Raw genomic sequence first — 58,772 nt, forward strand, 5'->3', positions numbered from 1 at the left:
TGCGTGCGTGCGCGCGCGCGCAGCGGCCGCCGACTCCTGCGTGCGCGCCCCCGCGCTCCGTGAGGGAAAAGGTCGAGGGGCGGAGCCTCCCTCGCGCTTCTTCCTCTCAGGGGGCATAAGCCACGCCCACTTCATCCTGAAGGCGGGAGGCGGGGCTCCAGGGAGGAAAAACCTGCGCATGCGCGAGCGACAGGCGGCACCCCATTGGGCGAGGCGCGCGCGTGCTGTCTGGCGGGCGGTGGGAGGGGCGCCTCAGGAGGAGTGGAGGGGAAGGGCCACGAGGTTCTACAGCAGTAAGGGAGGCAGAGCCTCCGCATGTTCAGTGGGAGGTGAGGCGGAGCCTCCCCATGTGCAGTAGATGAGGAGGCAGGTGAGGCAGAGCCTCCCCACTGGAGTCCTTTGAAAAGCGCTGCTTCCCACGACGGCAGCGGCGCTTTTCGAAGGACTCCAGTGGGGAGGCTCAGCCTCACCTGCCTCCCCACCCACCGCACACCCCTGCAAAAGACCTGCATTCTGGTGCCCTCCCTTGCCCCTGGCATCCCGAGATCTGCTCTCTCTTGCACTTACCCATCACCGCTTATAACTTATGATGCACTTTTCCTCCATCAATCAAGTATTTCCTTGGCTGCAATCCTACCCACGCTCACAATCCTAGGCTGCAATCCTACCTACAGTTACCCAGGAGTAAGTCCCATTAACTATCATTGTTAAAAGAATATACTGTACGTAGTAGCTTGTTAAAAGTACAGGTCTGTAACATTTCCCCAAATGCAGTCACATCCCATGGGAGCATCAAGTCTAATATATTCAAAATACAATATTGAAATGAATGGGGACCCACCTGAAATTGGCTCACAACCCACCAGGTGGGTCCCAAACCACAGTTTGAGGAAACACTGCCTTAATGTACAGTTGGCGGGAGCCCTTTGGTTTCTGATGAGTCCTACTGTCTCTTCTTAACAGCCAAGGCCAAAAGGCCTCAGGGATTTTGAAACTCAAAACTTAGCAGTGTGTGCACCAGCCCCTAAAATATGCTTGGCAACAGATAATTAATTTACCTTCTCTCATTTACTCGCACCACCAGAGTGACGCTTACTCTTTCTTGGGCCTCATCTACCAGGAAGACAAAGCTCCCTTCTCTAAAGGTTTTTATCTTCTTCACTAATGAAGCATTCTCACCTGAATCTTTTACACCTGCGGTTTTCAAACTCCGGGAGTTTGAAACCCACAGTAAATCTTTGTGGGGGCAGGAGGCAGCAACGCAATCCCCAGGATCCCGTCGCTCCGGGGGCTGCAGGGACTGGGATGCACTCACCAGTCCCTGTGTGCGCAGGGCCTCCCCCCCCCACCCCGAGGAGGCTGCAGGAGGCTTGGGCAAGTGCACCCAAGCCCCTGCAGCCCCCCCTGAGCAGCGCAATCTGCAGGATCCTTCCCCGTCTCCTGGTTGCCCCCACCCCTTAAGGGGGCGGAGGCCAGGACCCACAGGCTGGGGTGTCACGATGCCCCAGTTTGAATACCACTGTTTTACAGCCAAGGCAGCCCAGTCACCACAGACACCCGCCTATAAGTTGAGGACAGGTTTTGAGCCAACAATCATGGCATTTTCTCTGACCCTCGGATAAGTCGGGGGTTAAACTTACGGGGTGTCTGTCTGACTATAGTTTTGTCTGATTATACTTGAGGCCAGATCCTGAAAAATAACCCACCACTAATTGTGACCTAAGAATTGTAGTCTCTAATTTATTAGTAAAAGATCATAAGATACATTTTTATTCTTTTTAAATTCTGGTCTTCATCACCTTTTTGTAAGCACTATCAGAGTCAGTGCACTGTAAACAACATACCAGTAAAACAGTGGTTCCCAACCTGGTATTCATGTACTCCCAGGGACACTCAACAAGACCCTTAGGAGTACTTTAAAAAGAATGGAATAATGGTAGAAAAAGGCAGGTCATGCTCCAGAATGCCTTGCAAGGACCAGCAAGGCAGGAAGGCAGGTAGCTAGTTGGCTGTGAAAGCCCCACCAATAGCTAGTTTTTTGTCATCAATTCATATATGAACCAGTGATTGAAAACCAGCACAGTAAAAAAGCTGAAACATAATATGGAAAGTGATCAATCACCCAGAATTTCTCAGCACACTTCTGGTGCAAAACAGTGCAAAAGCAGAGTCTTCTGTTCCTCAAACAGATAAAAAGAGAAAACACTGAAGAATCCATGAAGTCTGGGTTTTCATAGAGGAGATGACGGCTTGTATTATTAATTACAAACATTTTGCTAAAATGAAGGGTACAATTTATGGAAATGGGCTGCCAAGGGATATGCAAGTGAAAAAGGTTGGGAACCACTGCAAGAGAACCATGAATCAAATCCACTTTTAAGGTGTCTGGTGTGTTAAGCCAGAAGCTCTACATACAGCATACAACCCATAACACATAACTAGGAGTGTGCAATTCAATTCACAGCAGAGAGGCAGCTGCATATATTTGCAACCCTTTTTTACTCAGAAGTAGACCCACTGCTTTCCATGGGTGTTATTCTTAAGAAAGGGTGCATTGAATTGTAGCCTGCTTCAAATGGAAAGGAGGATTCCCATCCTGGTGTTTCAAAAAACAGACCTGCTTTGCAAGCATTTCCAAAGCAGAACCAGGTTGCAGCAGAAGGTAGGAGAATAAAAGATCAACAAATTCCTTCTAAGGAGCTGTGCCTGCCTGCGAAACTTGGCCCCTGTCTGCCCTTGTGAAAGGAAACTTTTCAGAATTGAAAGGCTTTGCCCTCTGATTGACCCGGAGGTAAGGCGAAGTGATAATTTGAGCTTGACTACTTGGCAAAAATTTCAAGTACTATAGGCGAGTATCTATGGTACTCTAATATCAAGGTAAGAGAAAATAAGAACCCACGTGAAACTGTTTCATGACAAACAAAAATGAAAAAGTGGCATATAAATTAAATAACTAAGGGCACAATCCTAACCAGATCTACTCAGAAGTAAGTCCTATTTTGTTCAATGGGGTTTACTCTCAGGAAAGTGTGGTTAGGATTGCAGCCTTAGTATAACAAGATCAGAAATCACGGACAGGTCAGGCTCATGGAATCACCAAGGGTCTGACACGACTGACAGCCCAATCCTGAGCTGCCCGGAGTGCCCAGGCTCGGTGACACCAAGAATCTGCGCTACCGCGGGAGGCACCTCAGGAGAAGGGGACATTTGTCCCCTTTCCCCCGAATAAGGTAAGCAGCCCCACAATGGAAAAGGCACTTGTGCAGGGTGTGCAGTCCTTCAGGAGCGCCCTGGATCCTGCAGAGCAGAGCTCCATGGATCCCCCCCCCCGCACGCCTCCACCTGCCCTCTCTCCACCCCTGCAGGCCTCCCCCCTCCCCAGAACACCTCCTCCCTGCCCCCACCTCCCATTTTGCTGCTGTGCGGTCCAAGAGACTGCCAAGCCACTGAAGGTGGGCGACCGCCCCGTACTAGCTGGTGCTGGGCTAGTACCAGTGGGAGCCCAGCGGTGAGCCTCGCAAACATTATTATTATTATTATTAACAGTATTTATATACCACTTTTCAACTAAAGTTCACAAAGCAGTCTACAGAGAAAAATCAAATAACTAAATGGCTCCCTGTCCCAAAAGGGCTCACAATCTAAAAAGATGCAAAAGAATACCAGCAGACAGCCACTAGAACAGACAGTGCTGGGGTGAGGTGGGCCAGTTACTCTCCCCCTGCTAAAAAAAGGAGCACCCACTTGAAAAAGTGCCTCTTACCCAATTAGCAGGGGTAAAGGGGTAAACATACCTTAAGGTACGTTTGGGACTGTGGTCCGCGGCAGGGCTCTGTGCCGCCAACCACAGGATTGGACTCTGAATGGATAATTCAATTCAAAATACAACACTTCAAACACAGCACATAAACACAATATTATAGCTATTGCTCCTCCCTAATGCTGTTCACAAGTTTGAATATTGAGATTTAATGAGCATTACTTACCCTGGTATTCATAACACCAAAAAAAAAATGCCATTTCCCTCAAATATCCTTCTAACATCTTCCTGCATTTGCTCATTTATTCTACAGCCCTTGCTCAGACCAGCACATGCAACACGCTATATAACCTTCTATGAGAGCGTCTATCCAGAATCGCAGTGTGGATTCCGAGCCAACAGGTCCACCACTGATATGGTATTCTCCCTTAGACAACTGCAGGAGAAATGCAGGGAACAACGACAGCCACTCTTTATAGCCTTCATAGATCTCACAAAGGCTTTCGACCTGGTCAGCAGAGACGGCCTCTTCAAGATTCTCCCCAAGATTGGATGTCCACCCAGGCTCCTCAGCATCATCAGATCTTTCCACAAGGACATGAAGGGCACTGTTGTCTTCGATGGCTCCACATCAGACCCTTTTGACATCCGAAGCGGAGTGAAGCAGGGCTGTGTTCTTGCACCAACCTTGTTTGGGATTTTCTTCGCTGTCCTGCTGAAGCAGGCCTTTGGAACTGCAACAGAAGGCATCTATCTCCGGACCAGATCAGACGGAAAGCTCTTCAACCTCTCCAGACTGAGAGCAAAATCCAAAGTCCAGCTGAAATGTCTGCATGACTTCCTCTTTGCCGACGATGCAGCTGTCACTACCCACTCTGCCAAAGATCTCCAGCAGCTCATGGATCGTTTTAGCAAGGCCTGCCAAGATTTTGGACTGACAATCAGCCTGAAGAAAACACAGGTCATGGTTCAGGATGTGGACTCACCTCCCTGCATTACAATTTCTGAGCATGAACTGGAGGTTGTCCATGACTTTGTGTACCTTGGCTCAATGATCTCCGACACTCATTCTCTCGATACCGAGCTAAACAAGCGCATCGGTAAAGCAGCTACCACGTTTTCCAGACTCACAAAGAGAGTCTGGTCCAACAAGAAGCTGACGGAACAAACCAAGATCCAGGTCTACAGAGCTTGGGTCCTGAGTACACTTCTGTACTGCAGCGAGTCATGGACTCTTCGCTCACAACAGGAGAGGAAACTGAGCGCTTTCCACATGCGCTGCCTCCGACGCATCCTCGGCATCACCTGGCAGGACAAAGTTCCAAACAACACAGTCCTGGAACGTGCTGGAATCCCTAGCATGTATTCACTGCTGAAACAGAGACGCCTGCGTTGGCTTGGTCATGTCGTGAGAATGGATGATGGCCGGATCCCAAAGGATCTCCTCTATGGAGAACTCGTGCAAGGAAAGCGCCCTACAGTTAGACCACAGCTGCGATACAAGGACATCTGCAAGAGGGATCTGAAGGCCTTAGGGATGGACCTCAACAGGTGGGAAACCCTGGCCTCTGAGCGGCCCGCTTGGAGGCAGGCTGTGCAGCATGGCCTTTCCCAGTTTGAAGAGACACTTTGCCAACAGTCTGAGGCTAAGAGGCAAAGAAGGAAGGCCCATAGCCAGGGAGACAGACCAGGGACAGACTGCACTTGCTCCCGGTGTGGAAGGGATTGTCACTCCCGGATTGGCCTTTTCAGCCACACTAGACGCTGTGCCAGAACCACCTTTCAGAGCGCGATACCATAGTCTTTCGAGACTGAAGGTTGCCAATACAATAATAAATGAGGGCAAGTCCCATGTTCTCAGTCTTATTGGAGCTTTTCTTAAGGCTGCCATCCTGGGCATGCTTACTTGTAAGTAAGGTCTTACATCAGAGTAAACATGCACAGCCTCAAGCAGCAGAGTTGCAATCCTTAATGCTTACTATGGAGTTGGAACCTTGGAATTAACTGGATTTTACTCCCAAATAAGCATGTTTTAGGTTCAAACTGGGACATATTATAAACTGAGGCTGTGTTTCTAAACTCACCTGCACGCTGTCACTTTCAGAGGGACCAACAGTCCCTAAGGATCACAGCCTCAGGCTTTCTGATCCCATTTCTCAGTATTTCACTAGCTGTAATTAATTGCACAGTGTGAGTGTGTGAGTTGGTTTGTATTCCACTGATAAATGTAGCAGCTCTTCTCACTAGCATTCATGATTGATTTGTACCCAGTAGCAAATAGTTAACACAGAGCAGAGATCAATAGCAATCATGGGATGTCACTCAGCATTTGGCAGTGACTGGAGAGAAGGAAATTGGCTGGTATTGTTAGCCCTTGAGCAGTTCAAATGTGATAGGCCCCGATCCTGAAAAGATACCACACGCATTCGCACGCACCCACCAGAATACCTTAGTTAATTTTACAAATTCTGAAACTACAATTCTGTTTACTTGTGAGTGGTTTGATTAATGTCAACAACAGTCCTCCAGGGGGCATAGGAGTGCATGTGTGTTAGACCATGGTTCCATTTGGTTCAATAGCACTGAGTGACACTAGGTCTCCAGGACACCCTCTGCCCATCCTAGTCTAGACCAGGGGTGCCCAAACCCTGGCCCGGGGGCCACTTGCAGCCCTCAGAGTCTCCCAATCAGGCCCTCAGGGGCCCCCAGTCTCCAATGAGCCTCTGGCCCTCCAGAGACTTGCTGGAGCCCGTGCTGGCCCAATGCAACTGTTCTCAGCAAGAGGACGACTGTCTGACCTCTCACCTGAGCTGTGGGACGAGGGCTCCCTCCACTACTTGCTGTTTCACATCGGTGATGCAGCAGTGGCAGCAAAGGAAAGGCTGGCCTTGCTTTCTGCAAGGCTTTTTATAGGCCTTGAGCTACTGCAAGACCTTCATTCATTCATAGAAGTTCCATCTCGAATATATTCATTTATGTAAATTTATTCAAATTTTAAATAGTAAATTAATTCTTTTTTCCCCTGGCCCCTGACACAGTGTCAGAGAGATGATGTGGCCCTCCTGCCAAAATGTTTGGACACCCCTGGTCTAGACCACCAGATGCAGGCAGCAGATTGCGAAGGGTCCAAGAGGATGGCAGGTTCAGGGTGCCTTTCGCCCCGAGTGTGCAACTGCTGCCGCCTCCCTCCAACCTACCACCAACCCAATCCACCACAAAGCAGACCATTCCCCTCCTCACTGTGCTTCTCGTGCACTGTTATGAATCCCGGAAATTGCACTGTCCCTGTAAATGAAAGTGGAGGTCCCTCACTGTTGGGTCTGACAGCAGTGCGCAAGGAGCACAGCAAAGGTGGGGGGGGTATTGTAGCACAGAGGTGGTATCAGGCGGCATTCCTGGTCACATGGTACCAGTGATGTGCAGTGAGGTTCAGACCTGGGGAGGCACAACCATATGGCTACTCTCTCTCTGGCTCCCCCTTGCCTGGGGAAATGAATTAAAAAAAAAAAACTCACTCAGAGCTTGGGAAAACTCAGCAACACACACCCCTATCTGCTTCCCTGGTGCTTTAGAGAGCAGGTCCCTTCACACAGGTTCCCTGCTGATTTCATGGCTTTCTTTGAAGAGAACGGAGGCAACTCGGCCTGCTGCCTCCCCAGTGATTGCTGACACAGGTGCTGTCATTTTTTTTATTGGAAGTCAGCCATGATTGCAGCGAACCGGCTGCTAGCTGCTTGTATTGGAGTGTGTGTGTGTTCGCTGCTTGACTCACTACTTGTTGGGTCTGAAGGTTGCCTTGTTGCCTTGTTGTTGACTGAAGGTTGCCAACGAAGATGTTGGGTCTGGTGAGGCTCTGCTTCCCCTGACTTCATGTCCCTGCAAGGCACCTACTTACAGTCACATACAAAACCCAGACATTCCTTCACATGGCAGTCTGTTCCCCTTTGTCTTTGTAATGAAATAGTTACAGTTGTGATGACTGAGGAGGATTTCTCCTCCAGTTTCTGAGGTGCTTCAGGTTTGAAGGGGAGCCAGACAATTGGAGAGTCAGGAACATGGGGCCAGAAGAAGGTCTCCAGGCTTGAGGAGATTTTTTTTCTCAATCTCTCTTCTGTGTGCTCTTCTCTCTCTCTAAAGCTGGGCAGGACAGGCAGAGCCACTCTCTGGGGTGAGAGTGGTAGGCTGCTGCAAAGAGCTAGCAGAGTGGAAGGCTGAGACAGAGTGACCGGCCTAAGGCCACTTAGGAAGCTTCATGGCTGAGCAGGGATTTGAACCCGGACCTTCCAGATCTACGTTCAGCTCCTGAGCTACTACACCAGGGGTCTCCAAACCCCGGCCTGGGGGCCAGATGCTGCCCGCGGCAAACCACTATCCAGCCCACGGCCAGTGTCTGATCCACTGAGAACCTCTGGCCCAGTAGACCAACCAGAGTTGTGCTTGTGAGGTAGGGGAATGGGGGTCCATTTAAGTGTGTGCTTTATTTCTTGGGCTGTGTTGGTGATTGGAGAAATCCTGGACATTTGAGCCCATTCATTCATTCATTCATTCATTCATTCATTCATTCATTCATTCATCTAAGTTCCATCTCTAATGTATTTATTTAAATTTTATATTTAATATTTTTTTTCTGGCCTTTGACACTGTGCCAGATATTTGATTTCGACCCTTCGGCCAAAAAGTTTAGAGACTCCTGTACTACACCATTGTCTACTGCAGTGGTTCTCAAAGTGGTGGGTTGTGACCCACCAGTTTGTGTAATGCTTCCCCTGTCCCTTTAAGGGGCAGGGGCAGTGGCATAGCTAAGGGAGTGCAAGGGGTAGCAGTCGCACTGGGCAACAAGCTTTAGGGGGGCAACAAGCTAAGCTTGACACCAGGGGCCGAACTTGTGAAAAAATTGGTATGTGCAAAAAATAGCATCATGATATATATCATTGGAAAGGTAATTTAAAGCAAAATGCAATGAAACAAACCTCATTTGCATATCTGTATTCTGTCAAAAGTTATGGCCAATTAACCAGAAAACAAAAACACAACTGCCTTATGGAACAAAAAGTGGACTTTTAAAACTCAAAACTGACCCATGAGACTGATTGTTCTGAGGGCCAATGAGATGTTGTTATGATACTGCATGGAACCACTAAGGTGTTAATATGAATCAGCTCTCATTTCCATGTATCATAACACAGCTACTCCTGCTAACTGGTAAAGAGGTACCTTTTCAAGTGGTGCACCTCCTATAGTTAGCAGGGGGATAACCATCCCTCTTCACCCCAACACAGTGTCTCTAACCAATAAGGGGCACACTTATTTCTTTACTTAATTAAATTTGATTTTGTCAAGGAGGGGGGCTACAAAATCTTCTCTGATCCCAGGTAGCATATAGTTGTTTTAGCTATGCCACTGGCTGGGGAGAGGTGGCAGATCAAGTGTGTGGTGAACTATTGGGGGGAGGAGGCAGGTTTCCCCCCAGTTTGCACTTTTTGAAATGCCCAAGTGTGACATCACTTCCGGTTGTGACATCACTTGCGGAGTATCATTTTGAGCTCTGCACCAGGCTACATGTTCGTTAGCTACGCCACTGGGCAGGGGAAGGGGAGGGAGGCAGATAAGCAATCCCCAGGATCGCACTCCTGCACTGTGCTCCCTGAGGCTTGGAACATTCACTAAAAGTGGGCACAAATGCAAAGCACTTCAGTTTTGCAGGAGTGAGAGACAGAGAAAGTGTGCAGGAGAGGAGAGTGGTGGGTTAGATGGTTGAGATGCCTAGTTGATGGGGCAGCAGATTCTGAATTGTTTTTAATAGAACTGTGTTAAAAAGCTGTTGATGGCAAGGGCTATCTTAGAGGAGACATTCCCTCCTCTGTGAAAGAGAACAGGGAATGCCTCGTCTCCAAGGATTCAATGCCTGCTGTGACATGTATGTGCAAGAGAGTGTGCATTTTTCTTTGGAATTATTTTTTTCCTTGCATGCACATTTATGGAGATATAAACAATCTATCAGTGATTAATCTGCTAATATTTCTTTAATCAGGTGACAGCCCCAGTTGTAGCTGATGTTTTGCTGTAGAAGTTTTCCATGCGTGGGTTGTGGGTGCTTGTGCGCCTCACACAGTGGTAGTGCTTTTCGAAGGGCTCCGGTAGGGAGTTACTGCCTCACCTGCCTCCCCACCCACCACATGTCCCTGAAAAGGACTACACTGCAGGGCTGTTGTACGTCATCATCTAAGCAACAGCCCCCCCTGCAACAGGGGGATCATGGATTCTATTGGAGTGTGGAGGACAAGGAGTGACATGTCTAACACCCAGCTGACACCTTGCATGTGCCCAAACACTTCTAACACCTGCCCTGGTGAGAGGAAGATAAGAGACATGAAGTCCCATCACAAACCACAGACACGAAAACTAGCCTTTTCCTATGTCTATGGCACCCTAAAAAGGGTGGGGCCTTGATTCCGAAGGGCGGTGCCGCAGAGGAAATGCGAGCTCCTCATTGGTCAGCAGAATGGTCGGAGGGACAGTTGAGGGAGGGGCACCACTGGGGCGGGCGGCTAATGGGAACGGCGGGTAGGCGGTGCCGAGCTGTGATTGGCTGCGAGCCTGAGCCCAGGGCGGGCCTCGCACTCGAGCGCGAAGTTTGGCGCTGCTGCTGATAGTCGCCTTCTTGGGTCTCCCTTCGTCACCAAAGCCATGGCGACGGCGGCGGCTGAGGTGAGTCTTCCGCGTCTCTGCCGCGCGGCTCGAGCCGGCCGGTCGGCTCTTAACCCGTTGCGGTGGGCGACGCCGTTGCCTCCGGTGTTCTTGGTGGTCCGGCGGGAGCTGCTTCCGAAAGTTGAAACTGCATCTCCCAGCATGCATCGGGGCCTCGCGCAAGGGCGGGGCGTTTCCCGGGATGCACTGCGGCCTTGGGCGAGGCTAAGCCATTGCAGAGGGTGTGTTCTGAGAGGCGGAGTCACGTGGGCGCAGGGTTCTAGCCCCGCCCACTCCCCGAGGTGCTAGGCTTCTAGTTGCAGGGAGGTCTCATTTAAAGTTTAAATAAAATGCATCTTATTTTGTATGTATAAATAGTACATTTAGTATGAGAACATTTTTATTCTGCCTTCCAGGCCCAGAGGGCTGGCTGGAGCTTCTCCCAGGCTGCAATGGAACATATGAACCCATTTTTAAATATATATTTAAAATTTCATACATACATAAATGTGTATGTATATATGTACATATATATGTCTGTATATGCATATACGTATGTGCGTGTGTGTGTGTGTGTGTGTGTGTATGTATGTATGTATGTACGTATGTATGTATATGACATAAACTATACTAAGAGCATGTCTGCTCAGAAGCAAGTTCCGTTATAGTCAATGCGGCTTGCTCCTGGGTAAGTGTGGATAGGATTGCAGGCTAAGTATTAACAACTGGAAATCAGGAGCAGATCCAAAGTGACTTAGAGCCCATGGAGGGAAAGAAAATCAACTGAAAATGAGATTTTAAAAAAAGTTTTAATTCTTTTCTGAAACGCTAGCTAGAGGGCGCTCTGCTGGTAGTGGGCTCTAGAGGCTAACTGTTACCCAGTGGCATAGCTAGGTCACTGGACAACCAAGACCCATAAATTTTTGGCGCCCCCCCCCCATATGACAGAATTCTCATGCTCTGTCTGTACAAAAATTTGAATAATTTTCCATTCCTCCTTGGTGTATTGGATTTAAATGAGAAATTAAAATGCGTGTGATTGGCATATTGATTGAGCCAGTATCTCGGAAGCAATCTTGCCATGGATGAAGGCATTAAAATTGTGTGGAGTATAGATGGAACCTTGAAGAAACATTCCTAGGAGTAGAAAACTGTTGCTTAGAAGGAAGAAATGAATTCTTCCAGGCTTGTCTTCCATTTTCAGATTCCAGTTCTAAAATATTTAAGGCTGCAATCATGCACACACCTACATGGGAATAGTTCCAAATGGGACTTCTGAGTAGACATGCATCAGATTGCACTGTAAGTCTCTTGTCATACTAAGAAATGTTCTTGGATTGCAGCTTCACTTGGATGTCGAGGATGTGAAGTCAGAGGAAACCTTTGACAGTGATTCAGACAGTGGACAGGGCAGCTCTGAAAGGAGCTCTCCAGCACAGATGAGCAAAAGTGTTGCATCTGTTGATGACGGAGGTCAGTAACTTTCTGTTTAATCTTGTTGTGTCTGAAAAACAAAAGGGCATCCCAGAGATTATCTGGTACTTCAGAGGGAGTTTATATTCCACAATAAATGTGTAGCTTTAGCTCTAACATAAATCAGACGGTCATGTGCAATGAAAGTCCTCTGCAGAAAGTGGCCACAATCCAATTTGCCTAACTGTATGTGTGCAGTAGGTTGTTTTTCCTTAGACACCTCTCTTATGCATGCATTTCTGACCCCCATCTCTACTAAGTTTCAAAAGTAGCAAGAAGTATGGGATGGGGCCGGCTGGCGTGAAGCAGGTATAGTAAAGAAAAAACTCTGGAATGTAGAAAGCTGCTTTATATTGCTTTATATCAAGACCATTTGTCCATCTAGCTCTGCATTGTTCACCCTGTCTATGAACAGGTCTGGCCCTTAGGCTTCAGTGAGATGCCATAGTTTTTGAATTTTTGCCAGAGAAAAAGAAAGTCTTGTGCTTGAGGGAACTAAATTATCTTTCCATGAAAGGCAGTGAGGAGGAGAAGTTGAGAATTGAGTTTCAATTGCTATTAAAATACATGTTTTGAAAGGGGGGGTGCATGCCATAAGGATATATATCATTTATTTTTGGTAGATTCAGATGAAGAGATTTGTATGAGTAAGAGAATCCGATCAAAGAGGGTGCTCCCAGAGAGTGAAAGTGAGGAGGAAGCTTTTGCTCCTGGCACATCAAAGGCTGCAGCTGGTAATGAGGAAAGTGCAAAGGAAAATAATGCCGCTAAGAAAACGAAATCCTCCCGCATCCATCAGGCTCTGGTGGATAGTGATGATGCTGACCAACTGTTGCACGAAGGAAACTTTGGTGTGGACACAGGGCCTGACTCACCTGGGCTTAAGCTGGAGAACTTGGAGACATCTGCAATTCCTAAGAGAAAACACAAGAGTCGCAGTGTTAGTGGTGCAGAGCAAATTAGCAGGAATGAGCGGGGCAGTTCAAGAAGAAGAATGGAGAAAGAGAAGACAAAGAAAACCATTAAGCGGATGAAAAGGGTGGACAAGAAACACGAAGAGAAGGTATAATGAGAAAAAAACTGTTGAGAGTGTTGGGGAACCTGTGTGTGCGTGCATGCACAAAGTAGAATGCCTGATCTGATCTCACAGCAATTTGCATGTTAGACACTCACACAGATTTGTGTACATTTGATTTATGCCTCCTCTTTTGTGATGGATGGTGGGTACACCTGTGTTTCAGCAGCTCTTCTGTTAAACCAAAATGCCAATTGTAGCCTTGTGGTGATGCAGCTGATTTTCACAGCGGGGAGAATAAATCCCAACTAGACTTTTCATATGACAAAATAGTTCCTAAACACTTTTTTTGCTTCAGATTGCTTGTGGGTATGATGTGACTGATTCTTCTCCTGCATTTAAAAGGCACCATAAAATGCTGATGGGTGCGCCGAAAACTGTCGAGACATTCTAGCATAATGTTCTCCCTGACGTGCTGTTTTCTAGCTGCAGAAACTTTCTATAGTCCTTCACTTATAGGATGATGTTTGTACAGTCCAGGAGCAATTTTAAAGCACAAAAAAGCTGTTTGTCTAAAGAGGGGTCTAAGTCTGGATCCTGCAACACATGAAATAGTAGGAGGTTTTGTATTTTATTTTTTGCCTTGGCTTGGTTTGTACAGCGTATGAAATCATTGTACATTGGGCTATCCTTATCGCAGGCACGGCATTTGCAAATTTCTGCAATTGCAGCTGTTGAGCCTGTGGTGGACGGCCTGGATGTGACCAGAGGTGGCCTCTGGAGGTCCCGGCACAACCCACAGGCAAGTCTCTGTGGTGTCGTGACCCTCGCTCCTGCTCCCACAGATCTAATTATCCGCAGAATTTGGTATTCATGGAGGGTTCCGGAACAGATCCCCCGCGGATACCAAGGGCCCATTGTATGTGTTTGACAAATTTGATTCTGTCAGGAATGTAGCCTTCCTGACTAAGGTGCAGTCGTGTGCACACCTACCTGAGAGTAAGTCCCATTGAGCACTGGAGGATTTCCTCTTCATAAGCATGTGTATGGTTGCACAATTAGTGTTTTTTTTCCAAATACCTAGGGCAGCGAATGGTCTGCAGGTGTGTGGACTTAGGGGCACAGTAATTTAGTCATAGGGCCATTGGGGATGTGAGCCCCCTGCCAGCAGTGCAATGTGCCTTGTCAGTTGTCAAAAAACCGATAGTGTGCCTTGAAAATTTTATTGCCTTGTCAGTGTGCTGTGAGGTGAAAAAGGTTGAAAATTGCTGACCTAGGGGGAGAAGGGTAGCTGTTCCTAACACAACTTCTATATTCAATTTTTCTTGGGACAGGAGAATGTGGAGGGATTTCCTTTCGATGACAGTGGATGCCTGCTGGCAGATAAAGATCTCTTTGAGACCGGCTTGGAGGAAGAAGAGGAAGCGGATCTCTTCCAAGAAGAAGAGTCACTAGAGTCCATAAAAGCTGCTGCAAAAGAGAAAATGAAAAAACAGAAGGTCAGTTGCAGGAAAGTTGCCAGAGGGTCTAGACTTGAATGCAGAAACACTCTCTTGGCACATTAAAGATTACAGGCAGCCTGGCTGTGCTAGCACCAGTTAGGTTTGTGCTGCATGTGGAATTTAGCCAAGTTAAAGCACTTTAAAGTTTCATTATTTTCTCTGGAAGAGTTAAACATGGGTTGAAATCTGTCCCTTTTGAAGTGAGTTCTCTTCTCTCTGTGGGATTTTAAGGTGCTTGAAGTCAGCTGGGTCCTGGTGCCTGCTCATCCCAGGCTGTTGAATGCCAGCCCAAAGAGGTTAATCTTAACAGTGTTTCTGATAAGCGGTCAGGTTTGTATTTGTATAGCCTTCTTGAGGAACAAGCGTTCCACAACCAGTCAAGTGATCACAAAGTGATCCAAGTCAGAACTAGACACACTTTGTCTGGAAGGTGCCCTAGGTTCATCTGAAAAACTAGCATGTATTATGAATATGTCTGAGCTGCTAAAGCCATCCTGGAAATGATCATGGTTGTGAATGGTGGTTGGAAGCCACAGAGATCCAGTGCAGGTACTGAAGCACCAGTGATCTGCTTCTGCTCTTGCATGTTAGAGCTGGAAGGGACCTTGGAGGTTCTCAGTGCAGGCGGGGTAGAGGTGGGCCACTGCCCCAAATGATGCATTCAGACATTATCATGGGCAGCTCCCCACAGCTGTTGGCAGATTGTCAGTCTGTGGAAGGGAGAATTGTGATTTGCCTTTGGATCGTGGCAGTCAAAGCACTGGACAGTATTCTCTGGTGACTCACAGCCAACACTACAGATTTCTCTGGAATAGTTGTTTGAATAAGGGAAACAAAATTGATGGCCTTCCTGTCCAAGAGCAACCCCTTCTGGCAGAGGAAATAACTGACTTTCCCCCTCAATGTTTGTCCAAACAGCTGCTTTCCAAGAGTGGAGTTTACGAGCATGTTCTTGAGGGCCAGGATGTGCCATCGGTGAAGGAACCTAGAAAGGTGAATATACATTAGTTTTTATCCTATTAGATGTCTCCCCTGCCTTTAAACTGTTAGGCATTTGTATTGTCCTTGGCAGTACCTCCTTTTCCTTCTTCCATCCTCGCATGCCAAATTCTTAATGGCTTTAAGCTGACAAGTGCTGGCAGACTGTACTCTTCTTAAGACTGTTTCACAAATCCAAAGTCTTTGTTTGTTTCAAGGAGAGAAAGGCAGCCAGATTAAGCAAAGAAGCTATCAAACAATTGCATAGTGAGACCCAACGCCTTGTTAGAGGTAAGACCAAAAAAACTCTTGATCACGCGTCTTTTCACAGAAACTTGCAATCATCCGGACAGTGGCTATTCTTGCCTTTGTTTGTTATCTTGACTGTGAAAGGGACTCTAGATCAGAAGATGCGTTCATGCTCTACATGCTTGGGATTCAATCTACTTTTTCACATCAGCATCTTTTTTGTCTTTGTTTTTTTAAAAAAATTACTGAATCATTGGCAGCAAGGTGGGAAAGACCACTCCCTGATACCTTGAAGAGCAGCTGTCAATCAGCATAGATTGCAGATTGGGCTAGAGCAGTGGTTCCCAAACTGTGTGCGATGGCACGCTCATAGGTGCATTGTGGAATTTCCCCAGTCACCCCTCCTATCAGCTCTCCTGGACACATAGTGGATCTCATGAGATTTTACAAGATCCAAGATGAAGGCACCAGGCTGAGCCAGGAAGAAGAGACTGCCGGGGTGCCGTGACCCCGGTAAGTTTGGTAACCACTTGGCTGGGGGACCAATGGCCTTACTTGGCCTAGGAAGCTTCATACATTCATTTTATTGTTAAACCTAGGCCCTAACAGTAAACTAGTCCAACCATTCCAGTATAATGTAACATGAACTACTTAATCTCTCTATTTCTCCTCTGGTAGAAGCCAGCATGCCTCTCCCGTATCATGTACCAGAGGCCAAAAGCATCCATGAATTCTTCAAGCGCAAACCCCGGCCTGCCTTCCAGGGAAGTGCTATGACTTTGTTAAAGTAAGTCAAGTTGATTTCTCAGAATTGGCATAAGATTTATCTGCACCTAAGGTGGTGTGTCAGATGTAGGCCTCTCCCTTATCTAACTCATGCCCGCTGTTACCTTCCCTGCTTGTCCTTCCACTCCTGAAAAGGAGGAGGAAGTGTGGGGGAAATAGGAGAAATGGGATAGAAGTCTCTGACATGGTCTTAACCGAAGTGTGATGTGCCATGGTTCTGCCTCTACTGGTCCTGTCCCTGGTCTGGCTATAGCCTGTGTCACTTTGGCTTGATTGTCATGAGCTTTGCAATGATCACTTGAAGAGCCAAAGAAGGGGAGTGTTGCCTTAACTCTGTTGTTCTTGGCAGATCAGCGAAATACCAGCCACTGCTCGAAGGAGAAAGTGCTGTTCTCGGCATCCCAGGAGCAGACAGCCACAAGAGCAGGAGAACAGATATGGACCAACCAGCAACGAGGGAACTGGAAACGGGAACTAACCTGCAAGATTCAGTCCTCTTGAACCTGCCTGTTGCCAGGACAGGTGAATCCTCTGCTGGGCAGGTGGAAAACGTAGCAGACAATCGCCTTGTGCAGAGCGGACAGGGCGGGGATTCCAAACCCGAAAGCTCTGGAGGGGTGTTTGCTTCTGGACTGCAAGAGAAACCTGACTTAATTCTCACTGAAGGCAGTGAGTCAGTGAAGGGCGCAGGTAGTGAAAATGTGCTTGAACAAGAAAAGGAGCCATCGTCGGAATCCCATGCAGGGCTTGAAGAACCTGCCCAGCCCCCAGTGAACGTGTCTGCAGCAGCAGGTGGAAAAGCAAAGAAGTCCAAGCTGGATCGACTTCGGGAGCTGGGAGTGGACCTGACGATCAAGCCGAGACTCTGTTCTGGGGATGATTCGTTTATTAATCTTGAGGAGCCTCAGACTAATTCTGGTATGGTTCCAGCTGCTAAGACCTTGCCTGGTCTATTTGAATGGTTTCTGCAAAGTATTAACAAGGTGTGCCACATCCCCTTGACTTAACAACCCACCAGTGCATGGTGTTGTTAATGCTTACAGGGCTTCAAATGGAAGGTCTGCACTTTCTCCTAAGGTTGCTCTGGCCTTTGATCAGTTGCCATCTGTTGCTTTGTAAGGAAATAGGGTAGCATTTGGTTTCTGTGTCACGTGCTTTCAACCAGTGGTAGCAGTACATCTAATGGTACTTCACAGTATGGCAGGTGGCCTCCTGGCTTTGCTCTGCTTGGCTGGACACTGCTGGAAGTGGAAATTGCTGGAGGGGGGGGGAGGCTGTGCCCTTTAAAAGGACCACAGTTTGGGCAATGTGGGAGCAGAGCAGAGGAGAGATCAGGAGATGTCCCTGCAATGAGAGAATCTTCCACAGCTGCCAACTGTGAGGCATGCAGCCCATTCCTGTTGCACAGCACTGGTGGCCGTGGTGGTACTTTTAAAAGTAGCATGGCATGGTTCACTCAGCATTAAGCTGCTAGAGCAGAATATTCATGCTCAGCTCTGTGAAGATACTATAATTTTATTGCAACTATCTGTAGTTATCGGTCATGTCGTGAGAATGGATGATGGCCGGATCCCAAAGGATCTCCTCTATGGAGAACTCGTGCAAGGAAAGCGCCCTACAGGTAGACCACAGCTGCTGTGATACAAGGACATCTGCAAGAGGGATCTGAAGGCCTTAGGAGTGGACCTCAACTGGTGGGAAACCCTGGCCTCTCAGCGGCCCGCTTGGAGGCAGGCTGTGCAGCATGGCCTTTCCCAGTTTGAAGAGATACTTGGCCAACAGTCTGAGGCTAAGAGACAAAGAAGGAAGGCCCATAGCCAGGGAGACAGACCAGGGACAGACTGCACTTGCTTCCGGTGCGGAAGAGACTGTCACTCCCGAATCGGCCTTTTCAGCCACACTAGACGCTGTTCCAGAACCACCTTTCAGAGCGCGATACCAGAGTCTTTCGAGACTGAAGGTTGCCAACATGAATGTCTGTAGTTAAACAAGGATATGGAAATTACTAGTTCACATTTTTATTATTTTTGCACACCCACCAGCCTGTATCTTTGTTGGTAATTTTGTAGTACCGGCAACTGAAACGGGAGAGGGGGAAGAAACCAATTTTCTCTTCCATTGCATATCTACTTACTGTCATGATCACCTGGGGTAGCTTCTAATATTCATAGGTGAACAGGTAAATTTGTTAGCTGAGCTACCGTCTGAGATATGTGCAGTTGGGCGCCAAAGTGGTACTTCTTTACAAGTGAGGATTATTGGAGCAAGAGTAGTAATCTTAATTTTTGAGTTGAGTTCTTTCCCTTCAGGAAGAAACTTAGTGCACCTCTACATAGATTTAAGGAACCCTAGCAAATATCACTGTGGTACTAAATGCTTAACAGAAAGGCTTGTATTTTTCAATTTGGACTCTCTTCTTTTTTCCCCCCTCCCTTAGTTTAGGAACATGCACTGCAGTGAAATTAATTCACTTTTTACAATTTGCAAAACCTATACATGCACAATGGCAATGATTACATTTTTTTAAAAAAACAAACTATAGAGCTGGAAGCTTTGAAGGAGCGATTTGTGAAGCACTCCTGTCGCGCAACCAAACCGAAAGCCGAACGAATGGTGAACGTGAATATTGTTCGTAAGGAGACCACAAAAGACGGCAAAGAAGAGCTGAAAGCAGACGTGGTGCTTGTGAAGCTGGGTGCAGAGGCTGTGGAAGAGGCAAAGCACACCAAGCCAGGTATGCAAGTGGGGTGGCAGTAGTGTATCGAGTGGTAGTATGACAGGTGCTGCAATGCTGCCCGGAATGGCTTTGACAGTGAGTGAGCCAGTTAAAGGTTGCATTGCAGTGCCTGCTTACTTACACTGCCCCCATAGCTATGCTACTGAGAGATGGGGCAAAAAAGTGACACAAGCCACATGTAAGAGTCTCTTCCTGCGGGCATAAAGACCACATTCTTTGAGTTTAGTTGTTCCCAACATTTCACCCTTAGCTATGAAGAGCATTGTAAAAGGACTAGAATGCTACCTCAAATATTGTGAAACTATCAGGAGGAAAGATGTATAAGCTCCAACCAAATACAGGTTGAGTCTCATTATTCCGTTCCCAGAACTCACCTGGGTGGCAAAAAATGCACTCAAGCAAATCAATTTAGAAAACAAAGTCCCTTTGCTCTGGTGATTTAAAAACAGCCTCGCTGACCTTTTGAAATGCGCACAGAGGCAATCAGTCTCTCTCCAGGTGCTTAGGCTTCTCTAGGAGGCAGCAATCCCTCCCTTCACCAGGAGCCACAGTGAGGGGAAAAGAGTGGAGAAGATGATAATCATTGCCATTTAGCCTTCTTTCATGTGCTCAGGGGGAAAGGAGGGGTTTGCTTGTACTTAGAGAGAGAATGATTGATGGATTGTCAGCCAGCTGCCCTCTCTCCCATTAATAAGGCTATTGTTAAAGGACTGTTTTCCTTTAATTTAAAGGGTGCTTCTCAGCATGCTGAGATAGAAAAATCTGTGGATAATTAGGTTATACCTGTAATCCTTTGCATGACTGTCTCTCCGCAACAGTAAAAAGCAGCTTTTTAAAACTGTGATTTCAAAGGGATGCATTTTTCCCCTTCTCCAGGGATCAGCACATTCCTTCTCATTTGCAGTGGCCATTTGGGTTGAGTCAAATCCTCTTGGCCTGGCTGCATCTGTGCTGGAAAATAGGATGGGATTGGGCCCTCACAGTACTCATATAACCAACCAACTGTGCAATCCTTTGCATGTCTGCTCAGAAGTAAGTCCCCACTCTGTTCAGTGGGGCCTACTCCCAGCCCTGAGGCTGCAATCCTGGGCACAACAGCTGAGAGCCAGGATGGTGTAGTAGTTTGGGAGGTAGACCTGGAAGGTGCAGGTTCAAATCCTTGCTCATCCATGAGCTTCCTGGGATAGTCCTTGGGACGGTCACAGTGACCTTGGGACAGTCACTATCTCTCAGCCTCATTGTTGTGAGGACAAAAGAAGGGAAGGAACCATGTACACCATGCTTGGGGAAAGGGCAGTATAGACACGTGAAATGTTTCTCTGTTGGAAACAGCATGCAGGGCTAGATACAGGTGGGTTTTGTATGTATGTGTGATTTGATTTTTTTGCTCCTAGGTTATGCCAACTTAGTTACAGAGCCTAAGCATCTACAAGAAGGACCTTGTGTGAAGCAAAATCTGCTCTTGGCTCCTGTGCCGTGGTCTGGAACATGGAGTGACCCCTGATAATCTTTTTCCCCCTCCTTTTCCCAGTTCCTCTACTGAGCTCTTTCAGCCCCCGTGGCAGCTTACAAAGTCAAAAAGCGCATGTAGCAGTCTAAAACTAATTGTGTCAATACAACCATGGCACCAAAGCACCAGAACCCTAACAATATCCAGCCTTGGAAAACCTCACCATGGCCCCCAAGTCTTACCAAAAGAGCCAGATTTTCACTGTCAAAAGACGGGCAGACTGGCCTTCCCCTAGGTTGTGGCACCCTCGCTGAAACATGAAGCAGAGCTTGGCTGTTGGCTTTGGTGTACAGCTCAGCACATGTGGGATCAATCCTGAAGTTGGCTGTCATCTTGCCTGTATTGCCTCTGAAGATTCAGCTTATCTTTGAGTTCAGAAGTCCTGGTGCTTTCAGTCAGCCTACCAATTAGCAAAATGTCTTGTGTGTGTTTTTCCCTCTCTCAAATTAATTTTAAAAATGGTTGATGATTTATCTTTCTTTGTAGCTTTGTTAAATGGTTTGCCTGAAGCAATTGTGCTTCCTTGTGTGTGTGGTTTAAAAAAATTTTTTAAAATGTATTCGTGCCCAGGTGAAAAGTTGCAAGCGCTGAAGGCAAAACTGCAGGAGGCCATGAAGCTCCGGAGGACGGAGGAACGCCAGAAGCGGCAGGCACTGTTTAAACTGGATAATGAGGAGATGGAGGAGGAGGAGGAGGAAGAGGAGGAGATGACTGATGAGTCTGATGAAGAGGAGCAGCAGCAGGAAGGCAGTTTGGAGGTTTGTTTCCTCCATTTTTTTTGTCTACTACAGCAAATTTTTGAGTTTTGCTGACTTCTTATAAATTAGCCAGGAGGCGAGAGAGTTTGGGGATAATGTCATATTTAATACTGGCCCGTTGCCAAGCAGATAACAGTTCTTTGAAATGGAAAATGATGAAAGGCTTTTATTGCTTGCAGCTAGTCATTCAGGGTCGTTTTGTTTTGTGCCGTCGACTCCTAGCAAGGGCTGTAATTCTACAGCTAGGAGTCTGACGTGCACTCCCTCCCCCATACCTGGAATATCTCTGATCACCATGGAGGAACTTGTGGGGAGTGAAAGCGGGTGCAGAAATGCAGGTGCCCAGATGCAGAATCTGGAAATGCTGACTCTGCAGGGCCTGGCCCTTTACCTCACACAGAATGAGATGCTGAACAAAAGGTTGTAGGCAATGAGACTTAGAACAACATGATTCTGCCTCATTGTGGCCATACCAAACTGCTGTGTTCTCCAGGCTGGAGGAATTGTCAGTCTGTGAGCCTTGTAACCACTGCTGGTTGCCACTCTTTCCCTGCCCTTGTTTCCTGTGCAGAGTGTCCCCTTTTCAATGCTTTCTTCTCCTGCCGCTGTCACAAGGTGCAGTGATACCTCCTGGGGGTTCATCATCTGGTCTTTTGAAACTCATACCTTCCTCTAACCTTAGTTTTCACAGATGTCTCTTTGGATAATTTTTTAAAAGATGGTCCCTGTATTCAGAAGACAGAAAGCTTTACTGTAGCAGAAATAAGAGGTTAAAGAAGGCAGATAACATGAAAAGAGCCTTCCTGCATCAGGACAAGACTTTGCCTAGTCTGGCAGTGGCCAATCTGATGCTCCCGACAAGCAAGGCAAAAGTGTGACATCCTTCCCCTACTGTTTGCCTCCAGTCAATGCTGCTGAACCTGGATGTTCCATTTTTAGTGTGTCTCTAACTTTGTCTAATCCACCTTTTTAAAGCCAAATAAGCCTGGAGCCATTGCGATGGTGAGTTCACAGATTCATCAAGGTGTGCACTTTAAACGAATGACTGCTTCTCTCTCTCTTTTTTAAAAAGCAAATAAGGCATATATTTTAAAAAATTATGTCTTATAATTGACCCTGAAAACATGGGTTGACTTGTACACAGGTCAATATGGCAAATAAAGCTTCTAAGAGCAGCTGCCTGGTGAGTTGGGGGGGGGGCACCAGGCTGAGAAGCAGGATGGGGGGTTAAGTAGAGCCATTTTACTGACCAACAATTGTTCTGAGGCAGCAACAGAAAGCAAATCCAAAAAATAGAACCATGTTACCTTTTCTCCAAATAGGAAGAAAGGTGAACGTGCTTATGGGAATTGTAGTCTTTGTGAGGGCTGCTCCTATCAAAGTACTGTACTGTATTCCTCACAAGGACTGCAACTCCCATAATTACCTTCATCTCCCTTCTGGTTTGGAGAAGAAGGTAAAATGGCTCTATTTTTTAATTTGCGTTCTGTTACTGCCTCAGAACAATTGCTGGTAAGTCATTTTCAAAGAATTTCACACACACCTAAGTTTTGCCCTTGACTTAACTACAGAACACAGCAAATTCTGTGATTTTTGGCTTAAGACCTGCTCTCGACTTATCCATGAAATAGTTATACGCAAGTATATGCTGTTATGTTGTTGATCCCATTCATTATGCGGAGTGTGTGTTTTGTGTTCCGTTAGACTGTTGAGTATCTTCTTGGCAAGGCAGAGGATCATGAAGAGTTGGAAGAGCAGGGCCTTGGGGATGGTGACAAAGACTCTGTCGATGAAGAACAAGCGGCCAAAGCTGTACACTGTCCTGCTGTTCTCAAGCCGCCCTCCAGCGAGTCAACGTTGCTGCTCTTCAAGGATAACTCCTCAAAAACAGGGTAAGCATCTACTTTTCCGGAGCAGAAACTTCAAAAATGTGAATAGGGGGAGCCACTACAAAACGTGCGTGCAGTCTTGTTAGATGGCATCACCAGCACTTCGACGAATGGTAGTTTGTTCACATTTTGTGTCTCTGTGTTTCTTACAGAGGTATCCTTGTTTCCATGTTGTGGTCTCAAGTTTTGGCTTGTTTGTTGCAGGTATTCCCTTCCAGGGGAAAAAGCTGAAATGGAAGAATCTGTGGGCAAAAGATCTGGCAAGCCAGGTAAAACTGCTATCTGTCTTTGCAACCTATGCCTTCTTGAACAGGATACCTGTTGATTCAGAAGACTCTTGAACCGGGTTTCCTAATGTCCTGAAATGGAAGTAGCTCGATTGCCTCTCTGTGTGTGTGTGTGTGTGTGTGTGTGTGTGTGTGTGTGTGTGTGAGTGTGAGTGTGAAAGAGAGAGAGAGCACTTGGGGTGATTATAATTTATGTTTGTTTCCCATTCTTCCCCTAAGAAGCTCAAGAGACACAGTTCTTCACCACTTCCCCCATTCTGTCCTTGAAACAACCCAACCGTTAGACTGAGAGGCCACCCACTGACCAAAGATAAACCAGTGAGCTATCCAGTTTGCCTTTTAACTGACCGCAAATTTGAGGCTTTTACTACAGGACTGTGAGGGGTTCTGTTTTCTGATGGCTGGGAAACCACAGCAGCCCTTTATTGAGTGTGGCAAAGTGACCAGAGTGTCGGATTTGATGGTGGGGAAACCAGATTCAAATGTCTTGAGTGGCCGTAATGCTCACTGGGTAACCTCTGGCAACTGAATGGTTCTTGCTGGTTCTGCCTCTCAGGGTGGTTGTGAGGCGAATGTACAGCTCTGAGGTTCCTGGGATGTCTTGTGGGGGGGGGGTTAGTGGAGTGGGCAGGCACAATTTAGTTATTGCTGGTTGCTCTAAGGCCTTTAGGCTTAAATATATAAATTTTAAAAACCATAGCACTTTCCGTATTGTGGGCAGTTTATCTTTCATACTGCCCAACCATACCAAAATCCCAGCGCAGCGACGCACGTGCGGCTTTTGTTGCATCCTTTGGGGGGGATTTTGGCTGCAGGAGGTCTCTTTGGGGTGAGGGGACATTTGTCCTTTTGCTCCAGGATAAGCTCCAGCAACCACTATGAGGCAACTCAGGCCGGTGCCAGCTCAATTGCTGGCACAAGTCAGCGTTGCTCCATGAAGGTGAACTGGGCCTAGAAATGGGGTCAGGATTTGGTGTGCGCTGCTGCCACCAGTCCTACCACACTCCTCGACCTGATCTGTTCCTTCTCCGTCTACCCCATCTTACCCCTCCCCACCTTCCTCCAACTCCCTACATGGGCTTACCTGCTCTGACAGGTGTCCATGGTTCCACCGGCACATGGGAGGATGTTGTGGCCTTCCTGCTGGCAGGCCTGCGATGCTTGTCAGTGGAGGCTGCTTTGTGACAGCTAAAACCGCATCTGCCAGCTCGACACTAGTTACATCAGCAGGCAGGGGGTTAGGATCGGGCCCATAATTTCCTCTAAAATCAATAGAGTTCCCCCATCCTGTCCATTTCTTTATTTCCTTAGAGGATGAAGATTCCTTTTTACTGCCCAACTTGGCAAACAGCCACAACAGCAGCTTTGAATTAATTGGTTCCATGATTCCTTCTTATCAACCTTGTAATAAGCAAATGACACGTGGGGGCAACTTCCTGTCTGCCCTTGGAGTTGTCCGTTCTCCTTCTCCTGGCTTTTTCAAAGCAAGTTTTATTAGCTCTGCATCCAAGGTAAGTCTCTGTTCTTGTTTCTTTGGAGTCTTGTGTAGTGTGCATTTTGTGTGTTTCCCTGTAACTGAAAGCCTCGAACCCTAGACGTGCCCTTCAATTTCCATTGGTTAGGAACCAAAAATCTTCTTGCCATACTGGAACAAACTGAGTAACTCTTCTCTGTGCCCGTAACCCTTTAATGTTGCATATTGCTTATTGCTCATGTTTAGAAATTTGAGACCTTTGCAGATTCCTTCATTGACTCACTATATGCAAACTTCATAACTGAGATTATTTTTTTTAGAGCTTTCAGTCCTAGTTACAGAGCTCTAGTCTTCCTCCATGGCTCCTTTCCGAACCTGAATTGTACATACCTTCTAACTAAAAGTTAGAAGTCCTATACTGACCTTTAAAGCCCTATACTGCTCTGGGCCAGGGTATCTCAGAGACCGCCTACTCCCCTACAGTCCGGCCCACCCTTTTAGGCCAGGGGTGCCCAAACCCTGGCCTGGGGGCCACTTGCGGCCCTCGCGGCCTCTCAGTGCAGCCCTCAGGGAGCCCCCAGTCTCCAATGAGCCTCTGGCCCTCCGGAGATTTGTTGAAGCCCGCACTGGCCCAATGCAACTTCTCTCAGTGTGAGGGCGACTGTTTGACCTCTGGCATGAGCTGTGGGATGAGAGCTTCCTCCACTGCTTGCTGTTTCACGTCTGTGATGCAGCAGCGGCAGCAAAGGAAAGGCCAGCCTTGCTTTGTGCAAGACCTTTTATAGGCCTTAAGCTATTGCAAGACCTTCATTCAGTCATATAAGTTCATCTTTAATATATTCATTTATGAAAACTTATGTAAATTTATTCAAATTTTCAATGTAAATTAATTCTTTTTTTCCCCCGGCCCCTGAAACAGTGTCAGAGAGCTGATGTGGCCCTCCTGCCTAAAACTTTGGACACCCCTGTCTTAGGCCATCAGAGAAGGCCTTTCTACAAGTGCCACAGCCTAGGGAGGTACGCAGGGCAGCGGCAAGAAATGGGGCCTTCTCAGTAGTGGCACCAACACTATGGAATTCCCTTCCCTTTGACTTAAGAACTGCTCCTTCTCTTGAAACTTTTCGGCGAGGCCTGAAGACCCTTCTGTTTAGACAAGCCTTCTGAGTTCCTGGCCTTTTTTAACATCTCTTAATATTTTTTAACATTTGTTTACAGGCCTGATCCTTCTTTAATTTGCTGTGCTATGCTCTTACCTGACTAGTTTTTATCTGACCACTGTTTTTACAATATGTTATTTTTTATTTGTTTTAAACTATGTTTTTAATGTGTTTTAACCTTGTTTTGTAAGCCGCCCTGAGTCCCTTTGGGGAGAAAGGCGCGGTAAAAATAAAGTATAATAATAATAAATAACTAATGTTTTGTGGTTTTAAATGTTTTCCATTTTTTTAACCTGCTTAGAGTTCAGGAAAGGCATCTGAGCCATCCCTCCCCATTGAGGATTCCCAAGATCTCTACAACACGACACCTGAAGAGAAAAGCCCAGTCCCTGCGACTGGGAGGTTTCAATTTCAGTTTTCCCTGGAAGATGACACTCAGAGTCAGTTACTCGATGCAGAGGGGTATGTTGTTGGAAAGATTTGCTCTCTTCTGTGGATAGTACAGTGGGCCCTTCTTATCTGCAGGCTTGGCACCCGCAGATGTGGGTACCCATGGATGCTGAGCCCAAGATTGGAGGGCCTCGGAACACCTCCCAGATGTGACTGGAAGTCAGTGGTGTGAACCGGAAGTGCCCTTCTGGTCACATCTGGGAGGCCTCCTCGGGAAGCTGCGTGTGGCCCCCAGGTAAGACCCTGCAGCACAGCAACCCTGCCCCCCCCACCGGTTGTTGGCATCCTTCAGTCTCGGAAGACTATGTTGTCACGCTCTGAATGGTGGTTCTGGAACAGAGTGTCCTCTCCAGTGCGTAAAGCCTGGGTAAAGTAGGTATGGAGGATAGACACCCATGCAGCAGATCCCCCCTCTCCACGTCGCTGAAATGGTCCAATGGAAAGGCAGAGGCCAATACGGTTGGTTCCAGCGGCGTCGCAGGAGTTGCCAGAACGTGACTGTGTTCAGCCATGAACTGCCTCAGGGACTCCGGCTCCGGATTTTGCCTCGAGGTTGACTCCTGAAGCCTTTTCCATAACTGGATGTAGCCACAAGGCAGTGGAGGTTTGGGACCAGAGTTTTCCTTCTCTCAGATGAGCTGCCTTTCCAGGCTGACGAGTCCCATCTACCTCTTAGTCGCCTCTGACGACAAGTACAGCCAAACTGAGGGCCTGTTCTTATCCCCAGCCCCCAGGGGTTATCCCCCCCACCATAGATTTAATTATCCACAGAATTTGGTATCCATGGTGGGGGTGTCCAGGAACCGATCCCCCATGGATGTCGAGGGCCCACTGTACTTTCAAAAATGTGGATGAAGGCCTCAAAGCCGATAGAGTGATAAAATGCATGCCATCACGTCTTCTGTGCTTGGCGTCTTCCTGAATATCAGAAATAGAAGCTGCTTGTTTACTGTTGCAAAGCTACAGAGTGCACAGGCCAGCTTCCAGCAGCTGCAGAATATTTCAACAACATCTGTGTATGCAAGAGTAGTATTGTGCTGAAGACTAGCCATGGAGGACTGCAGCAGGGAAGGGCTGCTGTCTTCATGTCCCATTTGTGAGCTTCCGAAGGCAGCGCCCTTGTATTCTTGCTCAAACTCTCATATTGTTTTAAACTTGCCGGTCCTGAGGCAAACTGAAGAGGGCGGGCAGGCTTATTTTCAGAAGAAATCAAAATAAGGCAGAGAGAATTTCGTGTGAATGGCAGAGTGTGCAGGGTTTATTTATCAAAGTGAATATTTTAATTGCTTCTTGTGGGTGCTGTGTAGTCCTAAAACATTTAGCAATTTGCATTTAAAATGCAGCCACTGGTTCTGTGACAGGTCTTTGATCTGCAAGCCAGATTTCAGAGAGCTCTGGTTAACAGGTCTGATTTGGAAGGGTGTGTGCCTATGTGTGAGATAAATTCATTTACAATAGCTGGCAACTGTATAACTGAGGAAGGAGGAAGCCAAAACAGGTTTAAATCCCAATGTGTAACGTGGGGTGGCCACTTGGTGGTTCACGTGATGAATCCAGCCTTGCTGTTATTTTTATCTTGTCTCCTGTAGTCCTGTATCAAATTTTAATCAAGGTATAGCCAGAGCTTTGCCCACAGTTTCATTTGTAAAGAAGATATTATTCTCAAGTTGTCCATGCTTTAACATTCTATCTACGTTGGGTTTACACGTAGGTCATTACTTAGTTATGCCTGAAAACCTGTGCTCCGTAACTCTGGGACCTTTCATGCCAAGGGGTGTCAAATTTTCTTACGGAGCACGACCTCCAGGAGGAGGTAGATTTTATATAGCAAAGTGTACTTCTGTCCTTGGACGATAGTCTGACAAACCAAGTGGCCAGAAGTTGGATAGATAACCTTCTGCATAGTTGGAAGATATCCTTGCTTTGGGTAGTATTTGCCAATGTGGAAGGTTCTGGCACTATTCTGGGTCTGAACACAGTAAAAATGGTTATTTCTCAAGTATGCAAGTTAAACAAGGTTCTCTGCAAACAAAAGAGGAGAAGACGCTGCTTGCAAACTTAGAAATACATTGCTTTTCGCCATTCACGGTCTTTGTATCCACGGATTCGAGTATCCATGGATGGCATTCTGGCACTCCTAAAGGCCACTTCCAGCAGCCTGCTGAGGTCTGCGACCCTCTCCCTTGGCACTGGTGTGCCCCAGAATGCAGCGCCAAAGCATTTGGAAACACTTCCGCAATGCATTCTGCAGAGTACCAGGATCAAGGGAAGGTGTTATGGGCCTTGGCGCTACCCAGAAGTGGCTTCCAGGAGCCAGAAACTTCTGCACGCAATGTAGCAGGCAACCCAGGGTAAGGGATGCTGCTGTTTTTTTAAATGGGGCTTCAGCATCTGTGGCTTTCAGTACCCACCCCCTGACTCACCCCTTGTTAAGGAGGTTGAAAAGACCACTGTAGACACATAAAGAGGAAGGGGGATAAGGAGAGACTGCAGGAAGAGAGGCAAGAAGCACCCCTAAGTCTCACCAGAGACCTGTATCTTAACGACATTTTGCTTCTCAAACCATCTGAGCCTGGTATGTTGGCAGCAGGTATCTATTTTATCATCATCATCATCATTATAAAAACAATATGTGAATTGTGTGGCTGTGACTTTTGCTTCCAGGTATTTGAATGTTGGCCCTCACCGGAATAAATACCAGTCCTCCAAGAATCACTTGCCGCTGGCTAGCATGGATGAGAACGCCATGGATGCCAACATGGACGAGCTCCTGGGGCTGTGTTCTGGCCAGTTTGCCTCGCAGGTCAAGCATCCGCCTGACACTGACAGTGCAAAAAAGCAGAATGTGGAAGAGCTGCTCAGCCTTTGCTCTGGGAAGTTTGCGTCTCAGGGTGAGTCTTGAGGGCACGTGAGAGCCCATGTCTGTGCTTGAGCTGTACGCGTCGTCCATAGTTTCTGTGCCAACATCTTCACTCAGGGTATGCAGTTCAAACCAAAGTGCCAGTGGGCAGAACTAAGGAAGGAAAGTAGCAGACCTCTAGTTCCAACCAACAAATTTTAACTCGGTGCTTCTGGTTGCTGTTGATTGGTTGAATTTTATATCTAACCATAGTGTCTCTTAAATTGTGGGTTGGGATCCACTAGGGACACACGCTAATTGGTTGGGACCAAATTTCAGGTAGGTCCCCATTCACTTCAATGTATATTTTGTTTTTAATATATTAGACTTGATGCTACCAATGCGACTTCATTTGGGAAAATGTTATAGACCTGTACTTTGAACAGGCTACTATGTATGTGCTTTTAATAATGATAGTCAATGAGGCTTACTTCTGGGCAAGTGCGAATAGAATTGGGGGTGGGGGATGTTTGAGGAATTTTTTTTAAACAGATCAGCAACTGCTTGGGAAGGTTAGGAGAGTTCTTTATTTAAATACATTTTTAAACTTATTGTAAACTTAATTAATTTAATTTAATTTGATTTTGTCATATGGAGAGCGTTTAAAAATTTTCTTGCTTGACAATGTCGCTTCAGGCCATGACATCGCTTCCAGGTTAATGACATCACTTCCAGTGGGTCCTGGTAGTGATGTCATTCTAAAAAGGGGGCCCCGTGCTAAAAAGTTTGAGAACCGCTAATTAGCATTTATTTGGCTTTCTTGGTGGCCAAAAGGAAACTTACGGTGTTTCCCATAGGTCGGTTGGCTGTCTAATTTGGGCCATGAGCCATTCTAGTTTCCATCATTTTGTACAGAGGGCGCCCCTATCCCAATGCCTCCACCCAGGACGGCAATGTAATATTTTTGAGCGACTCAGCTGAGCAAGATTCAACGGCGTTTTCCCCCTCCTCTCTCATCTATTCACCCTTTCCTCTTCCATACAAAGTCAATGCTTTGTTACTACTTCAAAGCCAAGCCAGCATGGAAGAAGTGATGCTGCTGTTCAACCTTTATTGGAAATGGAAAAGGTGCAAAAGAGAGCGACTAAGATGATTACGGGGCTGGGGCACCTTCCTTATGAGGAAAGGCTATGGCGTTTGGGCCTCTTCAGCCCAGAAAAGAGGCGCCTGAGGGGGGACATGATTGAGACATACAAAATTATGCAGGTGATGGAAAGAGTGGATAGAGAGATGCTCTTTACACTCTCACATAACACCAGAACCAGGGGACATCCATTAAAATTGAGTGTTGGGAGAGTTAGGACAGACAGAAGAAAATATTTCTTTACTCAGCGTGTGGTCGGTCTGTGGAACTCCTTGCCACAGGATGTGGTGCTGGCGTCTAGTCTAGACGCCTTTAAAAGGGGATTGGACAAGTTTCTGGAGGAAAAATCCATTACGGGGTACCAGCCATGATGTGTATGCGCAACCTCCTGATTTTAGAAATGCGTTATGTCAGAATGCCAGATGCAAGGGAGGGCACCAGGATGAGGTCTCTTGTTATCTGGTGTGCTCCCTGGGGCATTTGGTGGGCCGCTGTGAGATACAGGAAGCTGGACTAGATGGGCCTATGGCCTGATCCAGTGAGGCTGTTATGTTCTTAACTACAATTCCCAGGAGGCCTTGCAGGTCTCCTGTTATCGGGTGTGCTCCCTGGGGCATTTGGTGGGCTGCTGTGAGATACAGGAAGCTGGACTAGATGGGCCTATGGCCTGATCCAGTGGGGCTGTTATGTTCTTAACTACAATTCCCAGGAGGCCTTGCAGGTCTCTTGTTATCTGGTGTGCTCCCTGGGGCATTTGGTGGGCCGCTGTGAGATACAGGAAGCTGGATTAGATGGGCCTATGGCCTGATCCAGTGAGGCTGTTATGTTCTTAACTACAATTCCCAGGAAGCCTTGCAGGTCTCTTGTTACCTGGTGTGCTCCCTGGGGCATTTGGTGGGCTGCTGTGAGATACAGGAAGCTGGACTAGATGGGCCTATGGCCTGATCCAGTGGGGCTGTTATGTTCTTAACTACCATTCCCAGGAAGCCTTGCAAGTCTCTTGTTACCTGGTGTGCTCCCTGGGGCATTTGGTGGGCCGCTGTGAGATACAGGAAGCTGGACTAGATGGGCCTATGGCCTGATCCAGTGGGGCTGTTCTTATGTTCTTAACTACAATTCCCAGGAAGCCTTGCAGGTCTCTTGTTGTCTGGTGTGCTCCCTGGGGCATTTGGTGGGCTGCTGTGAGATACAGGAAGCTGGACTAGATGGGCCTATGGCCTGATCCAGTGGGGCTGTTATGTTCTTAACTACAATTCCCAGGAGGCCTTGCAGGTCTCTTGTTATCTGGTGTGCTCCCTGGGGCATTTGGTTGGCCGCTGTGAGATACAGGAAGCTGGATTAGATGGGCCTATGGCCTGATCCAGTGAGGCTGTTATGTTCTTAACTACAATTCCCAGGAAGCCTTGCAGGTCTCTTGTTACCTGGTGTGCTCCCTGGGGCATTTGGTGGGCTGCTGTGAGATACAGGAAGCTGGACTAGATGGGCCTATGGCCTGATCCAGTGGGGCTGTTATGTTCTTAACTACCATTCCCAGGAAGCCTTGTAAGTCTCTTGTTACCTGGTGTGCTCCCTGGGGCATTTGGTGGGCCGCTGTGAGATACAGGAAGCTGGACTAGATGGGCCTATGGCCTGATCCAGTGGGGCTGTTCTTATGTTCTTAACTACAATTCCCAGGAAGCCTTGCAGGTCTCTTGTTGTCTGGTGTGCTCCCTGGGGCATTTGGTGGGCCTCTGTGAGATACAGGAAGCTGGACTAGATGGGCCTATGGCCTGATCCAGTGGGGCTGTTATGTTCTTAACTACAATTCCCAGGAGGCCTTGCAGGTCTCTTGTTATCGGGTGTGCTCCCTGGGGTATTTGGTGGGCCGCTGTGAGATACAGGAAGCTGGACTAGATGGGCCTGTGGCTTGATCCAGTGGGGCTGTTCTTATGTTCTTATGTCACTTAAAATGGCGGACAGCCAGACCCTGCCCTTGGACCAACCATTGCTGGACCTTATTTGATTACCTCATTTCTTTTTCAGAGTCTCCAACCCGGGCCTCCTTAGTCACCTCTAAACTGGAGCAGGAGAGCAGCTTGGATGACCCAATGGCTGAGGCGGTGGCCCTGTGTTCGGGCTCCTTCCCCTCAGACAGGTGAGCCCTGGAGACGAGAGACGCTCAAATGTTACAGTCCTCCAAATGTTCTCTGTTTATTTCACTGTGGCGGAGAGAGCACTCCCAACTATGCAGAACTGCCCTGTTCAGGGAGACAAGGGAGGAAGGTCTGCTTGCAAGAGACAGCTGTGTGTCTGTGACAGGTTCTGGACTGGAGTGCGTATGTTCTAATCAGGCCGGTCAGGACACAAGCACTTTCCCATCAAACAGAATTTTCTATCAACCTGATCTCTGACAGGTGCTGGTACCGTTTATTATTATGCACCTTTTTACTCCAAAGTAAATGGCAGTTGATTAGCCCTGACTAGCTGGTAGCAGTATGGTGCTGTTAAATGCCAAGAAGCTGTTGTGTTACACAAACCAGCCTCTAACTCTAGCACCAAACTCTACCACCTAACTCTAGGGCATCAGAATGAGGTCTCTTATTATCTGGTGTGCTCCCTGGGGCATTTGATGGGCTGCTGTGAGATACAGGAAGCTGGACTAGATGGGCCTATGGCCTGATCCAGTGGGGCTGTTCTTATGTTCTTAACTACAATTCCCAGGAAGCCTTGCAGGTCTCTTGTTATCTGGTGTGCTCCCTGGGGCATTTGGTGGGCCGCTGTGAGATACAGGAAGCTGGACTAGATGGGCCTATGGCCTGATCCAGTAAGGCTGTTCTTATGTTCTTAACTACAATTCCCAGGAAGCCTTGCAGGTCTCTTGTTACCTGGTGTGCTCCCTGGGGCATTTGGTGGACCGCTGTGAGATACAGGAAGCTGGACTAGATGGGCCTATGGCCTGATCCAGTGGGGCTGTTCTTATGTTCTTAACTACAATTCCCAGGAAGCCTTGCAGGTCTCTTGTTATCTGGTGTGCTCCCTGGGGCATTTGGTGGGCCGCTGTGAGATACAGGAAGCTGGACTAGATGGGCCTATGGCCTGATCCAGTGGGGCTGTTCTTAAGCTCTTATGTAACTTGCCCCAGCATTTCTTGCCATGTCCCACCCACCTAAATGCTTGCACAATAATTACACCTGTGTGTTCAGCCTGTCACATTCCAGATGCTTAGTAAATATTCTGTTTTTCTTTTTGAAACCATTTTCTTGTAGGGAGGAGGAAGATGAAGAGGAGGAGGAGGAGGATGGAGACTTTCAGCTATTACCTGATGACAGTGAGGAAGATGTGAGAACCTTTGATAATAGAACTGGACATAAAGCTGCACAGTTCGCACCTTAAAACACATTTTGTTCTTCCAGATGTCCATTCTAGGTCCTGCTCCATTGGCTAAAGTCCTCTTCTATGATGATTTAGTTTCCATTAAACAAGGAACCTTATTTATCCCAGGCTTATTTATCCCAGGCTAAGAGAGTGGGAATTCTGCACTAAGAAATATTTGAGACCTTGTATCTATATATGCAAGATTGCTTAACATGCATACTTTGTCTTATTTTGCATTCTTTATTCTGCCTGTGCTGGTCACTGGGAGGAGCTTTGCACACAGTATTCTATTATGTGGGGTTTTTTATACTGCTGCAGAATTGTTTTTTCAAAAGTAGGACTTGGAAGAGCAAGTTGAAGTGGTACAGAGCAGTGAAGGAGGCAGTAAGATGCTACTGGGATTTCTGAACCAAATATTCTCTCATCTGGTAGGAGCAGGAGAGCAAAGGGGTTAAGGAGGAGGAGGAAGAAGAAGAAAACAATGAAGAGGAGGAGGAAGTAGAAAACGAGGAGGAGGAAGAAGATGATGAAGAGGAAGTGTTGAGAAAAAGAGAAGGATGGAAGAAGAAATTGTGAGTAACTCATTCTAGCCTTTTGACAAGGAAAATGTGATTGTAGTTTGTGCTTTAAGCTGGGTTAGTCCAGGGGCTGAAGATAAACAGAATAAACAATTGGAGAATACAGACTAATGAAAATGTGTGCGGGTAGCTGAAACATTTCTGGAAATCTCCACTCCAAGCCATGCTGCCTTCTCAGTAGTAGGATTTGTACTACTTCCTATTTCCTTGGAGATTTCCACTAGGAGAGTAAGCACATGCTGTGTGCGTAGGAGGCTTTATGTTTGGCTCTTGGCACAACGTCTTCTGCACCTAGTGCAGCTAGGATGCACGCCTGTGCTTGAGACTTGGGATAATTGGATAATTCAGATTCCTTGCTCATTCAGTGTTGACCCTTCAGAATCCTTGGCCTGTTGTAGGATTTAAAGAAGCAACAATATACTTAGAGCTGTAATTTTTCCTGGAAACTTTCAGTAAACTGCAGGACTTCATGGAAGACGAGGCTGAGCTGTCGGGGAGTGAAGTGGGGAGTGAGGACGAATATGATGGCGAAGAGCTGGATGTGTATGAGGAAGACATTATTGAGGAGGCTCTCCCCACGGATGTGGAACTTCAGGATCAAGTCAACAAAATACACAGGTCAGTAGCTGCAGATACAGCAACACTGTTGCACACTTCAAAAGTGCAGCTTTGTTTCTGGTTAAAGAATATTAATCCTGAGCTTCCTTTTCTCGGGTGGGGGTTTCCTTTAGGAAGGTGATGCTGGACGACGACAAACGGCAGCTGCGCCTCTATCAGGAAAGATACCTGGCTGATGGAGACCTGCATAGCGATGGTCCTGGGCGCACAAGGAGGTTCAGATGGAAGAACATAGGTACAGTGTTGGCAAAGGGGAGAGAGAGAGATGGGCCTCTCTTTTTCTTGGCCCTAAACATTTAAGGCGGAATCTGGAGGGCCATTCTTAGGACAGGAGGTCTGGTCTAGAGGGTAGAGCCTCCGTTTGCCTGAAGATAACATCCACAAGGTCGCCAGTTAGAGGCCACCGGCACCGTGAATGGCGAGACCTTGAAGCAGCTGAGAAGCCTAGCCGAGTTATGCTGAGTTATTCCACCTGCTCTTTGGCTGCTGTCGGCCTGTGTGGGAGGAAAATAGAGGCCAGAATGTGATACCAGATCATTAAAGATCCATCTGAAATGTTGTGGTTCTTGAAGGACAGAACCTTCTTCAATTGTAAAAATCCCTATTGGGATTTAGTTTAGCCTGCCTATGTAAACCGCCTTGAATTAAAGTCTGAGGAGAAATCTGACAACCAAGAAAGGCGGTATATAAATACCTGTATTATTATTATTATTATTATTTTATTTAGGCACTGCTGAATTCGAGATTGGGCCATTGGCTGGTTGTGATTTAATGGGGGGGAAAGAAAAGCTTATTATATTGTTGGTCAGAATCTGTGTTGAGATTGTGGAACCATCTACCACAAGAAATAGTAAAGCCCATTGGTTAAAACAGGTCACATAAAGAATACAAAGCCCCGTGGCTGATAAAAATACCAACTGCTTTGGAGAGGATGCCAAAACCACCACCCCCCTAATTTATTGGGAAAATATGGCAGGGATGGAAGTCATTTCTTGATCCCAATGGTGTGCTGTCGAAATCTTGCACAACAGAGAGGTCTGGTTACAGTCGCAGGCGGGATAGTAGGCTGGAGGGGCTATCTCTTTGTCCAAGTACAGTGGGCCCTCGGAATTCCTTGAATAATTAAATCTGCAGGGAGGGGGCTGTGTTCTGGCAATCCAGAAGTGCCTTTTAGAAGCATCCAGGAGGCCTTCTGAAGCATGGGGAGGCTACCCGTGACCTCCCTGTGCCTCAGAAGGCTTTCCGGTTACGATTGGAAGTAGCTTCTGGTTTGCTGAAAAACCAGAAATGCCTTTCAGAAGCATCCGAGAGGCCCTCCAGCTGTGGGTTTGGCATCCTCTTATATTCAAATCTTCAAATGCCAATCCCACAGATAAGGAGGGCCCATTGTGCAGCTGTTGTTTTTGTAGTTTCTTTTTGCACAGTTTCAAAGCAATTGTCACTCATCTGAAACACTAGTCTTCTTCCTCGTGTGAATGGGCTGCCTGCAGGCCACAGCAAGCTAGAATCACCTTCCCCAATAGAGCCCCTGACGTTCTCCTTTCCCATTCCCCTCACAAGTCTGTTGTGGAAATGGGGCTGGTGTTCCAGCCCAAATTCTAGTGTCTTTTTTTTCTAGTGGGTGGCGATGCTTCTCTGCAGTTGATGGTTGGGATTTAACATTTTTAAATAGCTCCAATGGATCTTTGAGACTGTATGGGGAAGAGCTTATCCTCTTTTTTTTGTTTTGTTTCAGATGATGCTTCCCAAATGGACATGTTTCACAAAGATGCTGGTGACGATGAGGAGAACGAAGAGCATCTTGACGAGGCCGAGGCCAAGTGGAGGAAGGAACGCTTTGAGCGTGAACAGTGGTTGCGGGAACAGGTAACAGATGGAACACGGTTTGCAGATAACTGCCAGCACCATTTCATTCTGCCTGCCTTGATTCGAGCATAATAAATGTGGGTGAAGCTGAAGTCTTTCTGTTGTTTTTGGTTTCAAACCAGCGCTCAGTAACGCTGTCCTGCTGTGATGAATGCCCTGTATTTTCCCCTATTTTTAAACACTCCTAACCCTGCTCTGCTAGGTGGTCCCCGCCCCACAGTCCTGCTCTGCCTGTAGCATGGTATGGTAGCAGTGAATAGAAATACTGGTCATCCCCCTTCCATTCAGCTGTTGACCCAGTAAAAAGCAAAATTGGAGAGCAAGCAGGTGTGTATGTGAGTACTAACCACACTACATGTTACTCCTGCCTTCTCTGATACCTACAGAAATGGCCTTTAAATTACAATATCTATTGCATTATATTTAAATAGTTGCCGTTTAGAATTGCCCAATCTAATGAAGGTTCTGCTTATTTGCAGTCAGATAAAGGGAAAGAAGAGGAGGAGGAGGAAGAACTTGACGAAAACAGCCAGTTCATGAAACTGGCTAAGAAAGTCACGGTCAAGTCCCTACAGAAGAAAGGTACAGCTATTCCTTACTGAAGAATTAGGGCTACAAGTAGTGCGTCTGATTGGGATGAGGCAAGGGGGTTGAAATTTGCTCCTAAATATTTGTATATCCAGTGGATATTTGCCATTGGATATTTGTATAAAACTTGTAGCCAAAGCTGTGATTGGGATGTCCTTGGCACTTTAGTGGGTTATTTATAGTGATTACATCCCAGGAAGGGCTTGCAGTAATTGAAGTTATGACACATTAGATCAGGGGTGCCCAAACCCCAGCCGGGGGCCTCTTGCGGCCCTTGGAGGCTCCCAATCAGGCCCTCGGGGAGCCCCTAGTCTCCAATGAGCCTCTGGCCCTCTGGAGACTTTCTGGAGCCCGCACTGGCCCAATACAACTGCTCTCAGCATGAGGACTACTGTTCAACCTCTCATCTGAGCTATGGGACGAGGGCTCCCTCCACTACTTGCTGTTTCATGTCTGTGATGCAGCAGTGGCAGTGAAGGAAAGGCTGGCCTTGCTTTGTGCAAGGTCGTTTATCAGCCTTGAGCTATTCCAAGACCTTCATTCTCTCTGTAAGTTTAAGTTCCCTCTCTAATATATTCATTTATGTAAATTTATTCAAATTGTAAATTGTAAATTAATTCTTTCTTTCCCGGCCGGTGACACAGTGTCAGAGAGATGATGTGGCCCTCCTGCCAAAATGTTTGGACACCCCTGCATTAGATCATAAAAAGCTATTACTGTAATCATTGTTGGCAACCTTCAGTCTCGAAAGACTATGGTATCGCACTCTGAATGGTGGTTCTGGAACAGCGTCTAGTGTGGCTGAAAAGGCCGATTCGGGAGTGACAATCCCTTCCACACTGGGAGCAAGTGCAGTCCGTCCCTGGTCTGTCTCCCTGGCTATGGGCCTTTCTTCTTTGCCTCTTAGCCTCAGACTGTTGGCCAAGTGTCTCTTCAAACTGGGAAAGGCCATGCTGCACAGCCTGCCTCCAAGCGGGCCGCTCAGAGGCCAGGGATTCCCACCTGTTGAGGTCCACTCCTAAGGCCTTCAGATCCCTCTTGCAGATGTCCTTGTATCACAGCTGTGGTCTACCTGTAGGGCGCTTTCCCTGCACGAGTTCTCCATAGAGGAGATCTTTTGGGATCCGGCCATCATCCATTCTCACGACATGACCGAGCCAACGCAGGCGTCTCTGTTTCAGCAGTGCATACATGCTGGGGATTCCAGCTCGTTCCAGGACTGTAATAATAAAACTACAAAAGGGAGATGGCAGAAAAGAAACCAGAAATCAGCTACTATCGTATTCCTGCAGCCGCAGTGAGTCGAACAAGAACATTTAGGAAAAAGGCAAATTCTAACCTAGCGCCTGAATGACAGTGCTGTAGACCCTGCCCTTGCCTGCCTGGGGAGGGCCTCCCACAATGGAACTACCTACCCCCATGTGAATTTGTCCCCATGTTAAGACCCTCTGGGCATCTTCTCTGGGTGTCCTGAGCTTTGGGGTTTAGGAAGGTGGCAGCTGTAGAAAGTGTTTTCTCCTTTGTGGCATCTTGCTTGTGGAATACTCCCTCCCTCCAGGGAGGTTTTCCTGATGTCTGCTTTGATGTGGAGTTTGGCACCAGGACAAGACTTTTGTTTGCATGCAAGCGTTTTTAAACGTGAAACAATTTGTCCGTCCCGCTCTGCTTTTGCATTTCTGGTGTGTTGGGTTGTTTCTGCCTGGCTGCATTTTGTTTCTGTTTAAGACAGCTGGTGTAGCATGACGGTGAAGAAACTGAGTCCTAAGTCATTACTTCCTTGGTTCCTGTCTGGTCCCGGCTATGAATTTGCACAAGGTGGCCTTAGGCTCACTCCTTCCTCACAGTAGGGTGAGGAGTAGGGAGTTAATAAGACTCACTGCAGTAGGGAGTTAATAAGACTCACCTCACCCGGTTATAGTTAGGATAATTTCAGGGTAATACACAGAAAGTGCTTTGCACACTTGGGAAGTGTGGTACAAATGTTAAGTATTAAATGGAAGGGCTAGGGATTGGAGGCAGGCTGTGCAGCATGGCCTTTCCCAGTTTGAAGAGACACTTGGCCAACAGTCTGAGGCAAAGAAGGAAGGCCCATAGCCAGGGAGACAGACCAGGGACAGACTGCACTTGCTCCTGGTGTGGAAGGGATTGTCACTCCCGAATTGGCCTTTTCAGCCACACTAGACGCTGTGCCAGAACCATCTTTCAGAGCGCGATACCAGAGTCTTTCGAGACTGAAGGTTGCCAATTACATAGGGATTGTGTGGATGAGTGTGTGTGGGGGGTGGGTGGGGGGGTTGTTTCTCTTATCACTCATCTGAAACTATAAATGTGTGAGTCTTCTGAGAACTTGAAATGGGCTATCATCCTCTCTTCCTCTAATGCTGTCCTGAACTTGAGTACCAGGATGGTGTAGTGGTTCAGGAGTTGGACTTAGACCTGGAAGATCTAGGTTCAAATCCCCACTTGGCCATGAAGTTACATAAGAAGAGCCCCATTGGATCAAGCCAAAGACCTATCTAGTCCAACTTCCTGTATCCTATCGGTGGCCCACCAGATGCCTCAGGGAGCATACAAGACAACAAGAAACTTACATCCCGCCGCCCTCCCTTTCCTGGGTGAATCTCTCCCTACCTCACAGGGTTGTTGTGAAGGCAAAAGGAGGGAAGGAACGATGAACGCTACCCTGAGCTCCTTTGAGGAAGGATGGTATAAAAATGTGAAAAATAAATAACTTGCCAAGTTTTTTTCCCCCGCCTTATCTTTCTAGCAACAATTGCAGTAGCTGTTCAGGAAACTAAGACGCTATCCGGAAATCCCTTTGAAGCCATCTGGCCCGCCAGCAACCCACGGGTTAGTAACTGTGTGGCATGTGGATGGTTTCCCACCCACCCCTACTTGGCATTGCAACGGGTAAGAGCACTTAGTGGGTGGGGCCGCCTTTGGAGTCATGGATGTCAAATTGCAGGACAGGCTGTTGCACCTGTGTGTTTAGCACGTGAGGAACTGTAGGCAGACCAGTTGTAGACCTGCAGGCCTTATCTGACTGCAGGTTTGGTCCCTGGCTTTCCAGCTGGCGAATCTCAGATTGGGAAAGAAGGCTTCCCATGTTCTCAGACAGGTGGTCAAAACTGATAGTAGGGGCCAGATCAGCAATCAAAGTTCAGAGTTGTTCATCTCGCAACACACTAACATCTGCGGTTGAAAATTGCTGTTGCGGATGATCTGTAGGACCTGATGCTTGGCTGGCATCACTCTACCCTTGGTGCCTACATCTCTTACTGGGGAATTCTGTAGTAGGTCAAGAAAAAGGCAAGATTCCCACATTTTCTGTGGAGTAAAACCTGTTTTGCCACAAATACCTTTTTATTTTCATCTGACTTTTGCTTTATAACCTTACTAGATCAGTGAAACACTTCCATCTGTTTAGACTGCTGTTTTTAAATGGTTTTAATTTATGTTGTGACAGCCTGTGCCTGTTTTTAAAGATGAGAAAGATGGGATAGAAATCATTTCAGTAAATTAAATAGAACTATTGATTAAATGGGTAGCTATTCCTGTTTGTAAAATCTGTTTCAGAGAACTTAACAGGCTGTTCTTATGAAGGCTGAAATACTGTCCAGTGTACTCATTCTTGTTGTTTTATGTTTATGCCTGGGACTCTTCCCCATCCCAGCTAAAGAATGGGTCGCTGCTGAACCAGCCCAAGGCCGTCCTACAGAAGCTGGCAGCAATGTCGGACCTCAACCCCAACGCCCCCCGGAACTCACGGAATTTCGTCTTCCAGACACTCTCTCCGGTTAAGAGTGAAGAGGCCAGAGTGAAGTCCAAGCCTCAGGTAGGGGTCGTGTTTGAGGGGGTCAGTCTCTGACGCTGAGCTTGGCCTCTGCTCTCTGAACTGGTTGTGCCTCAGTAGGGAATGGTCGGAGGCAGTATTTGCACTCTTTGCTGGCAGAGAGAATTAAGCCTTCAAGCAGCCTCAATGCATTTGGAGTAGAGGGCCTCTGGTTTGCGTATAGGTGAAGACCCCTCCTGATGGCCATAGCTGATTGGCAAAGTGCACTCTTTCTCTATATACAGCAATACCTTGACTTTCATTACTTTGCTCTTTCTGCAGTTTTCAAATATAGGCACATTTCAAATTTCATCCATGTCCTTTCCTCTTTGGTCCAACTTCATCCAACCTCCCATGATGTTCATTGACATTCTTATGTTTATTTTTCTTTGTTTATTTAGTTTTTGCATGTATTCACATGTGTTTTATAGTTATTTACATTTTTTGCTGGCAGAAATAAATCTGCAAGCTCAATAAAGCTGTGCGTTGATATTCATCAGCTTTTGACTTTCATCCACGCTCTGGTCCCTAACCAGACAAAAGTACAAGGTGTTGCTGTACTTTTCCACATATGATATCCCTTAAATAGTTGGCAGCCTTCAGTCATGAAAGACTCTGGTATCGTGCTCTGAATGGTTGTTCTGGAACAGCGTCTAGTGTGGCTGAAAAGGCCAATTCGGGAGTGACAATCCCTTCCACACCGGGAGCAAGTGCAGTCTGTCCCTGGTCTGTCTCCCTGGCTATGGGCCTTCCTTCTTTGCCTCTTAGCCTCAGACTGTTGGCCAAGTGTCTCTTCAAACTGGGAAAGGCCATGCTGCACAGCCTGCCTCCAAGCAGGCCGCTCAGAGGCCAGGGATTCCCACCTGTTGAGGTCCACTCCTAAGGCCTTCAGATCCCTCTTGCAGATGTCCTTGTATTGCAGCTGTGGTCTGCCTGTAGGGTGCTTTCCTTGCACGAGTTCTCCATAGAGGAGATCCTTTGGGATCCGGCCATCATCCATTCTCACGACATGACCGAGCCAACGCAGGCGTCTCTGTTTCAGCAGTGCATACATGCTAGGGATTCCAGCACGTTCCAGGACTGTGTTGTTTGGAACTTTGTCCTGCCAGGTGATGCCGAGGATGCATCGGAGGCAGAAGACCCTTCTATTTAAACAAGCCTTCTGAGTTCCTGGCCTTTTAAACATCTTTTCTACATCTTTTAGTATGTTTTTACAGGCCTGATTCCTTTATGATCTGCTGCTCTATGCTCTTTTTACCTGACTTTTTATCTGACTACTGTTTTTTATGATATCTGTCAATGTGTTAATATGTTCTTATCTGTTTGTTAAATTATGTTTTAGTCTGCTTTTAACCTATTGTAAGCCACCTTGGGTCCCTTTGGGGAGAAGGGCGGGGTATAAATAAAGTTGTTATTATTATTATTATATCAAGCACGTGAATTAAAGCAGTGGTTTTCAACCTTTTTTTGTGTGGCATGACCCCAATAAATAAAGTATGAGAGTACATAAGAACATAAGAACATAAGAACAGCCCCACTGGATCAGGCCATAGGCCCATCTAGTCCAGCTTCCTGTATCTCACAGCGGCCCACCAAATGCCCCAGGGAGCACACCAGATAACAAGAGACCTCATCCTGGTGCTCTCCCCTACATCTGGCATTCTGACTTAACCCATTCCTAAAATCAGGAGGTTGCGCATACACATCATGGCTTGTACCCCATAATGGATTTTTCCTCCAGAAACTCATCCAATCCCCTTTTAAAGGCGTCTAGGCTAGACGCCAGCACCACATCCTGTGGCAAGGAGTTCCACAGACCGACCACGCGCTGAGTAAAGAAATATTTTCTTTTGTCTGTCCTAACCCGCCCAACACTCAATTTTAGTGGATGTCCCCTGGTTCTGGTATTATGTGAGAGTGTAAAGAGCATCTCCCTATCCACTCTGTCCATCCCCTGCATAATTTTGTATGTCTCAATCATGTCCCCCCTCAAGCGTCTCTTTTCTAGGCTGAAGAGGCCCAAACGCCGTAGCCTTTCCTCATAAGGAAGCTGCCCCAGCCCCGTAATCATCTTAGTCGCTCTCTTTTGCACCTTTTCCATTTCCACTATGTCTTTTTTGAGATGCGGCGACCAGAACTGGACACAATACTCCAGGTGTGGCCTTACCATCGATTTGTACAACGGCATTATAATACTAACCGTTTTGTTCTCAATACCCTTCCTAATGATCCCAAGCATAGAATTGGCCTTCTTCACTGCCGCCGCACATTGGGTCGACACTTTCATCGACCTGTCCACCACCACCCCAAGATCTCTCTCCTGATCTGTCACAGACAGCTCAGAACCCATCAGCCTATATCTAAAGTTTTGATTTTTTGCCCCAATGTGCATGACTTTACACTTACTGACATTGAAGCGCATCTGCCATTTTGCTGCCCATTCTGCCAGTCTGGAGAGATCCTTCTGGAGCTCCTCACAATCACTTCTGGTCTTTACCACTCGGAAAAGTTTGGTGTCGTCTGCAAACTTTGCCACTTCACTGCTCAACCCTGTCTCCAGGTCATTTATGAAGAGGTTGAAAAGCACCGGTCCCAGGACAGATCCTTGGGGCACACCGCTTTTCACCTCTCTCCATTGTGAAAATTGCCCATTGACACCCACTCTCTGCTTCCTGGCCTCCAACCAGTTCTCAATCCACGAGAGGACCTGTCCTCTAATTCCCTGACTGTGGAGTTTTTTCAGTAGCCTTTGGTGAGGGACTGTGTCAAACGCCTTCTGAAAGTCCAGATATATAATGTCCACGGGTTCTCCAGCATCCACATGCCTGTTGACCTTTTCAAAGAGTAGGGACCTCTTGATGATCCTGCCTCCCTCTCAGGACCCAATCCACTCACCTACTCCCCCTGCCCATCCCGTTGTGCCTTCACCACAACCCTGTAAGGTAGCAGCCTGAGCAGGATTGACCTTAGGGGCTTGTAGGGCAAGATGGTGAGCAGAGGCTGTTCAGGACTATGTAAAGAACTCTATTTTGAGAAGACAGGACCATTATTGGATTGAATCCAAGCTATCTCTTGGGTTTGAAAGGTTACCGCAACCCCCTAAATGAGGCTTTGCTGCCCCATTAGGGTCATGACCCACAGGTTGATGAACACTGAATTAAATGATCTCAAGTAACAAGGCTGGGAAAAGCTTGGAAATGCTCTAGTCCACCCCTCTCCTCCTCCACACTTCACACTGCTGCTGTGCTCCCTCCTTTTCAGATCCAGGAAGCAGGTGGAGCAATGGTGGAGATGGGATGCAGGGGTGATGCTACGGAAGTGGGAGGGAGGCATTTGGAGGTCTTGAGCAGGGCCCAGGTGAAGGGGGCTGGGGGGGCTTTTAAATATAGTTCAGTTTTGACGGTTCTACCTGGTTCTTAAATGGTCTTTGCTTTTGACTGTGGGTCTTAATTGATTACTGCAGCCTTCATGTCTTGTTCAAGCTGCCTTGTGAGCTCTACCTGAAAGTACTGCATGAATTCTGAACGATGAATGATGTCTTCCTTTTCCTTGCAGGCAAAGAAAAGAGCTCTTGCCAGCACTATGACGCCTTCTCCCAAACGGCTGCGGCTCGATGGTGCTGTGGCTCAAGAGACACGGAGCATTTTCCAATTCTTGGAGAGATAAAGCCACGTGCAGTTGGGTAGGGGGGACCTGTCGTCGCTGTGTTCGTGCCCTGCCCTGTCCCGGCTGCTGCCAATCATCCAGTGTTCCGCTACAAGGCCCAGAAGAGTCTGTGCCTGTGTTTCTAGTCTGCAGTCTTCCGTTGCCATTTGGGTCATGGCCATCTTGTGTGTTGGGAGCTGTGACAATTTGTTTTGCCTCCTGCCCTCAGATGCAAATGGGAAAGCAGGAAAAGGGGTGCTCTAACCTACTGGATGCAGCTCCTGGTTGAATCTGCACTTCTCTGTATGGGTCTTCAGCTCCTTGATCTGTGTCGCAGTCCCCAAAAGTCGTGATGGTGTTCTGGGTCGAGGGAGCTAGCATTCATGGCTTCCCATGCATCTGAACTCATACCACTGCCAAGGCTGAAACGATTTACTTTGTTTTCTCTGTGCCCAGCACTTCCTCAGTGGATGAAGACATCACCCTGATGATACGTCTCAGAAAGTTCCAGATTATATTTGAATCAAGTTTTGTTTTAAGTTTGTGAAAGGTTGTCTTGTAGTTTTAGGACTGGTTACATGCTCCCCACACCCTTTTTTCCATCCCCCCCCCACGCCCCTTTAACAAAACTTGGAACTGTGTCAGCAGGAACAAAATGGAAAAAGGGGCAAGTCATTTTCAATCGCACCTGTTCCCTTTCAGTGCTTCATAAGTGTATTTGTACACTCTAAAGCTTTTTAAATGGAAAAACAGATCTGGAGAGAGGACCTTGTTTACAGCTATGTTCAACTCTGAGGCAGAATTTGATGTCTAGAAGACAACTGGGATTCTGCAGTCTGCTTCTGGCTACATTTTGAATGCGCAACACCAAAGATACAGTACGGTCACATTCTGGTTGGTCTGTAACATCCTCTGAATTTATTCCTCCAAGATCTCAAGACTGTCATCTCAGAGTGTAAATTTATTCCGTAAACATAAACGTGTGCTTTGTGTAAGAGATGATTGGTGTATTTGGTGTCTATAAAGAATGTGATACTCCATAATAAACAGGTGGTTTTAAAAACTGGATTAGATTATACTCTGTGAAAATGTTTCACAGGAAACCTCTGGACTTGTTCCTAACTCTTCTAATTAGGGCACTCAGTATCTTGGTGCCCTGAGGAGCTGTTGTGTCTTGCTTTTGCTCAAGTCCTGGTTCTGTTTACAGCCACTGGGGGGCAGTGACGGGCTGGTCAGACAAGAGACGGGTTAGAATATCCAAGAAATGAGAATGAAAGTAGATCCGTGATTGCCTTTTTATTAAATGATTAGCGGTAACTGAAAAGTTAGCCATTTTGTTTGCCAAAAGCCCCATGACCTCAGAATGTTACTTTTTCTTGCTCCAAGAAGATCTGTAAATGTGTATATAAGAAATGTGTATATATCACCCCTGAGCACAAACAAAGTGCCTTTGCCAGTGCTTTTTTTGTAAAAAAAAAATTATTCGACAGCAGGCTTTTCTGCTTTTCAGTCTCTTAATTTAAAATACTTCCACATTTCAATTGCTCTGCTACTTACTAGAGACTTTCTGGGTGGGTGCATAGAGAATAGTACAACTGTGTGAACTCTGCACACAGAAGACAGCAAACTCTGCACTGAGCTAATGGAACTCTGCAACTAGCATACATGATGCACATTTGCACAACTGATTTTGCGCAAGTCCAAGTTTTTAGTTCTTTTCTGGTGCCTCTGCTAGACACAGGCTGATGCAGCCTCAGGTCACCAAAGCCCCAGCATCTAACCAGAAGAATCTTTATTTAGTAATGCTTCTGGTATCTGACATTTTTTTTTTTTTTGCTAGGCATTTCCCTCACACTTTCAAGAATATTATTGTATGCCCAAGGGCTACAAACTTCCTCTCAGAGAAGGAAAAGGAATGAAAAAGAAAATTTCTTACTGTGGAGTCTGTTAAACCTCGACTGGTGGATTCAGACTCCACATCAATGCTGTTAACTTAAATGATCGTTTAAACCATTCTATACAGCCAGAGCTGCTGGGTCCAACTGGAAACTTTTGTGGGGCTCCAAGTTCACAAAATATTTCTTTACTTAGCATGTGGTTGGTCTGTGGAACTCCTTGCCACAGGATGTGGTGATGGCGTCTAGCCTGGACGCCTTTAAAAGGGGATTGGACAAGTTTCTGGAGGAAAAATCCATTATGGGTTACAAGCCATGCTGTGTATGTGCAACCTCCTGATTTTAGAAATGGGCTATGTCAGAATGCCAGATGCAAGCGAGGGCACCAGGATGCAGGTCTCTTGTTATCAGGTGTGCTCCCTGGGGCATTTGGTGGGGTCTCTGTGAGATACAGGAAGCTGGACTAGATGGGCCTATGGCCTGATCCAGTGGGGCTGGATCCAGTGGTGCTGAACCAAGCACCACTCTTGACTGCTGAGGACCATCTCACATAACACCAGAACCAGGGAACATCCACTAAAATTGAGTGTTGGGAGAGTTAGAACAGACAAAAGAAAATATTTCTTTACTCAGCGTGTGGTTGGTCTGTGGAACTCCTTGCCACAGGATGTGGTGATGGCGTGATGACCCCCGAACTAAAACTGTCCCTCCCTTTCAGGACTGTCTTGTGACCCTCGGTCATTACCATCTACTTTTTGTTCATAATAATCTATAAAAATCTCTGAGGTGAGTGTGTCAGAGTGTGTTGGAGGTCAGTGTGAAGGGGGGGGCTGTCCTGCTTCCAAACTCACTCCCCTCTTTTCTCCAGGCAGGAAGAAAACATCCCAGCAACATCCCGCCCAAGAAAGAAGAAACAGCAACTGACCACAAGCAAGTTTTCTCCCCCCACCCAATACCCAGCTGTAAATAAAGTGACGTTCCAAAATTTTACACTGGTGTCTTACAATCGTTGAAGACTTCTGGATTCCCTGCTCCCCGTATACTCCCACACCATGCTCTGCCTTCCTTCGCAACCCCCTGCGGCCAGAGACAGTTTCCCCCACCCCTTCTTGTTCTCTGTAGGGGTCCCTTCCTAATCTCTCCCCTTCCACGATTGCATCCCCTCTCTCTGATCTCATCAGTGCGCCCCACCTGCTCTGCAGCTCTTTAACCACTATTTGCCCCCCCATGTTTTTACCATCACCCCCTATTTAGAAAAGGCCACCCACCCCGATGGGGTGAACCTTCTGAGGCTCATCTGTTAAGCATTTTGTTTTCTCCTAAGATTTCTTTTCCCAATAATTGGTTCTGTGGAGTTTGCACACGTCTGTTCCTGCAGCGTCTCATTCCCTTCCCCAAAGAACGACTGCCAGCACACAGCTCTTTGTGTGTCATGACAGAGTCCCACCTGTGATGTATAATCTCAGGCTTTCCTGGCTGGTACTATTAGTGTTGCAGTAAGAACTGATTGGGCTGGATGGCTGTGGACTGGGAAGAATTTCTTATCTTACTCTTTCCTGCGCAGCTGTAGCCTGTCCCCCTACACACACTGACAGTGCAAGCATAGGGATTCAAGCATAGGGATGTTTTCTCAGAAGTAAGCTACGATGATGGACAGAGTGGATAGGGAGATGCTCTTTACACTCTCACATAACACCAGAACCAGGGGACATCCACTCAAATTGAGTGTTGGGAGAGTTGGAACAGACAAAAGAAAATATTTCTTTACTCAGCGTGTGGTCGGTCTGTGGAACTCCTTGCCACAGGATGTGGTGCTGGCGTCTAGCCTGGACACCTTTAAAAAGGGATTGGACAAGTTTCTGGAGGAAAAATCCATTACGGGGTACAAGCCATGATGTGTATGTGCAACCTCCTGATTTTAGAAATGGGCTATGTCAGAATGCCAGATGCAAGGGAGGGCACCAGGATGCAGGTCTCTTGTTATCTGGTGTGCTCCCTGGGGCATTTGGTGGGCCCCTGTGAGATACAGGAAGCTGGACTAGATGGGCCTAAGGCCTGATCCAGTGGGGCTGTTCTTATGTTCTTAACTACAATTCCCAGGAAGCCTTGCAGGTCTCTTGTTATCTGGTGCGCTCCCTGGGGCATTTGGTGGGCCACTGTGAGAGACAGGAAGCTGGACTAGATGGGCCTATGGCCTGATCCAGTGGGGCTGTTCTTATGTTCTTAACTACAATTCTCAGGAAGCCTTGCAGGTCTCTTGTGATCTGGTGTGCTCCCTGGGCATTTGGTGGGCCGCTGTGAGATACAGGAAGCTGGACTAGATGGGCCTATGGCCTGATCCAGTGGGGCTGTTCTTATGTTCTTATGAACATTCAGATTAAAAGTGCACAGGATGGCAGCCTGAAAATTGAGCCTCAGGGCTCAAGGCAGTTGGTAGGGCCTCTGCTTTGACCTGAATGGCAGTTCTCTCCTTGGCAAGGAAGCATCCCTCCCCCACAACTGACAGATCAGTCTGTCTTTTAATGGAAGGACCCTTGCAGCCTCTTGACCTACACAGGTTCAGGAGCTTCCAGGTAGGATGTGCCTGTTTGGGCTTGCAGAGAAACTGGGAAACTCCTGGTGGGAGTTTCTTTGCTGTATCTTTTTTTTTTTAAAGTGCACCCAAATGCAAACTTCTCGAGTGTTGTGCAGTGGCTGAGAAACCGAGGTCCCAATTCTATCCAGCTTTCCAGTGCCGATGCAGCCCTAAGGGAAGGAAACAAACGTTCCCACACCTTGAGGAGGCCTCCATGATTGTCCCCCCACCTCACAAGATGCAACACGCACCCTGTTGTCATGGTTGCATTAGTGCTGGAAAGTTGGATAGGATTGGACCCGGAGGTGTGAATTGGGACCTCCCCATTCCAATTTTGCCTCTGCCACAAACTCAGTGGATTTAGGCAAGTTGCCCACTCTCAGCCTCAGTCTTTCCCATCAGCAATATGGGTGTAATAATATTCCTGAGCAAACAGAGTTGCAGTCAGGACAACATCTCTAGACAATACATGTGAAATGCTTTGAATACCAGAAAAGCTGTGTATAAATTTTTAAATAAATTCTCAGAAACAGCAATCTACAAATGTTAAATATTCAGTGGTTTGATTGGATATCTTTATTAACTAAAACAGTGGTTCTCAAACTTTAGCACCAGGACCCACTTTTTAGAATTAGAATCTGAAGTGACATAATCAATATTAGCCAGGACATAGGAAAGAGCTCTTTATCTGTGTTGTATACTTGGTCTCACTCCCAGGGTTTTGGGGTGCTCAGAGTTGTTGGTTCTGAACCCTAGAGCCCTCAAAGAGCCCTGTTCGGTAGTACTGCCACCACCCTGTAAGAGCCAGTGTCTCAGTCCAGGGATACTGAGACCCTCTAGGCTTAACTATATCCCTTGTAGGCACTGAGCACTTTCTTTACTTAAAGTCTCAGTCCTCAAGTTACTAGTCCACAATGAGGATTTGGTAGCTTGCTGAATGGCTAGGCAGGATTCTGAACCTTTGTCCCCAACAGACAATGAACCAACATGTTAAAAAGATTTTTACTTTATTAAGTACATAGGGTTACAAAAAGTTACAAAGGGCAGCAAATGCTACAGGCATAAAAACTTCTAGGAAACATATCAGCATAAAACAACAAAGCTAACTGGCTATCTCTATTAATTCCTAACTCTCACCTGGGTCAGCTTCTTTTGTAGATCCTCAGTTACCTATGAGGCCACCTGGTCCTGGCGGGGCAGGATGTGCACCCACCACCTATCTCACCAAGAGTCAAGGAACAAAGACCCTGTCCTATGGAAGTGGGGCTGGAAGCTCGCCCTCTCAGCTCTTCCCTCCCCCCTGGAGATCTACAGCTGCATTCCATTCTTGATGGGCGTCTTTCTGGCTGCCTAGGTGCTACATTATCACCTTCCATTGAGTTGTAAATTCCTAGCAGCTAGGAACTGCAAGCCAGTTCTGTGTTACTGTTTTAGCTTGGTTCAGGCTTTACATGTTACTAGGTCTTTCCCCTTAGGGTTTCCCTGGGGGAAACTTTCCCCTGGGGGCTGGGGATAAGAATAGGCCCTCAGTTTGGCTGTACTTGTGGAAAGAGGCGACTGGGTAGATGGGTAGATGGGACTCGTCAGCCTGGGAAGGCAGCTCATCTGAGAGAAGGAAAACTCTGATCCCAAACCTCCACTGCCTTGTGGCTACATCCAGTTATGGAAAAGGCTTCAGGAGTCAACCTCGAGGCAAAATCCGGAGCCGGAGTCCCTGAGGCAGTTCATGGCTGAAAACAGTCACGTTCTGGCAACTCCTGCGACGCCGCTGGAACCAACCGTATTGGCTTCTGCCTTTCCATTGGACCATTTCAGCGACGTGGAGAGGGGGGATTTGCTGCATGGGTAACAGCCTATCCTCCATACCTACTTTACCCAGGCTTCACGCACTGGAGAGGACACTCTGTTCCAGAACCACCATTCAGAGCGTGACACCATAGTCTTCCTAGACTGAAGGATGCCAACAATAAAAAATAAGGCCTAAACTGTACATATTCATGACAATCTGCTACTAGTAAAATATCCACCATTTTAACAGGTGCGGTAGAGAGAAGTCTTGCATAGTGCAGAAATCTTCAACATCCCCCCCCCCAATGGTACCACTTTTCCGAGCCCCTCTGTCCCCAGAGACACTTGCTGTTTACAGAAATATGGTGTGTACCCCACATAAATTCCCTCCAGTAAGGAAGAGTCTTCTCTGGTTGCTGCTGTCTCCTGGTATCTCCCAATCTGTAACCCCCTTGCCTGGGTTTAAGACATACCTCAGCTCGATATGGGTGTCTATCAACAACTATTAGCTATGATAGCAAAATAGAACCTCCATATGCAGAGGTCCATTATCTATCACAGGGGTGCTCAATAGGTGGATCGCGATCTACCGGTAGATCGCGAGGCAAAATGAGTAGATCGCGGAGCCCTGTCTCTCCAAACTGTTAATATGTCAGTTTCGTCTAGTGACGAAACTGACATATTTAGCTGACACTAAACGGACATTGAAACTGACACTTTAGCTGCTCTTCAGGCATGCAGCAACAAAACTGACGAAACTGACTAGACTCCAGCAGGGGCTCCGTACATTAAAGGGGGTGTCTGTCAGACGCTTCCTTCCCCCCTGGTAGATCTCCGGGCCTTGCTGGGTTTCACAGTAGCTCTCGAGCCAAAAAAGTGTGAGCACCCCTGATCTATCAGATGCTTGAGTGAAACAATGCAGGAGGGCTGCAGCCTTTTTGCCGTGTTTATGGGCTTCCAGGAGGATCTGACTTGCTGGCGTGGGGAACATAATTAGGGGTTGGATGAGTTTGAGGCTTGATCTGTATGTGGAAGAGAAGGAGGCAACAGAGTGAGGTGTTTTCACTTCAGGCTGCAAGCTGGGAGTACCAAAACCTGTCACCTCACAGAGACCTGTCAGTCTCACAGAGATTTTAATCTTGACTGCTCCTTGCTGTGCTAGCTTTCTGCTTGCAGTGAATACATTGAGGCCCTTGGCTCACAGCTGCATAAACGGCAGGCAAGACACTGCAAGAACTGGAGATGCTACAAAGCATCATTTTTGGGTAATGGGACCGCAGAAAGTCAGAGCTGTTAACCTGCTGCCCTTGTTAGCTGCCGAAGGAAATTAAGTGGAGTTAAAGGGCAGCCTCGGCCAACAGTCCATGTGAAAGGTTAACATTACAGACACGTTCCTAATCATCACTCTCTCTCCCTGCTGCAGCCACGGATCCTCAGGGGGCTGGAGGCGTTTGCTGAATTATATGCTGTTTTTCCCTGAGAGAGTGAGGGGGCAGAGGCGGAGAAGGGGGTGACAGGCGTGAGGAAAGCAAAAAACCTATTTGTTTGTCTTGTCTAATTTAATCTACGTTATTTATCAAAGAGACAGGCTATTTGAGAAGCCAGATGGACCCAGGCTAAAATGATCTGTATTTTCAGAATGTGAAAAATGGCTTTGAAGTGGACAAGCTGGGAAGATGTCTGCAAGGGGCTCTGCATAGGTTCCCTAGTTTGTCCCGGATTGTTCTTTGGCTCTTCCACTGGTCCTGGTTGTGGGCAGAAAAGCCAAGAATCATGCCCTGGGATGCGTGGGCAGGAAGGCCACCTTATCTCTTTGGACAAAGAAAGGCCCCATTGCCATTTTTGTCTCACCTCCTGGAAACTATGTATTTTCAGTGAGTGATGACTGGAGCAAGTTACATCCTTGCAGCCATGAAATATGTATTTAAGTCTGTTGTTCTGTAGCGGCATGCAGATGTAGAAGCCAGTAGCTTCTTTTCCTTTGGGCTGCCCCCCTTCTTCTCTCTTTTTCAAAAATAAACCAGGAACCACAACAGAAAATGCAAGCATTGGGATTCTTGAGCTCGCAGGCACCTGATGTTGTAACTGACAAACCAATCACTAGTTTTCTGTTTGGAGAGACAGACAGAGAAAGTGCGTGCCCAGCAGGAAAAAATGTTGGGCTTGTCACCCTGCCCTTTTAGAGGATATGGAAAAGACTGGGGGCCCAATCCTATCCAATTTTCCTGTGGTGGTGCAGCTGTGCCAATGGGGTGTGCACTGCATCCTGTGGTGGGGTGGCATTCTCGGAGACCACCTCAACATATGGGAATATTTGTTCCCTTACCTTGGGGCTAAACAAGCGCATCGGTAAAGCAGCTACCACGTTTTCCAGACTCACAAAGAGAGTCTGGTCCAACAAGAAGCTGACGGAACATACCAAGATCCAGGTCTACAGAGCTTGCGTCCTGAGTACACTTCTGTACTGCAGCGAGTCATGGACTCTTCGCTCACAACAGGAGAGGAAACTGAGCGCTTTCCACATGCGCTGCCTCCGACGCATCCTCGGCATCACCTGGCAGGACAAAGTTCCAAACAACACAGTCCTGGAACGTGCTGGAATCCCTAGCATGTATTCACTGCTGAAACAGAGACGCCTGCATTGGCTCGGTCATGTCGTGAGAATGGATGATGGCCGGATCCCAAAGGATCTCCTCTATGGAGAACTCGTGCAAGGAAAGCGCCCTACAGGTAGACCACAGCTGCGATACAAGGACATCTGCAAGAGGGATCTGAAAGCCTTAGGAGTGGACCTCAACAAGTGGGAAACCCTGGCCTCTGAGCGGCCCGCTTGGAGGCAGGCTGTGCAGCATGGCCTTTCCCAGTTGGAAGAGACACTTGGCCAACAGTCTGAGGCTAAGAGGCAAAGAAGGAAGGCCCATAGCCAGGGAGACAGACCAGGGACAGACTGCACTTGCTCCCGGTGTGGAAGGGATTGTCACTCCCGGATTGGCCTTTTCAGCCACACTAGACACTGTGCCAGAACCACCTTTCAGAGCGCGATACCATAGTCTTTCGAGACTGAAGGTTGCCAATAATACCTTGGGGCTGCACTGCAGCTGCACTGGTGCTGGAAAGTTGGATAGGATTGGGCCTTGGGTCAGCTAGTGCAGTGTTTCCCAAACTGTGGTTCAGGACCCACCAATGGGTTGCAATCCGATTCTTGGTGGGTCACGAAACCGACACGCAGATAGCTAGCAAGGAAAATGTATTGAGCTCTATGGAAAATGAAACTGAGCTGCACATGCACATTTACTCAGTAGCTGGAGAATGTGCCTCAGTCTGTTTTGAAGGGCAAGCCAAGAGGAACGCCACACCACAGGAATGGCCACGATCCGATAAATGTAGGCCCCCTTCCTGAAAAAAACTCAAGAAGTAAGTCCAAGCTGACAAGGAAAATGTATTGAGCCCTATGGAAAGTGAAACTAAGCCACATGTGCATATTTTCTTATCAGTAGGCAAACATGCCTTGGTTCCTGTTGTAGGCCAGGCAAAGGGGAATACAAGGCCACCAAAACCATCCTGCTCCAATGAATATGGAGCTCAACAAATGGTTGAAGGTGCCCCCCCCCCACCAGAGTAAAAAGGGTAGAAACAGGGCTTGAGCAAGTTTTTTTTAAGCCTTGTAAAACTAGGTGGGTCCCGGTGCTAAAAAGTTTGTGAACCGCTGGGATACAGGAATAACTGGACCATGGACCTCATGCACACCAAGACATGAGATTTCTGTGGTGTCACGTAGGCACTAGGTGATGATTCAGAAACAAAGAAATCTGGTCCCAGGGAGAAGAAGTCCAGGGTCCAGCAAAGGCAGAGAGGCTGACAGTGGCCACCAAATAGCCCCTTTGTTTTGATTGACCCAAGCACTGCTGTTGGACTGATCAGTCCTTTATGAGCTGTGTCCGACTGGCTAGAGCAGGGGTGCTCAATAGGTGGATCGCGATCTACTGGTAGATCGCCAGGCAAAATGAGTAGATCTCGGAGTGCCGACCCCCCCTTTCAGGTGCCTCTGGGAGGAAACGCCGGGAGTAAGGCCCATTGTACTCAATGGGGCTTACTCCCAGGTAAGTGTGGCTAGGATTGCAGCCTCACAGCCTAATCCTAGGCATGTCTACTCAGGAGTAAGTCCTGTTATACTCAGTGGGGCTCAAGGTACACCAACATACATTGTACACATAAATGTTATATGTTATGATGGCGCGAACATTGTAAAAAAACCTCTGGTAGATCTCTGGGCCTTGCTGGGTTTCAAAGTAGCTCTCGAGCCAAAAAAGTGTGAGCACCCCTGGGCTAGAGTATCCATTTAGATTTCAGTGACAAGACCACTGTGTCCTGGGCAGCTGTGTTCTGGTCAAATGTAGTCAGGGTTAAGGCTGAGATAAGAAGCTTAGGATTTATCACATGGGGTTTGTAGCCCAGTTATAATGTTTGTGGCCCAGTTATAAAAGGATGCAAATGACCAGGATGCAAACAAACAAACAAACAAACAAACAAACAAACAAACAAACAAACAAACAAACAAACAAACAAACAAACAAACAAACAAACAAACAAAAACCAGATGTGAATGTCCAGGCTGCCAATGACCAGGACAGAATCAGACACAATGACCAAGATGGACCAGGACACATTTGACCAGGACAGAATCGTCCAGGAAGCAAACACCCTTGTACAACAGATTTCTCTTGACCCTCTAAAAAAAACCAACCAGGTTCTCAATGCATGACTTCTTTACAAATAAATGGGGGAATAACCCCCCCCCTTTGCCTCTCACAGGGGCAGAGAGGAGAATGAATAGTGCATTTTTTGCTGAAAGAGAGAGCGTCGCCATCCACCTTCGGCAGGGCAAGCCTGCTCCTGCCTCTTCTTCCAATGACTGCGAAATGTTTGGCCTCCTAGCCATGTAAGGGCCATTTAGCCCGTTGCATTAATCTGCCCCTGACAGGCCGCAGGGATGCTCAATTTGTCACTGCCCTGTACTGGAGCCTTGATAAAGTTAACGCCGTGTCAAAAGGGAGCCCTTAGTGAATCCTCGGCTCCCAGCCAGAGCGTGCGCACGTTTTAATAAATGGCCTGGAGTTGACTCGGGAAATTGAAATTTAACAGACCGGTGTCTCTGCCTTCCCTTGTCTGAAGCTTGCAAGGAAGCCAGTGTTAGGATGCAGCTTGAGAATACTGGGAAAGAAAGCTGTGAAAAGGCACTTCAAAGGGGTGAAAAGGGGTGGGGTGGGGGAAGGAAGTGTGTGAAAAGGCACTACAAAGGGTGGGGGACAGACTGGATCAAGAAAGAAACCAGGGAGTTAACAGCAGAGTTGGCAAAGCAACCCTGGAGAAGAGAATGGGGTCAGAATCCAGAGCTTCCCGTTTTAATGTTTTTTTAAGTTTCTAGTTCTCATTAAGGATGCAGAAGCAAGTAAGCCTGAAACCCACAGAGCGAATTCTTACAACTCCAAGCACATGGACACTTTAGTTTTGAAACTATTTGATTAAACCACTTCAAGAGTGGTTTGCTTTGTTTTAACATTCTTAGTACTAATGGGAATAAAATTATTCTCTATTTAATTTCTGTATTGTATAGTTTTACTTGGCATACTTCTATGTTGCTATGATTCTTAGGTTTGTAAAAAAAGAAACTGACTCTTTGCTGACCGTGTTTGTGTAGCTTAATTAAAAGATTTTATTATTTAGTGTTTGGTGGCTAGTTTAATATACAATATTGATTTTTTTTTTTTTTGCAAGAATGAGGTTATATTCCTGACTATTTTTATTCTGTTTATAATTTTACTAACTAGAGAGGTTGCTTATTGTGTGTGTATATCCGGCTGGTCATCATTTCTGTCTGTGCCTCTGATCAGTGGCGTCGCTGGGGTCCACAGCACCTGGGGCAGTGATGACACTCCTGAAGAAGGAGAGGGAGGCCTCCTCCTCTTCGAGCTCTGCAAGCATGAAGAAGAGAAGGCCGCAGCAGCTTCTCCATCTGGCCATGTCTCAAGCAAGCCTCCAAAGGAGGAGGAAGGGGCACGGCAGCCAGACTGAGAAGCCACCAAAACAGGAGGAGGAGGTGGGGCTTACCTGTGACCATGCTGGTGACGCTGCTGCTTCTCCTGCCACTGCCATCGTGGCTGGGCCTCACACGGCACCCCCTTCCGGCCTGGCACCCAGGGCAGCCCCCCACCTGCTACGCCACTGCCTCTGACTGAAGGCAATTTGGCCGAAACACATTGGGTTAGGCAGAAAATATGTTTCTAAAGAAATCCTTATTGCTTGCATCCTTTGATGTTCCCCTTCTCTTCTTTTCTTTTACCAGTTTGGGTGCCAAACTTTCTCGTTTTCCTTTGCTCCCAATAGACTGACCTGTCCCGTCCGCCCGTCCGCCCCCCGTGAACCTGCCACATCTAGAAGGAACTGGCAGTGCACTGGGGTTTTGTGCAAGACGAGTGCATCCTAACCAACTCTCTTCCGCTCTTAACCCCACCTGTTCTCCTCAGTTTTTTGGTCTCCTCCCCTCACTTGGTCGCCCTTTCAATTATTTCAGTAATCTAATTAACCCTATCAAGAGGAGAGTGTTCATGCTTGCGAGATTTAACATCTTTCCCTTAGCTGTTCATGCTGGCAGATTCTCCAATATTCCGCGTGACCACAGATTATGCCCTTTCTGTTCCCTAGAACCAGACACAGTGGATCACATATTACTTTGTTGCCTGGCTCATCAATCCCTCCGAGATACATACCCGAAACCCTTCTTGTCTACTTTTTCAGGTATTTCTACCTAACCTTTACTTGTCCTTCTGGGTGACAACTCTGTGGCTACCACCAATGCAGTAGCAGAATTTCTTTCCGTAGTTTCCAAGTTAAAACCCCCACCTTGAGCCCATGTCCCTCCCTTGTTTCTTCCGTTTTTATCCTTGTTAGTCCCTTGTTGTGACTTTCTCTTTGGTATCATAGCCAGTGTGTTGGCCACTGTTATTTATTGTTTTTAATGCCAATAGATGGAGTAGTGTATCCTTGAGATCGACAGACACAGTCACCTCAGACCTCTGGCTGCATAGGGACAGCCACCTTTACCTGTCCTCTCTCCCCCACTGCTCCTCCTCCCTGGATTGGAAGAAGAAGGGGAGGGAAAGAGGATGTGTGGAGGAGATGAGACTCTAGAAACTCCAGCCATTCTCCTCTCATCCACACCTCCCCTTTCCCTCCGTTCACCTCCTCTTTTTCCAATTCAGGGAGAAGAAGGTACAAAGGCTGGAACATCACCAGGTAAGGGGAGACGATATTTGGTACCTTGCCTCAGGAAACTTGGTT

The 58,772-nt window shown here is 47.2% G+C and overlaps 1 protein-coding gene across 1 annotated transcript; it reads left to right on the forward strand.

Annotated features, from left to right (window-relative positions):
- The first annotated feature begins 11,118 nt into the window (after positions 1 to 11,118).
- On the forward strand, positions 11,119 to 46,217 carry CLSPN (claspin). Its single transcript, XM_066638736.1, has 25 exons — positions 11,119 to 11,135; positions 11,772 to 11,920; positions 12,544 to 12,983; positions 14,270 to 14,434; positions 15,356 to 15,430; positions 15,634 to 15,706; positions 16,343 to 16,451; positions 16,800 to 17,368; positions 18,993 to 19,184; positions 21,268 to 21,455; positions 23,160 to 23,347; positions 23,549 to 23,613; positions 24,943 to 25,142; positions 26,564 to 26,724; positions 29,377 to 29,603; positions 32,718 to 32,829; positions 33,941 to 34,013; positions 34,482 to 34,621; positions 35,081 to 35,245; positions 35,359 to 35,480; positions 36,981 to 37,111; positions 37,591 to 37,693; positions 40,467 to 40,549; positions 41,373 to 41,534; positions 45,087 to 46,217. Exons 1-25 carry the CDS (start codon positions 11,119 to 11,121, stop codon positions 45,195 to 45,197), a joined length of 4,020 nt encoding a protein of 1,339 aa, XP_066494833.1. The 3' UTR covers positions 45,198 to 46,217.
- Positions 46,218 to 58,772: the final 12,555 nt, after the last annotated feature.

The sequence above is a fragment of the Tiliqua scincoides genome, chromosome 10, assembly GCF_035046505.1.
Source record: "Tiliqua scincoides isolate rTilSci1 chromosome 10, rTilSci1.hap2, whole genome shotgun sequence".
Lineage (NCBI taxonomy): Eukaryota > Metazoa > Chordata > Lepidosauria > Squamata > Scincidae > Tiliqua > Tiliqua scincoides.

Bases quoted from the DNA above. Each gene is read 5' to 3' on its own strand.
- CLSPN (XM_066638736.1), top strand. The intron at 15,431-15,633 runs GTGAATATACAT...GTTTGTTTCAAG, and splicing joins CGGTGAAGGAACCTAGAAAG to GAGAGAAAGGCAGCCAGATT. The intron at 41,535-45,086 runs GTAGGGGTCGTG...TTTTCCTTGCAG, and splicing joins GAGTGAAGTCCAAGCCTCAG to GCAAAGAAAAGAGCTCTTGC.